The sequence below is a fragment of the Sus scrofa genome, chromosome 6, assembly GCF_054392235.1.
Source record: "Sus scrofa isolate SSC_HxYL_T2T_F1_AM1 chromosome 6, Sscrofa_HxYL_maternal_Yorkshire_Landrace_v2.0, whole genome shotgun sequence".
NCBI classification, from domain to species: Eukaryota; Metazoa; Chordata; class Mammalia; order Artiodactyla; family Suidae; genus Sus; species Sus scrofa.
Genome location: NC_139388.1, coordinates 119,400,302 through 119,462,081, shown reverse-complemented (window position 1 = coordinate 119,462,081; position 61,780 = coordinate 119,400,302). Strand labels below are relative to the sequence as shown.

General features: G+C 39.5%; 1 protein-coding gene across 2 annotated transcripts; it reads left to right on the top strand.

The window, feature by feature from the left end:
- The first annotated feature begins 2,861 nt into the window (after positions 1-2,861).
- On the top strand, positions 2,862-49,568 carry DSC3 (desmocollin 3). 2 transcript variants are annotated; one of them, XM_021096207.2, is made up of 17 exons: positions 2,862-3,031; positions 9,233-9,317; positions 11,414-11,613; positions 13,468-13,587; positions 17,482-17,637; positions 19,330-19,474; positions 22,593-22,759; positions 25,692-25,826; positions 26,493-26,678; positions 30,738-30,997; positions 31,111-31,253; positions 33,181-33,405; positions 36,276-36,494; positions 37,335-37,456; positions 43,171-43,428; positions 45,252-45,294; positions 45,371-49,568. In XM_021096207.2, exons 1-16 carry the CDS (start codon positions 2,966-2,968, stop codon positions 45,276-45,278), a joined length of 2,514 nt encoding a protein of 837 aa, XP_020951866.1. In that variant the 5' UTR covers positions 2,862-2,965; the 3' UTR covers positions 45,279-45,294; positions 45,371-49,568. The 2 variants fall into 2 exon arrangements, with proteins under 2 accessions (XP_020951866.1, XP_020951865.1); XM_021096206.2 differs by lacking the exon at positions 45,252-45,294.
- Positions 49,569-61,780: the final 12,212 nt, after the last annotated feature.

Genomic DNA, 61,780 nt, shown 5'->3' with positions numbered 1-61,780 from the left:
ATAGGGTATTAAAGAAACTTCAGAATAACTAACTCTGTGCTTTTATGATGCCTCATGATTTAAAATTAATTTATTATATGTCTCCCAGTTCTAACCATATTCAAACTAAAGCCCATATTTTAAATAAAGTTTCAATAATTTCATTTAAACTTATAACTTACACAGGAAATATAAAATTTAATTTTTCTTTAAGTCAAGTTTATGTTATAATTATGAAGATTCTTTTCTAAATTATAAAAATGCATTTCTTTTTATTAGGACTTAGCTGATATACTCATGATGGACAATTATATGCCTTAGCAAAACAGGAAATTCCAAGACGGTTACTAATACTCCATGTAGTTACTATCCAGTATTCACACTGCACCTAGAATGTTACAATACAGGTAGAAAATATTACCAATATGCTTTCTCACAGTGTTTTTGGAATGGAGTCCTATAACTTTTTATTTTGTAGAAGCTAAACATGGAAGCTCAAGAGTAACTGTCAATGTACTGAGTAAGTTTAACAATCTCCTTAATTACACAGCATAGCTGGACCAACCAGATGATAGTTAGCTTATGGTTTTAGTTTCTTGGAAGACAGTGTAATCGGGTCAGTTTCCAGTACACAAAATTGAAATCACTGAAAAGTAGGGCTACTTAGCATAACATTTCAAGTCTTTTATTTCCTAAATATTAAGGAAAAGCTATGTTGTGGCATAAACAGACTCATGAATGAAGTTAATGAGTTGATTAACTCACCAAAAGTGATCATTTAACAGATTGAGTGGATGGTTCTCCATTTTTTCCAGGATGAAATTCAACTTCTCAGCCTGGTTTGTTATGAGACTATCTTTCTAACCTAATTATCAGCCATGGTTCTTTAGTTCTTTTTTTGTTTGATTGGTTGGTTGGTTTTTGGCTGCTGCACACAGCAGCTTGATGTGGGATCTCAGTTTCCAGACTGGGGACCGAGCCCCAGGCAGGAGCAGTGAAAGTGCTGAATCCTAACCACTAGACCACCAGGGAACTCCCTCCACAGGAGGTCTTCCATTACTAGTTTTGGGGAAACTCCTTTCTGTTTCCTTGATATGGGAAGCCCTCACAAGATTCTTCGGAGTGCTATTGCTGTTGCCTTTGCCTCAAACATGCTCCTACCCTTCCTTTTTCTCTGTTGGGTCTTATCTAAAACATTTATTTATTTCTTGAGGCTGAGGGTCCAAAATCAAGGTGCTAGCTGATTTGCTTTCTTTTTTTTTTTTTTTTTGTCTTTTTGCTATTTCTTGGGCCACTCCTGCGGCATGTGGAGGTTCCCAGGCTAGGGGTCAAATCGGAGCCGTAGCCACTGGCCTACGCCAGAGGCACAGCAACGCAGGATCCGAGCCGCGTCTGCAACCTACACCACAGCTCACGGCAACACCGGATCGTTAACCCACTGAGCAAGGGCAGGGATCGAACCCACAACCTCCTGGTTCCTAGTCGGATTCGCTAACCACTGCGCCACGACGGGAACTCCTGATTTGCTTTCTGATGATCAGTGTCTTCCTGGCTTGTTTCTGAAGATTGCCTGGAGCCAGAGGACACTTTGAAAGACTCTCTCTATGGTCATGGGTCAAGGTTAAGGTCTAGAGGATGGGAGGTGAAAATAATTGGAGTAAAGTATGCTGAGCTCTCTCTGAGACTGGAAGAGCTCTTCCATACACAGGCCTCCTGAGGTTAGACAGGATCTCTGATGGGTGCATGGGAGCCTTGGATGCTCAGAGATGGGACTGATCTTGAACTTATGCATGGATTTTGAGGAATAGAAGCAAATATCTGAGAGGGAATTGTCCTGAATCCAGTACTTGGCACTTTGAGGACACATAACTCAGTCTCCAGAGAAATAAAGGAATGGGGCCTAGTGGCATAAACTACCTCCTTAGTAAAAAGTTTAGCATACTGGCTAAACTTTTGGGAGTTCTCATTGTGGCACTGACTTTGAATTGCTTTGGGCAGGAACTGGGTTTTGTTCATTTCCTCTCCTTCAGACCCAGTGCCTGTGCAGCTCTGGGCCCTGATTAGCATTTGTTGATTTTGAGTCTAGAAGTTTCATTTTCGGGTAGAAGTTTTTGTGTGGTGGATTTTTCTTCTCCCACCAACTGAAAAACTGCATCTTAGTTCAATTACCAGGTAACTACTCAAATCAATAATTTACATATAAGAAGAACAAATTCTTTCTTAGAAGGTTCAAATAAGGACACAAAACTGGCAGAAAAAAGAAAACTGTCATCCCTCATATATTGGGTGCGTGAAAATGGTGAGCTATCAGAATTTCCCTTATTCGCTTTTGATTTCTGGTATAGCCAATGTCAGCTTATTCATGCCACTTAGTCTAATTCCCCCCTCTGTCCTTTATTTTATCGTGTGATCAAATTTGGAAAGAAAAAATACATTTGCATCAGCCAGGAGACTTTGCCCAGCATTTGATCAGGAGTTGAAGGGAGGATCCGTTGGTCCAATGACAAGGGTGTTCCTGGCACCCAGGAGCGCCCGTGTTGGGGCAGGGATCCCCGCAGGCGGTTTTGGGCTCTGCTGTGGGAATGCGCCAAGCAGCTTCAGCAAGGAGGATGCCCCAGGACGAGGGGCGGAAGGCGGGGCAGCCAGGGGGCGTGGGAGAGCCGGCGGAGAAGAGGCTGGCCGGGACCGCTTTCCCGAGAACGAGCACCCGCTGAGGCTGCTGAGAAGCCAAGGGGCAGGCTCGGGCAGCTCCCCAGCGGCTCCCGCAGTGATACAACTTGAGAAATAACAAGGAGGGGCGGCTCAGCGTCTCTGAGTCCAATCCTGTCTCGGGAGTGAACACGCTCCCGGGCAAGTAAGCCTGAAAGAGGCCCTGACGACTTAAAGATTATCAGCCAAGAGAAGCGCACCTCCGGCGCCGCTGCATCACTGCGAGTTCTGGCCTCTCGCATCCAGCCAGGCGTCCTCCTCCCGGCCCCGCGCCCCGATGGCAGCCGCCGGGTCCCGGAGCTCCCTGCGCGGAGCCAGAGGTCAGCTGCTGCTGACCCTCTTGGTAAGTGGAGCAGGGGCGGGTGGGGCGCAGCCTCCCACCAGGAGCCCGGATAGGGAAGCGGGTGGATCGCTTTGGTCCTGCGAGGGAAGCGGTAGGGGCAAAGTGTACCGAAAGGTGACATCTGCAGCTTAACTCAAACTTGCAGAGCACAGACGAGCCAAATTCGGGCCCAGTGACATGAGGATTGGAAGTTGGTTTTGGCGGGAGCGCTTCGGAGTGAGGTTTTTGTTTGGAACTTGTTTGAATTACGGGTCTCACTCCTGCTTCAGTGCGCTCAACTGTGCGCGGTCGCGAGTGGGCCGAGGTTGGGGTTCGCGCTCCTTTCCAGCTCCCGGGGCTGGTGATATTGGTTGGGATGGGTTGGGGTGGAGAAGGAGGAAGAGTATTTAGTTAGGTATTTGAGGATCCCTGAGTGAGCAAAATTCAGACGTGATATGTTCTAGGAGCTGCCCCTTACCCCCAAGGTCACCAGGGAAGGCGACGTTGGTGACTGGGGGGATTGGAGTGGCGCCGCTGAGCCCTGGCGTGGAGTTATCTCTGAAAAACCGCTTCCAAGTTTTGCCTCGGCCAAAGGCTATTCAGCAGGTCATCCGAGCGGTCCACCTCCCCGAGCCACCCGGCCGGGGGCGGAGTGTGCCTGGGGCTCGAGAGGGTGGACGACGGATTAGGGATGGGAGTTGGAGGTCGGTGTTGTGATGTGGAAGTAGGGTGGGCAAAGGGGATGGAGTCTGGCTGGGAGGAGGTTGGGGTAGGCGTGGGGTGGGTCTTATTTTGTCCGGCTTGGGGAAGGACTGAGCAAGCCCAGAGCCCAGCCTGCCCATCTTTTGTGTTTGGGAAACCTCCAATCCACCCGGAAAGGAAGTTAGGGACAATTCTTGGAGAACTTGGGAGACATAAAGCAAAAAATCAGGAACTCTGACGGTGTGATTATGAGCAGAACTTCAGGCGAGCCCAAGGCTGCACTCAAGAGGTTCTGTGGAAAAAAGCCGCGGACCCGCGACTTACTGGTCTCCAAGAATGAGCATAGGGTCCTGTGGCAAGAAAACCAGCCGGGCTCGTGAGTAGGTCGATTCTAGCCACATGGATTTTTGCTGTTCCTCCGCTCCCAAGCAGGGCGAGTGGGTGCAAGCTTTGTCCTCTCTTTGAAACAGCAATTTATGAATAATGGATTGGTAGTTATGATCTAAGATGAATTTCTGGACAAGGAATTGTACAAATGAGCGCGTCGACCTGTCAGGCAGCTGTTCCAACAAAATGCCAGAGCTGACAAATGGCTTTACAATTGGGAACTGCTCTCAAAATGTGCTCTTTTGTGATCTATTTGAAAGCGTCTCCAGCTAATATGTTTAAAAGCGTGATTTTTAGAGTTTCGTGTTTTCCCTGCGAAAGGAATTCAGGAAGAAGAAGAAACAGCGGAGGCGCTGTGTTCCCAAGGTTGCTCGCGTATCCGCTGGAGGGGAGGGCGTGGGACTCGAGGAACTATGGGGATGGCAGGGGGATGGTTCGGGGGTTGAGGTGTGGCAAGGCAAGAACGTGCGTGTATGTCTAAATAGAGCGTCAGCTCTAGTGTATGACTTAACCCGTTTCGGATTATTTAAAAAAAGCATTTCCTAAAATTTAGATTAAATGGTCTGTCTCGTGACTTGAATACTAGAGAGTGTCTGTAGAATAATTTCTTTCATCCGCAATCCCCAGTTTTCAAACACCTTCCATTTCTTTCCAGACAGGTAAATTACGACCTCTGTTAACCATCCTATGTCTGTATTTCCTTTTGACTCCACAGCTCTCCACTTTTCAGTATAATATTAAGGGCATAACATTTAGTGCAGTTTCCAGTTTTCCTTAATGGATCTTTCAAAGACAATTCCTTGTTTGAAGTGAGAGCTTTTCAAAGCAAGTCTTTAACACAAAACTGAGACTTTTAACATGTTAGCTTTCCCACTGAGCCTCCCCATAGGTAGGTTGTGGGATCTTCTCTTTCACACTTTTCTCCTCCCTTTTCCCACCCTTCTATCCTCAGCACACTCTAAACTACTGCAGTTAACTACAATTCCTAATCATCCTCCCACACACATATACAAAGAAAAGGTGGAATAAAACAAAACAAAAAAAAAAACAAACAAAAAACAAAAAAAAAAAGGAGAGGGGAAACTAGAAGAGAAACATATCACATCATCCCATTATTGTTGAAAGCACTGTCACTTAAAATGATTTTCCTCTTAATATAACAAAAATTGTTAGGAATGGTGAAAGCTTATTCGCATTAACTTAGTTGCTCAGATGTCTTCTATCTTGTTACAAATAGTGAGATCCTTTTATGCGTGTTTTTAATATTGTTTGTGATATTGAATCCACTTTGGGAACTATATTGTATTATCTATTATGTATCATAAATGGTAGGTACTTGCACATGGTTAATCTATCATTTTGCTAAAAGGGGCTGTTCAAAAGGAATTTAAATAGCATTTTCCTTTATAATATAACATGCTTTTCCCCTTGGAGTATGTGACATTCTGCCTGCAACCATTGACAAATGCTTCAGATTTTATAGTAATTAAATAATGAGAATAATGTGACTCCTTTTCCAGACTTTTTTTTTTGTTATTGTTCTTGATAACATATATGTTCTTGATAACATTTGGCATATTCACCTTTTTAAAATAAAAGTGAAAAACAATCATTTCTATTATCTTTGGCGTTAGTGGGGGAAAAAAGCTTAGGACAAATAAAGAAAGTAAATGTGAATACGTTTATTTCAAAACCTTAAGGAAGTCAAAGTTGTATATATTTATATCAGCACATTATCAAGACGGTATTAAAAGGAGACTATTTGCGCTCACATTGAGACACAGCTAAATCCTGCAGCACCGTCTGAGTCACTAAATATATGTAAGCCATGCACATTTTTTGATCCTGTGGTAATCTCTGTGGAAGTTGCCATTCCTTTTATGGTATCTCTGGTGACCTGCCACTAATCACACTTTCCATTTAACTAGAATAGCATCTTACAGAGTTTGGTTAGAAAGAAATTTAGTAGAATCATCAAAGTACTGAGAATACAGAAAGGTAAATCTAATAATTCAAAAAGGTAAGAATTTGAAAGATAAGATTTCCATCGTGAAGACTGTAAGTGTCCATAGAAGGAAGTGAACTGAAAATTCTGTAACCATTGATGCTCTGCCAAGAAGATACCCTTTATTTTTCAGATACTTCATAAGTTTCTGTTCTTTGGCTTCTTTTTCCTCTGTTTAAAAGATATTTTAGAAAGCCTACTTTGTGTATTCACTCAAATTGAACAGTAGCAAAAAGTGAAACACTCACGGGTACGCCTTATTTTGACATTAGTTAGATCTATCAGGATTTAATGATTTGTATGATAAGCCTTCAATCATACAATGAATAAAATTTGGAAACACTGTCAAATGAAACAAAGAAATTAATTTTTCCCAGACTATGGTAATATCATTTGTGTTATTTTTTTAAAGCCTAATTTGTTACATTTTAATTTAAAATTACCAGCAGCTCTGGGTTTTATAAATCAGATATTTCAAGTTGTTTTGGAGAGCTCTTCACTGAAAGGGATCCTTTTATAACTCAAATAGACAATCCATAATTCATTAATCTTTAAACAAAATTTTTGTATGTTGTCTTTTTTATTTGGCACTCATTTATACAAAAGTTATTTTAAAAATACTCTTAAAAGTCATGTAGTTCATGATTGCTAATATAATGGTGGCTTTATAATTTTTACTTTTTTTCAGTATATATCTAACCCCATAAACATAGTATCAGATTTCTTTATAATTCAGGAAACATGGCATAACTGAAATCTATATGTGAATATCTTCCCTTCCAACATCCATCCCTTATATTAATGAATTAATGGTCCATTCTTTCCACTGATGACAAAGATGAATGAACTGCTGCTATATATTCTGCATGAATAAATTTCATAAACATAATTTGAGCAAAGAAATAAAGTTGCACACAATTAGCATGACTAAATATATTTAAAGCCCACAATTGGCAAAATTAACCAATCTTCTTTAGGAATACATATACATGATATAAAATTAAGCAGGGAATTCCCATTTTGGCTCGGTAGGTTAAGAACTGACTAGGATCCATGAGGATGCAGGTTCGATCCCTGGTGCTGCTCAGTGGGTTGAGGATCCGGTCCTTCCACGAGCTATGGTGTGGGCTGCAGATGTGGTTCGGATCCCATGTTGCTGTGGATGTGGTGTAGGCTGACAGCTGCAGCTCCAGCTCGACCCCTAGCCTGGGAACTTCTATATGTAGCAGGTGTGGCCCTGAAAAGTAAAAAATAAATAAATTCATAATAAATAAATAAAAGGCAGCAAAACCAATAATGTATTTTTTTAAATGTAGGTGTTCCCTGGTGGCCTAGTAGACAAAGGATCCAGTGTTGTCACTGCTGTGGCTCAGGACACTGCTGTGGCGTGGGTTCTATCCCTGGCCCAGGGACTTCAGCATACTATGGGCATGTGGAAAAAAATATGTAAAGACCTATTTATGGAATTTTAGTTCTGTTATATTCAAGAACTCCAAACATGTTCTCCTTAGTGGAGAAGTCTGATTAGGCATGAAAACGCCTTATTTTCACATGCCTCAACAATCAACCCTTAGCGAGCTAGGGCGATCAGCACAAGAGGACCATCTCAGAAACAGCACAAAACTAGCCTCTGGGAGCTGCGTTCCTGAATGGTAAACTCTATTATGGGAACTTGGAGATTATATATTTATCTCTAAGTCAGTACCACTCTGTCTTGATTATTGTATTTTTGTAGTAAGTTTTGAAATTGGGAAATCTTTCAACTTTGTTCTTTTTCAAGTTTGTTTGGGCTCTTGAGTCCCTTGCATTTCCTTGAGATTGATTTTCAATTTTTGTGAAAAAGCTATTTGAGATTTTGATAGGCAGTGCCTTGAATCTGTTAGACGAATTTGGGGAATACTGCTTTTGATCCATGAAGATGGAATATCCATTATGAATGGAACAGTTTGCTTAATTTTGTTTTCAGATTTTCCATTGCTGGTGTATAGGAATGCAATTGGTTTTTGTACATTGATCTTGTATCCTTCAACCTTGCTGAACTCATTTAATATTTTTTAAGGTTTTTTTTTTTAGTGGATTTCTTAGGATTTACTATGTACAAGATCATACCATTTGCACATAGAGACTATTTTATTTCTTATTTCCCAAACTGAATGCGTTTCATTTTATTGTGTGTGTGTGTGAGAGAGAGAGAGTGATTGCCCTGGCTAGAAACTGCAGTGCAATGTTGAATGGAAGTGGTGAGAGTGGACATGGACAATCATTGGCTTTTTCCTTATGTCGGAGGAAGGCATTCAGTTTTTCTCCATTAAGTATGCTGCCCTTCGTCATGTTGAGCAAGTTCTCTTCTATTCCTAATTTGTTGAAAGTTTTAATTTATTTATTTATTTTAATTAATTAATTTATTTATTGTCTTTTTGTCATTTCTAGGGCTGCTCCTGAGGCACATGGAGGTTCCCAGTCTAGGGGTCGAATCGGATCTATAGGTGCCCGCCTACACCAGAGCCACAGCAGAACGGGATCCGAGCCGAGTCTGCAACCTACACCAAACCTCACAGCAACGCCGGATCCTTAACCCATTGAGTGAGGCCAGGGATCGAACCCGCAACCTCATGGTTCCTGGTCAGATTCGTTAACCACTGAGCCACAACGGGAACTCCTGTTGAAAGTTTTTAATTGTAAATGAGTGTTGGATTTTGTCAGTTGCTTGCATCTATTGAGATGACCTTGTGGCTTTGTTCTTTACCCTTTAAAAAAAAAAAAACAAAAAACACTTTGCTGAGGTAAGGTGGACATACAAAAAGCTGCGAGTATTCAATGTACACCACCTGAGGAGTTTGGAGATAAGGAGATAAATATATACCCATGAGATCATCATCACAATCTATGCTATAAACATATCATCACCTCCAAGTTTCTCTCATCCTCTCTACATGTTATTATTATTTCTTTCGGCAAGAATATTTACCATAAGATTTACCCTCTTAGCAAAAATTTTAAGTATATAATACAGTGTTGCTAACTGTAAGCATTGTGCTATACAGTAGATTTCTAGGGATTATTTATCTTGCATACCTAAAACTCTCTTCATATTCTACACTGTATTCATGTGACCATTTTTTCCCTAGGTCTTCAGTTTTGCTTGTGAAGCCTGCAGAAAGGTGATATTTAATATACCTTCCAAACTAGAGGCAGACAAGTTGGTTGGCAGAGGTGAGAAATTTGGAAACAGTATTTTTAAAAAAGAAATTTAATTCACTTATGCTGGAAGACCATGTTATCCAATCTTTGTCTTTTGGAACTAGCCTGAACCTATCTATAATGAGATACAATTCAAGATAAGTTAAAATCTATATTCTGTTCATTATAACTCTGTAGAATTCTGTCATCAATTCTAATGCAGAAGTTTTAATCCATGCTTTTGTGATCACTTATGTTTTAACAGTAAAAATTATATAAAGAATTACATGTAGAATGTAGCCCTTTCATTACTCCAGGATTCTAGGTCTGAGAGAGATATAGGGAAAGGAGCTGAGAGAATCAGAGCAGAATTTTATCAATGCTGTGGCTGCATTGGGAAATATAACGAGGTGAGCTATTCCACTCAAAACTGAGCTTAATCAGCCCTTTGCACACTGAGAAGCTGGGAACCTCAGATTTTCCCATCAGCTGGGCAGGTGGACTTTCTCTGTGGTCCAAGGATTACTGGAGGAAAGCACTGTGATTTTTTTTTTTTTCCCCAGATATAGTTTGTCCCAGAGATACCAAATTTACTTTTTCAACAGAGTGTCCCATTTCTGGGAAGGCAGGAAGGAAAAAACGTAAAAAGAAGTTGGGGGTGATCGTCTAGGGCAATAAGTCAGAGATTATCACTCTGTGAAGATGGGAGAAATATGTCATTGCTTCTAAAGATGTTCACTTCTTTTTGACTTAATGTTTCGATCTGGGGCAGATTTGGGTTAAAGTGAAAACACTGTTCATGAATAACATATGAGTCCTCTGAGATGTTTTTACTTAAGTGAGTATTAGGTTTTGCTTAAGTGAGTAGTAATGTATCGGCTTGGTTTCTATTAAAATAGATAGTGGAAGAATGGGATGGTCTCGATGCTTTTGAAGTATCAAAACACTTGTATGATACTTATATTTTATTTCTTTTTCCTTGGGAAAATTCCTGTGGCAAGAAAACCCCACATAGTATTTCATTGGGGAGCCTGGGAAGGCGAGGAACAGGAACATAAGGACAACTGTGGGCCCCTGAGGGTTGGGGGGTGGGAGGGGGGAGGATTTAACAGAAAAGTGCCAGTGGGAAAAATTCAAAGATTTTTCTTTTTTCTTTTTTTTTAAATCTTTTTAGGGCCACACTCGCAGCATATGGAGGTTCCCAGGCTAGAGGTCTGATTGGAGCTACAGCTGCCAGCCTACACCACAGCTCACGGCAACGCCAGATCCTTAACCCACTGAGCAAGGCCAGGGATTGAACCTGCAACCTCATGGTTCCTATTCTGATTCGTTTCCACTGTGCCATGACGGGAACTCCTCAAAGATTTTTCTTACTTAACTATTTGCCTGACTCATGCACTCTGTCATTCTTTGAGCTTATATGTTTAACTTCTGGCTGAAGTCAGGTGTATCTTAAAAAATCCAGACTATATTGTTAAGGAAAACCTTTCTGTTTGTTTTTTCAGGTGTGTGGGTCTGTAGCTCATGTTTGTCATAATTGCCACAGGCACACCTCCTTAACAGAAAGATCATTTTCATAAGCCTTTTAGAATTGTAAAAAGGTTTAAGACATCTTATTTAACATAAATATAGAATCAAGAATTATCATTTTTTAAAGAAAAATAATTATCATTAAAAAAATATATACATAGGAGTTACCATTGTGCTCAGTGGTGACAAACTTGACTAGTATCCATGAGGTTCGATCCCTGGTCTTGCTCAGTGGTTTAAGGATCAGGTGTTGTTGCTGTGAGCTGCAGTGTAGGTCAAGGACAAGGCTCAGATCCTGTGTTGCTGTGGCTGTGGTGTAGGCTGGCAGCTCCAGCTCCGATTCGACCCCTAGTCTGGGAACTTCCGTATGCCATGGGTGTCACCCTTAAAAGACCAAAAACAAACAAACAAACAAACAAATAAACCAAAAAAAAAAAAAAAACACGTAAAGAGACTGGTTAAGATATTTGCTAAATGAAAAGTGACTGGTTTATTCCATTCCAGGCTTTTGAAGATGATTGTATAAATTATTCTAACTTTTTTTTTTTTTTTTTTTGGCATGTATCTCTACTTTACAACTTGGAAATTCTTACTTGCAGTTGATTTGAAAGAGTGCCTCAGGTCTGCAGACCTCATCCAGTCCAGTGACCCTGATTTCAGAGTTCTAGAGGATGGGACAGTATACACAGCCCGCACTGTTGTGTTGTCTGATGAGAAAAGATCATTCACTATATGGCTTTCTAACACAAAGGCACAGACGCAGAAAGAGCTTCCGGTGCTCCTGAAACATCAGAAGAAGGTATTCAAAGTCCATTGATATTTTTCAGTGTGTTTTTCTTTTCATTTAAAAACTTTCATGAAAAATTGCAAAAAAAAAAAAGAAAAAGAAAAATTGCAAAGTATCAGCAGAATTTGGCACAACATTGTAAATCCACTATACCTTAATACTTTTTAAAAACTTGCAAAGATAACAAAAGGATAGAGTTTTCCCCTTGTCTTTTCCAGTCCCTTCTGTCTGCTTTCCTTCCTTCCCCCCTCTCCCTGCCCTACTCCTACTTTGTCCACACTGGTTGAACACCGGCTTTGTTGAATCTAAGTGGCATCTCCTCTCTGAAGGCTTCTTCCACCTCCAAAGTCAAATCGCTTTATTGCCAGTGTCATTTTGGTTACCCCTCTGTTGAAGCATTGGGAATTTTTAATTAGGGCAAGCAATTTTCCTGGAGTTGCTTAAGGGCATGAATCCGTCCCTTTTGTGCTTATGGGCTCAGTTATCCTTGATAATAGGCGCATGTTAAATTAATATTAAGTGAAGTAGGAGTTCCTGTAGTGGCTCAGCAGAAATGAATCGGAGTAGTATCCATGAGGATATGGGTTTGATCCCTGGCCTCGATCCCTGGGTTGAGGATCTCGTGTTGCCGAGAGCTGTGGTGTAGGTCCAAGATGGCTCCTATCCCGCTTTGCTGTGGCTGTGGCGTAGGCCAGCAGCTGTAGCTGCAATTCACCCTGTAGCCTGGGAACTTTCATATGCCATGGGTGAGGTCCTAAAAAAAGCAAAAAAAAAAAAAAAAAAAAAAATTTTTAAATGCAGTAGTTCCCAGTGAATAACACATTGATTTCAAGTGCCACCGTGATTCTGATATTAAAACAGGATGTGGTGATAAAAAAGAGCACATTTTTGTTAAGCAATAAAAGGTTTTAGGAGAGTCTTCAAGAAAAACAGAGCAAAACGAAACAAAACAAAAAAACAGGATGGAAATCCTGGAATATGAATGGTATTCCGATCCTGGAACATATGATTGGTCTTAGCCGTTGCTCAGTGATTATTCACTGCAGTTCTAGATTCTGCACCATGAGGAAGGCCGTTATGAGGGTACTTAACTAAAATCATTAAAGGTTTAGATTGGATCAAAACTAACCAATGTGAAGCATATTACTGATAAAGTTAATTTAAATGATTGTTAACACTTTAGTAAATGCATCCTAAAATGTTCTACTTATTAATTCTCAGGAGATACAATGTCTTCCTTGTTACACCATGAAATGATGTAGAAATCACTAAAAACTCCAACAGAACTTTCTGCAGTGATGGAAATATTCTATAATCTGCACTGTGTAATATGGCTGTCCAATATTAATAGCCCTTGGTAGGTGGCTGATGTAACTGAAGGGTGGAATTTATAGTTTGTTTAATTCTAATTAGTCATGTACGGCTTGTGGCTACCATATTGGACCGTGCAGATAGAGTGTTAAAGTAACGAAGAACATGTATTATCCCACCCTGGTCACCTGAGAATAGGTGGTTTTAGCAGAAAGAACAAGAAAGTGCTGTCTATAGATGGTTATAAAGAGGGCATGTTCTCTTTCTCTTCTGGGGGCAGAACAGAAAGAACTAAGAGTACTTTCCTAACCTGAAAGTATGTGTTGGAAAGGTATAGAAAATGAAATTCTTTTGTTCATGAAACCTTTGAAATTTGAACACATTCTTTCTTACCCTTCAAATGCAAAAAAAGACCTTACTATCTGGTTTTTAGGTTCAGCCTGGAAATTCCTGACACTGAGCCTACAGGGAGGTGTTAAGTTTATGGTTTACTATTTTACAGTGAAGTACACTGTGATGCTTTTGTTTATTTTTCATTTTTTTCTTTGAATTCAGGTCCTCAGGAAAAGAAACACCAAAGAAACTATTCTCAGGCGTTCCAAGAGGCGATGGGCCCCTATTCCGTGCTCAATGCAAGAGAATTCCTTAGGCCCTTTCCCGTTGTTGCTCCAACAGGTAGGTTTTTACATTCTTTCTGGTTGGGAGGGCTTTAGTTCCAGGAGTCTGTTTTGCTCAGGTTTAATAACTCTTTAAAAATTTAGAAATAAGCAGATTTGAGTGAAGTTATTCATGACGTGTAGTAAAAGTGGATAAAGTGAGAAAAACGCTAAAAAACTAATAATGAGAAAACCTGGACAATCACTAAAAAAGTAATACTAACATTATGAGAAAGACTCTGGCTATTACGTTATCTCTATCAGCTCATTTCTTTATTTAGCAGTTGGTTATTGAGCACCTACTAGGTCCTGTGGCAAGCACTGCTCGAAGTCCTGAAGCTAGAAATGAATTTAGTGGTGGTCTTTGCACTCATGTAGTTTATTAACCTAATGAGGAAGATAGAAGTAGGCAAATGATTGCAATACTGAGTGATGAATGCTGTGATGGAGATGAGTTGGGGTGATCTGAGATTTCATGGGATAAGCACCACATCCTGAGATGAAATGTGGTTAAAACAAACAAACAAAAAACAGAAAAAAACTTAGAAGGGGAGACATCTGAGCTGAATCCTGAAGGATGAGAGAGTGTTGAGGGGGCAAATCACTGTGGAAGAAGAGAGAGGTGTAGAGGTGAAAACAAGCCTGGCCTTTTAACAGGAACTCAGGTGGCTAACTATTCTTGCTAAATATGATGGAGGTGGATTAGGGGCTTGGTGCAGAAGAGGTAGGGTTAAGCCAGAATGGGACATGTGTGTTCTGCTTGGTAGTTTAACTTTTTCCAAAAAAGTTTTTTTAGCAGGGTCAGGTTTACACTCCATAAAGATCTAAATGGAATATACACAATGAAAAGAACGACGAGGCAGGGCTATGGCATCGCGCTTGCCTTTCCCCCTTAAATTTCTATTACTGTGGTTGATGTTTAATATAAATAGTACCCCCACCCCGTGTCCCACTTGTTTGTGTTTTTAGCTATCCTTCCAGTGTCTTCCGCACTTGTAGGAAATCCTATCCAATGCTGGACCTTTGTTTCTTCATTTAGATTATTGTACTTTAAGAACTGAGGAAGTATATTAAGAAATGCTTTCTGATCACCAGTCATTCAGGTCATAGGTAATTTTGACCTTTGCATCGCTAAGCCAGTCACCGCTGCTCAGTCCTCATTTCCTTGACATTCGTACATTTGACGTAGCTGACCTTGCCCTTCTTCTTGAGGTTATTTCTTCCCATGACTCCTTGGGACAACAGTCACCTAGTCCACTTACCTCACTAGCCACTTCTTCTTAATATGTTTTACTGCTTCTTCCTTATTCCTGTGTCCCCCCAACCCTGACCCCTTAGTCTCTAAACTTTGGAGGGGCTCAGCCCATGAACCTTGTCTCTTGTTTATTTCTATTCACTTTCTCAGTGAGCTCATCCAGCCTCATAGCTTTAAGTACTGTTTATACACTGGAAACTTAAGACTTCATATCTCCAGCCCAAACTGCCTAAATAAATTCTCACTTGAAAGTTCAGTCGACATTTCACACTTAACATATATGAGTTGAATGTTTGGATTTTCTTCTAAAAATATCCTCCCATCTCAGTTAATGGCAGCTCCATCCCTTCAGTTGTTGGGGCAGTAGAGTCTGTTTGGTAAGCTTTTAGTTGTGGACACCTTACTTCTCTTTAAGGGATTATCAGATAGGGATTTGTTACGTGTATTACACAGTTTACGGAATTGTTGAGACTGCTGAAGAAACAAACTTTAGGTTGAATCTTCAGGAATGAATCCCTAGGCTACACCACAGAATCTGCAACCAAGGGACATACTGCTTTTTCCAAGATGCGGAAACCAGTAATTCTAGAGCCAAGGTGCCGCTGCCATGGTCAAGGAGCTGCCACGGGCGTGCAACCACCTCAGGAAGGAAGCTGCTCCTCCAAATGCAGCTCCAAAACAATCTTAACTGCTCCCATCAGTGTCAGCAAAAAGACTGATCCAACCCTATTTCTCCACATCTATAGTTCGAAAAAAAACTGAAAAAAAAAAAAAAAAAAAAAAACACAAAACGTGTTAGTACTTCTGCTGCTGCAGGGAAAAAAGAAAACAAACCTCCAAAATGCATCACATGATGCCAGCAAAAACAGCAAAAGGGGCAAAAATGAGACATCTCCCTCCCTTATGGCTCCGAAATCTCATGCAGACACACTTGATTGTCCATATTTAAATTCAGCCTCTCGTTTCAAGAGACCCTGGAAAAGGAAGAGTTTGGGGTTTGTTGTTATTTGAATCTCTAACATCTGTGTTATGAGAGGGCACAGCAGAAGAGGAAACATGTTAAATCCCATTTTACCATATCTATGCACTCTTTACGGTTAAAATTTTAATTCCTGTGTTATAGTAGGATAAGGGTATAGCTGCGTTTTACCAAGATCTCAAATTATAGTGGCTAAAGCATGACAGAAATTTAGTTCTCACGTCAAAATGTGATCTGGTAAAGAGATTCTCATTTGAGTAATCACTGGGGACCCAGGCTTCTTCTGTTTTAGCTTGGCCATCCTTGCATATTAAGATGGCTCATCATTGTGTCCAAACGAGGCAACACACTCCTTCACCTTTCATAGCACAGTCTATATCCTGCACGTATTATTTTTGCTTACATGCCATTGGCGTGACCTTTTCATGTGGTTATACTTAATTGTAAGGGAGACTGGGAAACGTCTTTCTTCCAGGCAACCTTGTGCTCATCTGTAAGTTCGCATACAAGGAAGATGGGCAGGACAGACGGTAGAGGGTAGTAGCACCCTTTGACATAGTGACTTCTGTCTTCATCCCACACCTCCAGCCCGCTGGCAAATCCTATTGGCTATATCTTCAAATTATGTCCAGAATCTAACCATGGCTGTCTCACCACCCCTACTGCTACCATGCTAGTCTAACCAATTATTATCTCTCCCCTGAATTTCTGTAAATGGTTTTCCTGCTTCTTCTCTTACCTACCCAACCACCCACATCTATGCTTACACCAAGAATTATCCTTTTAAAATATAAATCAGATAATATTACCCTGTTTTAAATTCTCCAATGGTGCCACATCTGACTCCAAGGAAAAGCCAGTATTCTTGGAATCTTTTACCTGATGTGGCCTTATGACTGAATCCTTCCTCATCTTCTGCTTCCTTTCTCCCTAGTTCTTCTGCTCCAAGCACAGTGGCCCCCCTGCTGCTCCTTAAACACTCCAGGCACAACCCTGGTCTGGTCCCTTTGCCCTTCCCTTTTCCTCTGCCAGGAAGAGTCCTCCCTGTTTATTCTCATAGCTCATGTAAAAATTTTTGCCAGTTTCCCTCTCTAAGGAACATTCCAGTTGGTATTCATTTCACTGGTGTATCAGTCTCTGTTTGCCTTGCCCCTGCCAACAATGGGTATTATTCTTCTTTCCCATCTTCGCCAAATCACTAGATGGGAAATTACATCTTACTGTCTTTTTTTTTTTTTTTAATTTTAACCAAGGAAATTTAATGTAAAGAACTTCTAAGTTACTGAAGAACTGAAAAAACAAAAGAGCCTTAAGGTATCATGGAGGTAGCAACAGCAGTATATCTTACTGTTTTTAATTAAGGTTTCTTTGGTCACAATTTGTGTTGAACATTGTTTTTCATTAAATTTCAGAGGTTTTAAAAAATCTTTTGCCAGATATTCGCTACTGCTTTGGGTGTTGATCAAGTGACAAGGCTGATTTTTATATTGTTAAAGTCATTTCTTAAAAAATATAAACACATAGGAGTTCCTGTCGTGGCGCAGTGGTTAACGAATCCGACCAGGAACCATGAGGTTGTGTATATATACACACGCACATAAATATAAACACACAAACTGAATTTTAGAAGACAGTCCTTTAATGAACATTTTACATTTACATATGCTTTTTCCTTTTAGGTTCAATCTGATGCGGCACAGAACTATACTATCTTCTACTCAATAAGTGGACGTGGAGTTGACCAAGAACCTTTAAATTTGTTTTTCATAGAAAGAGACACTGGAAATCTGTACTGTACCCAGCCAGTGGATCGTGAAGAATATGATGTTTTTGATGTAGGAGTTTTATTGATACACATGACTATAAATGATTAAACTATGCCTATCCTGATACTCCATCTGTCTTTCCTGTCTTCTGGATTCTCTTTTTAGAGGGCTTCTTAAAGTGGAAAGAGATAGATTTTGCAATATTTTGGAATACTTGATCTGCTCTTTAGCTCAACCTCTGTTAGGTAAGCCTGAAATAAAGCAAAGAAGTTCAGTTGTATTCAGCTATACATTCCAGCAAATGTCCAGGAGTTGGCTTTGCTTAGGAGATTTTTTTTCTCTCTCTGGTGCTTCCTCTTCTCTCCAGGGCGTGGGCACTGTTGATTGGAAGAGTCCTCTTCCAATGTTCCTCTTTTGCTCTGTGCCTTTTGTTTTACGTTTTTGGTTTTCTTTCCACACGGATAATTATCTGATGATGTCTGAAAACTCGTAAGGAAGCAGAAGTGGGAGACCAGGCATAATAAGCCAGCATTCTGATACGGATGAGTTTACATCAATGGGGAATAATTCAGGGAGTTCCAGTAGTGGCACAGTGGAAACAAATCTGACTAGAATCCATGAGGATGTGGGTTTGATCCCTGGCCTCACTCGGTAGGTTGGAGATCCAGCAGTGCTGTGGTGTAGGTTGCAGACAGCTGTAGCTCTGATTGGACCCCTAGCCCGGGAACTTTCATATACCGCAAGTGTGGCCCTTAAACAAAGAAACAAAACACAATGGGGAGTAATTCAAATAATTTTCACTATATATAAAATATGGTAAATGCTCTGGAGTCACATGGTTATTACTGTGGTGCAGAGGGACCGATTCCCCATAGAAAAGAGGGATTCTTTTCCTAAAAGAAGAAGGAAAGAGCTGCTGAGTAAATAACATGACAGTGTTGTAATTGCATGCTGAATAGAAATAAAATCTAGGGGAGTTCCCGTCGTGGCGCAGTGGTTAACGAATCCGACCAGGAACCATGAGGTTGCGGGTTCGGTCCCTGCCCTTGCTCAGTGGGTTAAGGATCCGGCGTTGCCGTGAGCTGTGGTGTAGGTTGCAGACGCGGCTCGGATCCCGCATTGCTGTGGCTCTTGTGTAGGCCAGCAGCTACAGCTCCGATTAGACCCCTGGCCTGGGAACCTCCATATGCCGTAGGAGCGGCCCAAGAAATAGCAAAAAAGCGAAAAAAAAAAAGAAATAAAATCTATTTGATAGAACATTGCCTTTGGTTAACTGGCAATGTGGAAATTGTTAAATGTATTACATTAGAAAAACTCTTACAAATATGTGATCTATAAAATAAAATAATAAATAGGTTTGATAAGTGACATCTTATTTACATAATGTGGTAGTGATTTTTTTCCCCCATTGCAATGAGTTTAATGGTTCTTCACAATATAACTCTATGATTATGGGGAAAATAAGGACTATAATCCAAAGTTCTATATTCACATTTAATTCCTTAGTCTAATGGCCTGAGTTGTCCCTGACTTGCTGATCTGGGTTTCATTTGAAGTGTAGCCACTTCTACAAAACACTGGATGCTCTTAACTCTAGTCAAAGGGTTCCTACATTTGATGCTAAAGAAGCATTGGATAGGTATCTTTGAAGCAATTTATTATTGAAAAGATTTGCAGAGAACGTAGTAGATAAAGCATAGCAATCTCTTTTGCTAGAATCTTTTATAATGGGTGTTGAATTTGCTTGTCTCTGTTTCACAGCTGATTGCCTATGCATCAACTGCAGATGGGTATTCAGCAGACCTGCCTCTTCCACTGCCCATCAGAGTGGAGGATGAAAATGACAACTACCCTATTTTCACAGAAGAAGTTTATAATTTTGAAGTTCTAGAAAGCAGTAGACATGGTAAGACAAATTTTAAGAGTAAACTGTGCTGTGTTAAATGTTTATATGCGTTCTTTGAGACATGAGTTTTTATTCTAAGCCAGATCATCCTAAAATAATGGATTAGGATCTACTTGGCAGAATACATTGAATCCCCTCAAATCCATCAAGGTGTAATTTACAAGATATTATAGGCACTTGTGGTGTTGTCAATATGATGCCAATAAATTATAAAGGCAGATAGCAGTTATTCAAGCATTGTACCATATTTGGCTTATATACTTTGTTGGCATTTTATCATTATGTGGGTTTGCCATATTGTCAGCTCCAAGAGAGGACATGCATGGAAGAATGTATGATAAAACTAAGATGAGTGTGGATATTTTCTTTAGGTCTTATTTAGGAAGGGGTGGAATAACATCCACTGAGGAGGCAATTTTTTTTTTTTTTTTTTTTTTTTTTGTCTTTTTGCCTTTTCTAGGGCTACTCCCGCGGCACGTGGAGATTCCCAGGCTAGGGGTCCAGTCGGAGCTGTACCACTGGCCTACGCCAGAGCCACAGCAACGCAGGATCCAAGCCGCGTCTGCAACCTACACCACAGCTCACGGCAATGCCAGATCCTTAACCCACTGAGCAAGGCCAGGGATCGAACCCGTAACCTCATGGTTCCTAGTCAGATTCAGATTCTTTAACCGGTGCGCCACGACAGTAACTCCGAGGAGGGCAATTTTTTAAAAGCTCTTAGCTATATTGTCTCTTCTCTTTAAACTACTACTTTTCTACTTCCAGTTTAGAATGAATACTGGAATAACTTTAAAGAAACTTGCATCACCTTGCTGTCACAGGTGGAAGACCAAAGTGCTTGAGCTTAGTTGGCCCTTCAGTGTGGCATTTCATGATGTCTTCTTAAACTTGCAGTATGGAGAATAACCACTCAGAATAAAGTTGAAAGAAGGAGTGCCCATTGTGGCCAGCGGAAAATAATCCGACTAGTATCCGTGAGGATGCAGGTTCAATCTCTGGCCTCGCTCAGTGGGTTAAGGATCTGGCGTTGCTTGGAGCTGTGGTGTAAGCCTGCAGCTATACCTTCCATTCAACCCCTTGCCTGGGAACTTGCATATGCTGTGGGTGTAGCCCTAGAAAGCAAAAAAAAAAAAAAAGTTGAAAGGAAGTGAACTCAATCATAAAGGATGACTTTGCTAACCTACTTGTTAAAGTTTCTAGCAGTTACTTAGATCTTCACTGGATTATTATAGCTACTCTTTCGTTTTATATTTTACTTTGATAATTTGATGCCATAGATGTTAAAATTTTTATAACTCACATGGTTCAATTAAAAAAATAGTTGGTTTGGAGTTTAGGAAACCTGGTTTTTGATTCAAGGTCTGTTATTATTCCACTGTGGGAACTCATGGAAGTTCCTTTGAGTTCTCTGACCTGTAAAATGAATTTTAATTACAATAGATGACTTGTAATTTTTTTGTTTTTGTTTTTTGTTTGTTTGCTTGCTTGTTTTGTTTGTCTGCACTTGCGGCATATGGAAGTTCCAGGCTAAGGGTCAAATCCGAACTGCAGCTGCCAGCTTATGCATTGCCAGATCTGAGCTGCATCTTCGGCCTGCACCACAGCTCATGGCAATGCCAGATCCTTAACCTGCTGAGCAAGGCCAGGGATCAAACCAACATCCTCATGGATACTAGTCAGGTTCACCATAGGAACTCCTGTCTCTACTGTCTCCTAATGTTTTTAACCTCAGGAGTATAAGACTGTGTTAAATTTTTCTATTTTCAAAGAGGGATGATTGGTTTTAGACTCTTACTTGAGGATTCTATTCCATTTGGTAGGAACAGAGAAGAATCAAGGACAAACAATTTGATGCTCAGATTAACCAGGATACTTTAAGCATTTCATACCCACAGGTTCAGACCAATTAAGACTATGATACTCTGAACTAATGGGTGTTCCTTGAGTTTTCCTTAACTCACAGACAGGTTTTCGGCAAAGAGTCCTCAACTAATACTGAAATATAGCACTCATGGAAGAGAATTTTCAAATCAAGATTTCAGGAAGATTCTGGGTGATAAGTAAAGGTATTCTGTATCTGGAGAACCAAAAAAAAAAAAAAAAAAAAAAAAGTATTTATGTCTTCCTGACTGCCAATAAAAAGAGGAAGAAAACATAATGCCTTACAACAATTATAAACATTTTTCTATGAAAAGATATCTACTTTCTTATAATAATATTATTATTTCACATCCCCATATTCATCCACTGCAGACATATTGTCATTAGCTATAAACATATATTTGGACATTCTCTCTTTGTAAACACATACATATGTAAAGTTTAAGGATGTATTATATTATGACAAAATTATTATTTAAAACTAATATTTCCTTGCATTAATAGTTTTTTGGAGGAGTTCTCCTTGTAGCTCAGTAGGTTAAAGACCTTATATTTTCTCTGTGAGGATGCAGGATCAATCCTTGGCCTTGCTCAGTGGGTTAAGGATCCGGCATTGCTGTGGCTGCAGTGTAGCCTGCAGGTACAGCTCTAATTCGACCCCTAGCCTGGGAACCTCCGTCTGCCATGGGTGTGGCCCTAAAAAGATTATAAAAAAACCCTCCTCCCAAATATCATAGAAAGGAGAGACTGAGATTTGAAAGGTCAGCTTGATCATCTATCCAATTATACCCCACAACAGCCTTGATTTAGCTATTGAGCAAAAGTTTAAAAAATATGATTTTCTTAGCAGACATGGTTTATCTCTCCAGCTAGGTTAGTTATTGAAATATGTACAAATATGTGTTGAAATTATTCTTGGATGCTATTTAGATAAGTTTTTAGTAAATTTACTATCACATATTTAAGGCTGTGAGGAGTTCCCACTGTGGCTCAGTGGGTTAAGGATCCTGCATTGCTGCAGCTGTGGTATAGGTTGCAACTGTGGCCTGGATTTGATCCCTGGCCCAGGAACTTCCATATCCCCTGGGTATGGAAAAAAAAAAAAGAAAGAAAGAAAAAAGAAATACATCTTAAATGAGGTTTTCAGCATCATTGTTAAAATTTGAAAGGTGTAGATACACTTAAACACATTTTCCAATTCTGGAAATTAAACACTGTTTTTTTAAACATGTAGGTACTACAGTGGGAGTTGTTTGTGCCACGGACAAAGATGAACCAGACACGATGCATACACGCCTGAAGTATAGCATTTTGAATCAGACACCAAGATCACCTGGGCTCTTTTCTGTGCATCCCAGCACAGGTGTAATCACCACAGTCTCTCAGAATTTGGACAGAGAGGTAACTTTCACAGTTTATAGCATATCATTTTACTGGGGATTGAACTCACCACCGCTAGCTTACTATTATTTGTTCTCTGTAGAGTAGGAGTTTCTTATTTCATTTTATTTTGGCATAAAACAGTAAGAACTCCTGGCTTTGTTACCTGTTTTTATATTATTTCTACTTCCTTATGTAAGAGACACTGTGAGGAATAGAAATACAGATCAATTCGTATTCAGAAGCAGTGGGAATAAAAGATATTGCTTATGAAAGTTGATATCATTGAGTTTTATTTTATTTTTTGGGTATGGCTAGTTGGTTCCAGGACAGTATTCCAGCTCAATTCTCCTGTGGGACAATTAGTTTTACTTGTTCCATGAGTGTAGTTTATGCCCTGATCCCTCTGCAGTCATTTTAGATATGTACTTTTAATCAAGAAAGAATTAGTTGAGGTAAAGTTGATGGATTCTTAAAAATCTATAACACTGTTTGGATGATAGTATACTGTCATGTAAATTGCATTTGGTGTTCAAATTCTTTTTGCATAATTTTAGTTCATCTTTCTTTTTTTTGTTGTTGTATTAGATAAGTGTTATACCCAATCTGTAGAGGAGAAATGTGACAGTCAGAAGGATTGATTGACTTACCCGGGTCAAATTACTACACTGAATCTTCTGATCTTTTGTTGTTGCTCTTGTATATTTTGTCGGCCCATATTTAACTCAGAGTCTTGCATTGTTGACTGAGGCAGATCAATTTCATATGTACCAACTAGCTTTACTGGAATACTTCAGTGGTTCCCGCTAAAACTAGAATAACATAAATGGAAGGATCAATATGACTGGGAGAGAGATTACAAAGAATAAATCCATGGGCTTTGAAACCAGAGCAAAAGGAAGGAATAGAGAGAGCCCATAATAAAGATAAAAAATAGTACAAAGGTTTTATTTGTCATTATTTTTATTTTTGTGGGGTCAGGACATTCTATGTGATAGAACACACAATGGTAATAATAAATGGGAAGATGGAAGGGAACAATATCAATGTGTTTTTGTCTCAGTGGAATATGTAGAGATGATGTGGCAATCAAGTGAAAACAAGGATTTTTTCCTACATTTTAAATATTGACAAATGGGGCTTAGAGAAATTTGAAAAAATTAAGGTGACACAACCTGTAAGATATAGATTCGGTGTCAAACCCAAGTCTGTTTGCTCAATCAAAAACATCTAACAGGATTTTGTGGGGAACAACCATAAAATGTGTTGTAGGGAAAGGAAGTAAAGAAATGAACAAGGGAGCTAGAGAAACTGCATTTAAAAGAAGAAAGAGCAGGGTTTCTGGGAATTCTCAAGCCTGCAGGAGGAGCATTTCAGGGTAGGAATGCTGGTTTTCAATGTGAAAGAAAGATTAACTAAAATAACCAAGGAAGCGATAGATGGAAATAGAAAATGCAGAAGAGTAAAAGAATGAAAGGCGTGGCTAAAGAAAAATGAGATAGGAGCTCCCTGATGACCCACCAGGTTAAGGCTCTGGTGTGGTCCCTGCTATGGTGGGAGTTCGATCCCTGGCCCAGGAACTTCTTCTGCATGCTGCAGGTGCAGCCAAATAATAATAGTAATAATACTAACACAGAAGAGAAAAGCAGCAGAGGTGATTGTGCCACAAACCCCTGACTCCATTTCATCATCAACATACCATCTGCAAACTCCGTTTGCATAAGTCAGCAGTGACCTAATTGCCTAATCCAGCATTTACTCTATTTATCAAAACTCTCTTCATTGTTGGCATTTATTAAAAGTCTCTCTTCTCTTGGATTTCTGGCTCTCCCCTGGCCTCTCTGATCCTTTGAGTGTCTGTCCTTTGATAGTATTTCTCTGCCCATATTTGAAATGCTGTTGTTCTTTATGTCCTCAGCTCTTCTCATCCTTGAACCTCTCCCAGAAAATCTAATTCTTATCATAAATTCAACCACCATCTACACACTGATGACTACCAGATTGGTATTCCTGGCTTTGATCTTCCCTTAATTATAGGACCATCTATTTAGCTGCCTTCAGGACCTTTCTCTTTAAAGTTCCCATAAAATTTAATGTACGCCAGACAAAACTCATTTTTTGTCCCCTCCTGGCTGACCTTGCTAGTGTTCACTTCCTCAGAGAATTACTCTCTTCTTGTGTTGGTTGGTTATACCTCTGTCTGCCTGTTTATCCAAGGAGGACACCTGAGCAGCATTCTCAACCCCCACTTTCTCTCTTAGCTTTGCATACAGTTGGTTCTCAAGTCCGATTCCATTCTGACTTAGGATAACTTTCCCATCACCCTTTCTTTTTGCCCTCATTGCTAATGCCTCAGCTTTGTACTATTTCAGGAGTCTTTAACTGGTTTCTTTGAATCCTAGCTCAGCTCACTCCAAGTTATGCTCAACTTTCTTTAAAAATATTCTTTCTAAAACTCAAATGTGGAATTCTCAACATGGGGCAATGGCATCAGCGGCAGCTCTTCAGCACCAGGAGGCAGGTTCAATCACCTGCTCTGCACAGTGGGTTAAAGGATCTGTGGTTGCTGCTGCAGAAGCGTAGGTTGCAAATGTGGCTCAGATCTGATCCAAAAACTCCATATGCCACGTGGCGGCCAAAAACAAAACAAAACAAATAAACACCAACAAACTCAAGGGTTCCTATTTTGTGCTCCCCATGTGACTCCCACAAAACCTTTCCCTGTTACCTGCAACTTAACTCATAAGTCCACATTCTTACTATGGATCTTTGTAATTTAACCTCCACCTACCTTTTCAGCTTTATCTTTATCTACCAAATTCTTTGGGTATATACAAATAGGGAATAAAATAAAAGCATGGATACGTACAAATAGAAGTGTGTGCAATTGAGGTTTCCTTTACAAATCTAAACAAAGGTTTTCAAACCTAATTAAATATTTGCTTTGTTTCAGGTTGTAGACAAGTACTCATTGATAATGAAAGTCCAAGACATGGATGGTCAGTTTTTTGGGTTGACGACTACAGCAACTTGCATCATAACAGTGAAAGATTCAAATGACAATTTACCCACTTTCAGACAAAATGCTGTAAGTAGATAATATCAAAATTGATCTCTATTTTCCTTTTTAATTTAATCTATCTAATAAAATACACTTTGAAGGACATATGCATATTTTATCAATAAAATGAAACACCAGACATATAGATATCTTTTATTTACTCATAGGAGTATTTATATTATCTCCCTTTTGTTCAAGGCCATAGCACTAGTCTTCATTTGTAACAAAGTTCTTCATTCATTTAAAAAGGAACCCTCAGGGAGTCCTCATTGTGGCTCAGCAGGAATGAACCTGATTAGTATCGTGAGGATGCAGGTGCGATCCCTGGCCTCACTCAGTGGGTTAAGGATCTGGCATTGCCATGAGCTGTGGTGTAGGTCACAGGCACGGCTCAGATCCTGCATTGCTGTGGCTGTGGTGTAGGCCAGCAGCTGTAGCTCTGATTCGACTCCTAGCCTGGGAACCTCCACATGCCGTGGGTGCAGCCCTAAAAAGTAAAAAGAAAAAATAAAAATAAAAATAAAAAGGAACCCTTAATAAAACAATGTTTTGTGATTTATCTTTTAAAATAATTAGGCAAAAACTGTAAGAGCACGACTTTTGGAATGGAAGAAGCCTTTTTTTTTTTTTTTTTTTTTTTTTGTAAAAATTTTCTTTATAAGGTAAGATTTTAATGAGTTCTCTCTGTTTCAGTATGAAGTATCCGTAGAGGAAAACACAGTCAATAAGGAAATCTTGCGAATACCTGTAGAAGATAAGGATTTAATTAACACTGCCAATTGGAGAGCCAATTTTACTATCTTAAAGGGCAATGAAAATGGACATTTCAAAATCACTACAGACAAAGAAACTAATGAAGGTGTTCTCTGTGTTGTAAAGGTACAGTAATAATGAGAATTGGCAATTTGGCAAGTTAAGTGTTCGTCAACTAATGGTTTCATCAACTAAATAGTTTCGGATCTTAGACTTGATGAGTTGGAAGAGAACTTAATTAATCCAACTATTCTGCTTTAATACTGCCTTTCTTCTGTAATTTTGTTACCAGTTATTAGACATCAGCTTGTGCTTTACCATTGTCGATTGCATGGCTCTTCCTATCTCCACTGGCAGCTTGTTCCATCTCTGGAAATCTCTGATCCTCAAAAGCCTTTACGTCTATCGTTCCTACATTATTTTCCTCGTAACCCATGTCTTTGGCCAGGTTTTATCTCTAAAGCTATACAGAACAGGTATAATCCTTTGAAAAGGGTGTTATGCCCATTTGAGATTTTCCTTCTCTGGGATAAATATCCTACTCCCTTTAACTATTTCTTACATGAAATAATTTAGAGACTCATACTCTCCCCCCTCCCCGACTACATGCCTGGTTGTATTTGATCTTTTTAAAAAGATGATATTTTGTGAGCCACACGGGAAGTCCTTTTTTTTTTCCTATGTCTTGGGCCGCTCCTTTTTTTTTTTTTTTTTTTGTCTTTTTTTTTTTTTTTGCTATTTCTTGAAAATAGCAAAAAAAATAAATAAATAAAAGATGATATTGAGGATGAAATACAATATTACATCAAATAGCACTCAACGAACATATTCTTTGTTCTATATATTATATTTTTGAATGCACTGTTACCTTCTAGGATACAGCTGTGAGGGCAGAAAAGCATCCTTGATTTGATATTCCTGACCCAAAAACAAGAAAGAAAATTGTCCTGTAGGGTAAAGCACTTACTACGTGAGCTAATGTTAAACGTCATTCTTATAATTGTGCTGAAGGGAAAATTTAGTCTTAGTGCCATTAAGAAACCTAACCAAAGTGACACAGCTTGGATGTAGTAGACACAGGATTTGAGTCTATGTTTCTTTGATTCCAAGTATCTGCTCTTAAGCACTCTGTTGAATTGATTTGCCTGGCTGTGTGATACTGGAAAATACAGCTGAGTTATCGGTAAAGCATAAATAACATTTCTCTCTGCCTCCCTAGTAGCTATGCAAATGTGATAATGAAAAAGAAAGCACTTGGTAAATTATAAAATATCAGTATTTTTAGAAGTCATACCACATTCTTGGGTGTTATAATTTTCCATGATAGATAACATTTTTGAAATGGTAGAGTATGAACTGATCCAGTTTTTAGCTGAGTCCTGAGGAATCTTTCCATCTCGATATTTTTTTTCCATTTCAGCCACAGCAGTAGTGCATCTCAGCTTGAATGATGAAGATGCAGTTCTTGGTCATTGTCAACATAGAGGGTTTTCTCAGTTCCATCTGCACAACAATAGACTTTTTAGGGAGTTGATAGCATCTTAGTGCAGATATGGGTGTATATATATATATAATATATATATATTTAATATATATAATATATATATATTTTGGCGGGGGGGTTGCTGTGTCCCGGGCCAGGGATTGAAGATGCTGCCAAAGCTGTGACCCAAGCCACTGCAGTGACAACGCTGGATCCCTAACATTTTTTTTTTTTTTTTGAGATATGGGAAATTTTTGAACACATGAACACTTTGAACATTAGAATGATAATTTTTCAATTGATGAAACCAGAAGGTATCCTCTGGTTGAGGAGAATTCATATTGTTTCATTAATCACTGATTTCATCCCACTAGATTTCTGATCTTGCAGAGTTTTAAGCCACTAAGGCAATATCCAGTTTGAGCCTTAAAAAAATGACATAAAGAAATCGAAGGCTTTTAGCAAGTGACTTTAGGTGGAATAACTGCACCTCCTGCAGGGTAGCAGCTGTCTCCTAATTTCCGTCCATTTCTCATTGCCAGCTGATGCTCTGACTCTCAGCATGACAGTAGCAATGCATGCAATTTGCGGGATAGAGTTCATTAAGCAGCAAATAAATAGACACTAATCCTTTTTCTCTTTTGACGTCGCAGTTTCTAGGATATTAATAAAAGAATCAAAAGGAGTTTCACATACATTTTGTAGATTCTAAGACTCAGAAATAACTTGACTTCTTATTGGACTTGAGATTTAGTATCTCAGTTTGGTAATACCTAGATGTGGAGTTGTGGAGAAAGTTTTAAACCAAAACTTTTACTCATCAGTTTTGATCTTGTTCAATGTTCAGCTAAGGATTATTGTGATAAGCAGAAAGAGAATCCAAGAAAAAAAAAATGCTTTAGCTTTGTGGTACCATATAAAATCGTGTTTTAGGGGTTTGAATTGATTTGCTGTATAAAAGTCAATTGTAATCACAGGATGGACTTAAAAGATTTAGAGGAGTTCCCCCTGTGGCCCAGTGGGATAAGAACTCTACTTCAGTGGCTGGGGTTGCAGCTGCAACTCGGATTCAGTCCCTGGCCCGGACTTCCATATGCCATGGGTGTGGCCAAAAAATAAGAAAAAAACAGAGATTTTAGAGGCTGGTGAATCAAATAAGTAGAAAGATTGAAGTGTGGTGGTTAGGAAAATGGACTTAAACCAGACAACCTGGCTTCAGACTCGAGTTCAAATGAATATCCTTTGGCCTTGGATAAATTCATCTCCTTGCTGTCATTTCTCTGCTCTGTAAAATGGGGGTGATGATAACAGGACCATTAAGCACATCATATTTTTCTTAGCCCTCTACATTTTCACTGTGTGAGTTTCATTGGATTAACTGCAGACAGTGCCAAAGTATAATTCTCAAATTGTCAAAAACAAAATTTTTATTAAAATAGTGATCACGGGTAAAAGTTTTACTTAACTGATAAGTGAGGGAATCAGCCAGCAAACAAACAAACAAACACACAGCAAAAATAAAGCAGATTCCTAAGAAGAAATGAGAACCTGTATGGATTTTGAGAAAAGGAAAAGCTGCAATAAAGACTGCTCCCTTATACGCCTTACAGCACAATTGAAACGTACACTTGGGGAGTTCCTGTTGTGGCTCAGCAGTTGACGAACCCGACTAGCATCCATGAGGACGGGGGTTTGATCCCTGTCCTTGTTCAGTGGGTTAAGGATCCCGTGTTGTCGTGAGCTGTGGTGTAGGTCGCAGATGTGGCTCAGATCCTGAGTTGCTGTGGCTGTAGCCTAGGCCAGTGGCTACAGCTCTGATTGGACCCCTAGCCTGGGAACTTCCATATGCCGTGGGTGAGGCCCTAAAAAGACAAAAAGAAAAAAAAAACAAAACCATACACTTGGAATATCATTTCCTTTAGACAGAAAATTAAAAAAAAAAAAAAAAAACCCTCACTGCACTCACTGCATCATTTCAGTTTAAACATCTAATTTTCTAAGAGCTGTGAAATGTCTGGGTTCTCGTCAGTGATAAATAGTAAGTGGAATAAAGCTGTGTCCTCTCAAAGTCAGATGACTTTCAGGTTGGCCTGTTGGTGCTCTAAGCAAGACCACAAGAACACTGTCATGTTTCTGAGTTATCTTCAGCTTCAGAACCAAAATTTTTCCTTAGTAAGAATGCACTATAAAAATATTTCAGGAATTACATTTCCACAACTCCACAAAACCACCTGCAGAAACTTTCAGACTTGTCTTGTTAAAGGCCTAGTGAAGAATTACCTCTTTCTCTTTTTTTTCAAACTTTTTTTGTCTTTTTAGGGCTGCACCCGCAGAATAGGGAAGTTCCCAGGCTAGGGGTCCAATCGGAGCTGTAGCCACCTGCCTACACCACAGCCACAGCAACGTGGGATCTGAGCCGCCTCTGCGACCTACACCACAGCTCATGGCAGTGCCAGATCCTTAACCCACTGATGGAGGCCAGGGATTGAACCAGCATCCTCATGGATCCTGGTCGGGTTCATTACTGCTTAGCCCCAAGGGGAACTCCTCACCTCTCTTTAGCAAAGGATGAAAGTCAATATTGGCTAAATGGGAGCAGAGAACTTAGGCAACACCGTTCATATTGACGAAAGTTCACTTGCTCTTTGAAATGCTGAATGTATTTTACCCTGCTGTTAATATACTTGTCCTTTTTTAAAAAGCCACTGAATTATGAAGAAAACCACCAAGTGGTCTTGGAAATCGGCCTAAGTAATGAAGCTCCATTTTCTAGAGATGCCGCCCTCAGGATGACAACCATGAACAGAGCCTTGGTCACGGTTCACGTGAAGGATCAGGATGAAGGGCCCGACTGCAGCCCTGCAGTCCAATATGTACGGATTAAAGAAAACTTGGCTGTGGGCTCAAAGATCAATGGCTATAAGGCATATGACCCTGAAACTGGAAGGAGCAGTGGTTTAAGGTAAAAAGAAATCTATAACCACATACTAAAAAATGCATTTGTAATAATTAAGACAGTAATTTATTTTGATGCATTTTCTAGTGCTGAAAACTATTTTTATTTTTTACTAACAGGTACAAAAAATTGAATGATCCCAAAGGATGGATCACCATTAACGAAATTTCGGGGTTGATTGAAACTTCCAAAACATTGGACAGAGAGGCCGCAGGTCCCAGAAAAGATTTGTATAATATTACAGTCATGGCAATAGATCAAGGTAAAACACAAATTTTCATCTGGTATGTTATAAAGAATTAGAGAATAGGAGTTCCCTTCAAGGCTTAGCGGTTAATGAACCTGACTAGGATCCATGAGGTTGAGGGTTCAATCCTTGGCCTTGCTCAGTGGGTTAAGGATCCGTACGTAATTGCTGTGAGCTGCGGTGTAGGTCATAGATGCGGCTCGGATCTGGCATTGCTGTGGCTGTGGCGTAGGCTGGCAGCTGTAGCTCCAAGTCGACCCCTGTCCTGGGAGCCTCCATATGCTGCGGATGTGGCCCTAAAAACCAAAAAAAAAAAAAAAAAAGAAAGAAAGAATTAGAGAATAAACTGCAGTTGTCCTTGTGCAAAATTATTCTTGTGATAAGTATATAGAATTCTTAGAAATTTCTTTAAAGATTTTTTTCTACATAGAGAACAGATTTTGGTTGCCAAGGGGGAAGGGAGAGGGAGTGGGATGGACTGGGAGTTTGGGGTTAGTAGAGGCAAACTGTTATATTTAGAATGGATAAGCAATGAGGTCCTACAGGACAGCACGGGGAACTATATACAATCTCTTGGGATAGACCATGATGGAAGATAATATAAGAAGGGGAATGTATATATATGTATGACTGGGTCACTTTGCTGGACAGCAGAAATTGGCACAACATTGTAAATCAACTCTACTTTAATTAAAAATTTAGAAAAAGATTGTTTCTATTTATCTTAATCATCAAACAAGGTTTTATCTTAAACATCAAACAAGAAACTATGCCTTATTTAGCTTTATATCCTTAGCATGGCAGGATCTTAAATGCTTATAGATCTCTATGTCAGAGGACAGAGATGAAACTCAAGTCTAGGATTAAATGAAATGGTCTCACCAAGCTTTTCAAGATCTCTTTACGTTATTTCAAACTGAACCCTTAAAGACCTCAACTGACTATTGAGTCAAAATGATCCCTTCCTTGAAGTATGTTCCTTCAAGTAGCCCAGAGTTTCACAACCCTGGCTGCATATTAAAATAATTTGGGTCATTTAAAAAAATATATCAAGGTGTAGACACTACTTTAGGCCAAATAAGTCAGAATCCCTGGTTGAGGATCCTGGGCATCATGTGTTTCAAAAATCTCCATGGGTGATTTAAATGTGTACTAGGAATAGAATAACTTTTCTGTAGTTGCTTTACTGATTCCTTAACATCTGCATCAAAAGGATCTTAGGTGGAGTTTCCTGGTGGCTCAGTGGGTTAAGTGAGTTAAGGAGCCAGGGTTGTTACTGCTGTGGCTCAGGTTTGATCCCTGGCCTGGGAACTTATGCATGCTGCGGGTGCAGCAAAAATAACCAACGAAATAAATAAATAAATAAAAAGAGGAACCAAAGGAAATAGAGAGTTTGGGATTCAGACATTTATTTTTACTTTTTGGCAATAATTCTGGTAAAATGTATGGGCAGTTGTATCCCATACTATCAATAGCAGTACTCATTTTAGGGAGTTTCTGTCGTGGCACAGTGGTTAACAAATCCAACTAGGAACCATGAGGTTTCGGGTTCGATCCCTGGCCTTGCTCAGTGGGTTAAGGATCCAGCATTCCTGTGAGCTGTGGTGTAGGTCACAGAAGCGGCTCGGATCCTGCGTTGCTGTGGCTCTGGCGTAGGCTGGCGGCTACAGCTCCGATTCGACCCCTAGCCTGGGAACCTCCATATGCCACACAAGCAGCCCAAGAAATGGCAAAAAGACAAAAAAAAAAAAAAAAGTAGTACTCATTTTTGATGATTTATAGGTTTCATTTATCCATCTATGTTCTGATTTACTGTTTCCTCTAATCATTAGAGTTTTTTCCTTTTTTTTTTTTTAAACCCCATACTTTATATCTAGTTGATATTTTTTCTTAGGAAAGTAGAAAAGACTGAATGACACCAAACTTTTTCCTTTCTTCCTAGACGGTAGATCATGCACTGGAACCCTTGCAGTTGACATTGAAGATGTGAATGATAACCCACCAGAAATCCTGCAACATTATCTAGTAATTTGTAAACCAAAGATGGCGTATACTGACATTTCAGCCACTGATCCTGACGAGTCCATCAATGGCGCTCCGTTTTATTTCAGCTTGGCAAACGCTTCTCCAGAAATCAACAGGCTGTGGACCCTCACCAGAGTAAATGGTATTTAATCCAAAATAATGATGTATATGTTTTGAAATAAATAAGAATGGATTTACTGCTTTAGGTACATGAAGCATAATGTAAAATGGATTCTCATGAACATATTTTTATTTTTTCATCTTTTTAGGGCTGCACCCATGGCACATGGAAGTTCCCAGTCTAGGGGTGAATCAGAGCTGTAGCTGTCAGCCTACATTACAGCCACGGCAACACAGGATCCGAGCTGCATCGTGACCTACACCACAGCTCACAACAACGCCAGATCCTTAACCCACTGATTGAGGCCAGGGATTGAACCCGCGACCTCATGGGTCCTAGTCAGATTTGTTTCTGCTGGGCCACGACAAGAACTCCCTCATGAATAATCATAGAAAGCTAACTTTAACTTTTTCAAATGTTGTATGGATCCTGTGTTGTATATTGTACATAAGATGAAAAACATAATTTGTATGAAGGCAAAGTTTACATTTACCACAAAGACCAAAAAAAGAAACCTTGTTAAAACATTGGGCAGCTTATCATTAAACCAAATTGTTTTTGCTGTGTTTTTGAACTAATAACAGGAAAGTGAGGAGAGAACAGAAGATGGGCAGCTTAAATTTTAGTGTGAGCAAACTCTGGAAATAAGCAATCTGGGTGCATGCGATAAGCATTTTATAATATTCTGGAAGGAAGCATCTTGGGATATGGCCTGAAGCCTAGCCTTGAAGAAGCTTTCAGTGCAACTCCCCTCAGTAGTGGTTTCTGGGCAGGTGTAGTTTACTATGTTATAGCCACAGATAATTGCTGTTTTGTTATTATGTCTTGCTCGTTCATATAATTGGACTTTTGCATATGCTCTTCCTTCTGTCTAGAATAACTCCCTTCCCATTTCTTAGCTTGATATTAATTCATAATGTTGAATCTACATGTGATCTGTTGTATCTACATGTGATCTACATGTTGTGTTATTATGTGTTTACCTGTCTCCTCTAATATATGATTTCTCAGGGCATTCATAATCCATCTGTGTATTTCCAGCACCCTGCCCAGTGCTTAGCGGATACTAACTGCTTAATAAATGTATGTTTAATCAATTGATTAACAAATATGCAAATATGAATATGAACAAATATGAAAGAAGGAAAATACCAGAGCGATAAGCAAATCAGTGTTGTTAGTTTAGAAGGTTTTAGAGGAATGCCAAGAAATTTGTGGGAGGGAGGGTAGAATCTGGTGGCTGAAGAGCCTCACGTACCGGCCTAGGAGATAGACAGCAGTAAGTGACAGCAGGTACATGGAGAGTGGGCAAGTAAGGCAATGCAGATTTATGAAGATTTATGCAGATTTGCATCTTTTAAAAAGTGACACTGGTGGAGTTCCCGTTGTGGCACAGCATAAACGAATCTGGCTAGTATCCTTGAAGATGCGGGTTCAATCCCTGGCCTCGCTCAGTGGGATCCAGCGTTGCCATGAGCTGTGGTGTAGGTCGCAGAAGTGACTTGGATCCCGAGTTGCTGTGGCTGTGGTGTAAGCCAGCAGCTGTAGCTCTGATTCCACCCCTAGCCTGAGAACCTCCCCATGCTGTGGGTGCGGCCATAAAAAAAGCAAAAAAAAAAAAAAAAAAAAAAAAAAAAAAGTGACATGGGTAACAATTAGGAGGACAATTTGAAGAGGGCAGCTTTGAGTGGCAAGGCAAATCAGAGGCTGGGACACTAGTACAAATGAATGAGACATGAATATGGCTCAGCTTGTGGTCTTGAGGGAGGAGAGGTTTGAAGGATTTACTTTAGACACAGTATGATCCTTAAAGCTTCCAATTAAACCCTAGCAGTAATTCACATTCCTCTAGGGAGCTTTGGGTATGAGGTACAGTCAAATATCTCTGAAGTTCTATACAGCTCTAATGGTGCACTTAAGAAAGGCTTAGATAAAATAGATAAACAACAAATTCTCACTGTAAAGCATAGCGAACTATATTCAATATCTTGTAATAACTTATAATGGAAAAGAATCTGAAAAAGAATACATATATTATGTGTACCTGAATTACTTTGCTGTACACCAAAAGCTAACACAACATTGTAAATCAACTATACTTCAATAACTTTTTTTTAAAAAGGAAAGACTTAGAAATTACAGATGACTTCCAGGAGATGCATTATGCTACTTTGTCATTTCACTTCCTGCAAAACTTAAAAGTTTTGTAATTGTCACTGGAAGTGTGTGGAGCTTTTGGTCAGTTGATAATAAAATTGAAATTAGGTAACAAGACCATTGGGGAAATATCACAGTTAATAAAAACATGTATCGTTCCTATATAGGTATATCTATGTTTATGTATGCCTTATACCTAGCATGGGTGACATTAAGTAGCTTTCTAGTATTAAGATTGCCTCCAGAGGGAAGGCATTAATAACCACAGGTCTGTTGTGCTTTGAAAAATTACCTCATACATAAAGATGATGTCCAGGTACCAGAAAGTCAATAGATAAGAGAATATGTGAGTTAAGACATCTTTTGTGTTAACAACTGGTACATAAACTAGCACTTTAGAGAAGTGCTTGGAGTGTTCGTCAAGAGCCAATTTAGCGTCATCAACTTTTAGATAAGGGAAGAGATAAGGGAATATTAAATATTGCTGAAATGCTACTGGGTCACTCCAATGCCAGATGATTTCATTAAGCCTCTCTTCTAAAAAGTTACAGTGGGCAACACGTACGTGATAATATTAGTGCTTGAAAAGGTTGAAGATGGTTTTCCCTTTCTATCCATTTTCATATGGCAAGTGGTTCCTTGAGAACAATATCTTGAAAAACAAGTGTGGTAGAACAGATGTTAAGGGAGAAATCAATGTTCATTAAAAATAAAATTCTTTTGTTTCCTTTTAGATACAGCTGCCCGTCTCTCATATCGGAAAAATGCCGAATTTCAAGAATATTATATTCCTGTGACTGTAAAAGACAGAGCAGGTCAATCTGCAAGGAAAACCTTGAGAGTAAATCTCTGCGACTGCACACATCCGAGTCAGTGTTACGCACGGAGTGCCAGAGTGGTCCTTGGCAAATGGGCGATCCTTGCAATACTTCTGGGTATAGCACTGCTTTTCTGTAAGTTCTTTTACTTACTTGAAGTTAAAATGTAAAATAAATTACTTTTTTGTTTGTTTTTTTAGGGTGGCACTCTTGGCATATGGAAGTTTCCAGGCTAGGGGTCTAATTGGAGCTGTAGTCTCCGCCCTATGCCAGAGCCACAGCAACGCCAGAACTGAGCCACGTCTGCGACCTACACCACAGCTTATGGCAACACCGGATCCTTAACCCACTGAGCGAGGCCAGGGATTGAACCCACCACTTCATGGTTCCTAGTCGGATTCATTTCTGCTGCGCCACAATGGAACTCCTAAAGTCTGTGTCTTAAATGTCACTGATTTTCTTTTCTTTTCTTTTTTAAATCACACTCGTGGCATATGGAAGTTCCTGGGCAGGATCAAATCCATGTAGCAGCTGCAGCCTATGCCATAGCTGCAGCAATACCAAATCCTCAACCCACTGTGTTGGGCTGGGGATCAAACCCAAGCCTCTGTAGTCAGATGAACCACTTCAGAGACAAAGCCTGGATCCTTAACCTACTGTGCCACAGCTGGAACTCTGATGTCACTATTTTTTTTTTAATTTACTATTTACTATTTAACTCATGATTTGAGATAGTTAAATGATGGGTGGAATTCAGACTCTTAAAGAGGACTATAATCGAAATATACATATAATCTCTTCAAATTTAAAAATATGAGCTAAGTCATGGCCTGTTAATTTAGAAAGGCTAAGGAACACCATGCTTAGTGGCTTTATTTTCCTCTTGTGCACTTTTGGTAATAAGAAATAAAAGATGGTAATTTTATATGTTAAACTTTTTTTTTTGTTTTTTTCTTGTTTGTTTTTTAACTTCAGCTATATTGGCAACTTTAGTATGTGGACTTGTTAATGCTGGAAAAAGAAAAAGTTTTCCTGAAGATCTGACACAGCAAAACTTAATTATATCAAACACAGAAGCACCTGGAGATGATAAAGTGGTAAGTGATTTTTAAAAATAAATATTTATATATGAGCATCTCCCATAATTTCTTTAACTCATTCTTATGAAGGTATTTTGAAATTTAGGAGTTAATTTATATTGGTTAGACTTTATGGGCATAAATATTTTATCCTGTCGATACTCAAATATATATTATATAAACTTTTAAACCAAATGTGTTGTTTTAGTTCTTTTTTCCATTCTCTAGTGTTATGACTTAACACTTGGTCCTTGATGCTGTGAACTTATTATAAGAATAGTCTTTTGGCTGCTAGCTACAATGTATATGTTTAGGTATTATTTGTTTAACTCTTTGATCATTTATAACAGGAAAGTTTGCTTAAAGTTCTTAAAGATAGGAGTCCCTTGTGGCACAGTGGGTTAAGGATTTGGCATTGTCACTGCAGTAGCCCCAGTTGCTGCCACAGTGCAGGTTTGATCCCTGACCTAGGAACTTCCACATGCCGAAAGAGTGGCCAAAAAAATAATTCTCAAGATAAACTAAGAAAGTATCAAAAAGACATATTTTAAAAAAATGTGTGTAAAGGAGTTCCCATCGTGGCTCAGTGGTTAACGAATCCAACTAGGAACCATGAGGTTGCGGGTTCGATCCCTGCCCTTGCTCAGTGGGTTAACAATCCGGCATTGCCGTGAGCTATGGTATAGGTTGCAGACATGGCTCGGATCCCACGTTGCTGTGGCTCTGGCATAGGCCGGTAGCTATGGCTCCGATTCGACCCCTAGCTTGGGAATCTCCATATGCCATGGGTGCGGCCTAAGAAATGGCAAAAAGACAAAAAAAAAAAAAAAAAAAAAGTCTGCCACTCTATTTTCTTACTTATTTCTCAGGACCTCTGTGCTTGGCCCCATTTAGGGGAAAGATATAAAAAATTCTCACAGGGGATGTTGTTCCTTCAAAAAGATTTCAATTTATTTATGAGAAATCAAATCTACTTTTATGGGAAAAATAAATAGGAAAATGACCGTAAACCATTAGCACCAATATGATAGGGCAGTGGTAGAGTTCAAAGATATTGATGGTACCTAAGCATAGCCAGGTTGTGTGTGTGGATCAACCAGAAAGACCTGGGGGAAGAGGTCCTGATCACCCTGTAACTTAAAGACTATGAAGGGTTTGAAAATGAAGAGATAAACAGCCTAATGAATAAAAATGGAGATGACAAACCTTAAGATTATTCAACAAATAGTGAATAAATTGATTTGAAATGGAAGAAAGGATGTTTTGGACTAAAGCCTTGACGCTGAAGTTGGCTTTGGAGGAGAGGGTATAAGTGAGGAATGGGAGATGAGACCTTCTTATGCTGCAATGAGGATTTTGGATTTATCCTTTTGGTGAGGCAGAGCCAGTCAAGGCTTTTCTGCACAAAAGGGGCATAATGTGAGCTGCGTGATGCTGAATTGGTAGAGTGACCAAGCAGAATAGGAAGACATTAGGAATGGGGAGGATAAAGGATCTCTCTCTCTCTTTTTTTGTATTTTATTTTATTTTATTTATTTACTTTTTGGGGCTGTACCCACAGCATATGGAGGTTCCCAGGCTAGAGGTCAAATTGGAGCTATAGCTGCTGGCCTATACCGCAGCCACAGTAATACAGGATCCAAGCCACATCTGCGTCCTACACCACAGCTCCCAGCAATGTTAGATCCTTAACCCCCTGAGCAGGGCTGGGGACTGAACGTGTGTCCTCATGGATCCTAGTCAGATTCATTAACCATTGAGCCATGACGGGGGCTCCAGGATCTCTTGGTAGTTTAAGCACGAGATAACCCTACCAGGGATGATCGTTATTGGAAAATTACAACAGGGATGTAAGAGACATATTTTAAATGTGTCAATGATAAAATAAGATTTTTTTTTTTTTTTTTTTTTTTTTGACCACACCGATGGCATATGGAAGTTCTCTGGGCCAGGGATCGATTCCAAGCTGCAGCTGTGACCTACATCATGGCTATGGCAATGCCAGATCCTTAACCCACTGCACCAGGTTGGGATTGATCTTGTGCTGCAGAGGAGATAGCACTGGATCCTTCACCCAGCTGTGCTTCAGTGGGATTGTTTACTTTTAGGTAACAAAATAAAAAGTGGAGTCAGTGTGACAAAAGCTATAGCCAGACACAATGTCTTTACATCAGGCCTGTTCTATAACTCAGGGTGAAGATGCCTTTCTTAGTGACTATTCTCTTCCACTTCCTTTCTACCATCAGGCAAAATCATAACCCATCTGTGCTTGAAATGCACGTGGAACCCTATAACTAGCTCTCCATTCAGAAAAGGGATTTAGTCCCTTGATAGCCCTTGACTCATAGTGAATTCTTATTTTATATCTGCGAATGGAATGATAGAGCTGTATTTATTCTTCACCATTTGATGCTGGAGCTGGTGGCATTGGTTGGTCACTTCACCATATCATACCCACACATATTTACCTATTCTCTATTAGGAACAAACAGGACCTGAAATGATTAATTTATACCAGAATCTAATTTTAGGTGTATTTTTACATAATGCAGCAAAACCTCACGGTGAACGTGGTAAAAGCATTTGAATACACTGAGTAAAGATGTTAACTTTAGTTCTGGATCTGAGTTTAAGTCAAAGCTGTTCAGATGGGGTTAGGGTCAGGGACTGGGAAAGTAAATCTGAAGGCATTGGCACAGAGAAGGAGTTGTCCATGCCTGTGAAACAAAACTTAGGGCAAGGCCCTTGGAGGTGGGCAGGAAGGAACAGAGACTAGAGAGAATATGAAAGAGTCTTGATTTTAGTTTATTTTCAGTGCTCCTTTCATTATCTTAGAAATATGACCTCTGAAAATGTATTTATAGTGACAAAATTATACCATCGAGACGATTTGATTATTAGGATATTTTTTCCCTTTGGTAACAGAATTTTACAGTAGCAGCATCACTTAGATGTGGAATCTAAAAAAGGATACAACAAACTTCTTTGCAGAACAGATACTGACTCACAGACTTTTATGGTTTCCAAATGAGACAGGTTGCAGGGGTGGGGGGATCGGCTGGGGGGTTGGGACGGAAATGCTATAAAATTGGGTTGTGATGATCGTTGTAAAACTATAAATGTAATAAAATTTATGGAGTAATTATTTTTAAAAAAAAATTTCATGGTAGCAGCAACATAAGCAAAAAACACAGGGTAGCAGTGCCACCAAATGGCTACTTTTCAGTTCTCTTTTCCGGTATTTTTTTCTACAGCAGTGAGATGATAAGTATGACTTTTATAGATTTATCAGATTCAGCAAATCATCAGAACTTGAAAATTCTTTGTTTCGATAGAGACCTTTGTATTAAATATAAAAATATAAATTGGTAAGAAGATGGACCAATGGCACCCTCATATAGTGGGGAGTCTTGTCATGAAAGTGATGGTTTATAATTCAAACCGACAGGCTGTGGTGATGCTGTAACTAAACTTCTCACCTATGGCCTGGAAGTTGGTGTGAAGTTGCAGCACTAAGTTAATGTGTAATCAAGTCTTTTCCATTTTAAAAGATTCACTTGACTCTTTGTCCTCCTTTAGTTCCCTTAATATCTCTTTTTTCTTTGAAAAAACTTTTTTGAGAAAGATTTCTATTCAATTTCTCTGACATTATTTCCTCTTCATTCAGCACTCTGTGGGAATTTTTAAAAATTTTTTAATTATAATTGATTTACAATGTTCTGTCAATTTCTGCTGTATAGCAAAGTGACCCGGTTATACATATATACACATTCTTTTTTTCATATTATCCTCCATCATGTTCCATCACAAGTGATTAGATAGAGTTCTCTGTCCTAGGATCCCAGCAGGATCTCATTGCTTATCCACTCCCAATGCAACAGTTTGCATCTGCTAACCCCAGGCCCCCAGTCCATCCTACTCCCTCCCCCTACCTGTGGGAATTCTTTTGAGTCAGATCTATCACTGGCCACTTTTTTAATTGGCTCTCATAGGTACTTCCTTTATATGAACCAGTTCTTACCCTACTTTGATATTTTTCTACACCATTGACTCTTTTTCTTTATGGCCACACCCATGGCATATGGAAGTTTTGGGGCCAGGCATTCAATCTGAGCCATTGCTGTGACCTGTGCTGCAGCTGTAGCAATGCCAGATCCTTTAACCCACTTCACCCAGCCTGGGATCAAACTGGCACCTCCACAGCAACCTAAGCCTCTGTGCCACAGCAGGAACTTCCACCATGGATCTTCTTAATGTAATCTTCTCTTGGCTTCAGAGTCATGTTTCTTGGGTTCCTTATTGTATCAGCGGTTATTCCAGATCAATTCTGTCACAGCTCTAATCCCTTTATCTACCCTTTCAAAAGTTATTTTTCTTGTTGTTCTATTCTTAGCATTCCTTTCTTTTGGTCTACAATTTTGTCTGGCTGATATCATTTATTCCCAGGGCTTCAACTCCCCATTTCCTGAAAGTGACTCCCAGAATCCTAGCTCCAGCTCAGATCTCTCACCTGAGCACATATTCTTACACTCATTTTGGGTATCCACAGGTTTCTCAAGCTTACCCTATCCAAAATTGAATTGCTCACCCCTCACCCATGAGCATGTCCTTCCGCCCCTTTTCAGTGAATTATGTCATCTATCTAGTTGTACAAGCAGAACACATGGGAATAGTTCCTAACTCTTCCCTTTGCTGCCTCATCCCTCTGACCACCAGTTCTCTATGGAGTCCATCCTCTTCTTTTAAGCATCACTGCTTCAACTTGGGCTTGGATTCTTTTTGGTTTTGACCTAGAATAATTCAGGGATCTCTCTGATATTCGCGACACTAAACTTGTCTGCTTCTTATTTGTCTTCCACATTATTGCCTAAAATGATTTTTAAAAATACGTCCCTTCTTAAAAAATATAAACCCTTCTTTGAGGAGTTCCCATTGTGACTCAGCAGGTTAAGAACCCAACTATTATCCATAATGATTCCGGTTTGATCCCTGGCCTTAGTCAGTGGGTTCAGGATCTGGTATTGCCATGAGCTGTGGTGGAGGCTGGCAGCTGCAGCTCCAGTTCGACCCCTAGCCTGGAAACTTCCATAAGCCACAGCTGGGGCCCTAAAAATAAAACAAAAACAAATACAAAATCCTTCTTTGAGACTCCATAATCTTCAAAGTAGTCTAAAAATTTAAGCATGGCATATAGCTCTTTATGTCCTCTGGCCTTTTATAACCTCCCCAGCTTTATGCCCGCTCTCTGAACACTCTATGCTAGCCATTCTCAACAGGGTGAAGTTGGGAACCCCCAAGCACCCCATCTTCCTTTGCCTCTAGACCCTCCTACAGGTGATTTGTTCTTCCCCCCATTTCTCAGTACGAGTCCTTCAGCCTGGCATTTTCCCACTCTGCTCACTTTCTCTGAATGTGAATTTTCCTGCTCTTTGTCATTCTTTGTTCACCTATATATCAGAGTAACCACATTCTTAAAGTAATTGTCTGTTTTTCCATTTCATGGGAATAAGAGCTTCTTGGAGCCACTGAGGGACCATGTCTCTATCTTTGCATCCCTAGTCTGGGCACATAACTGGAAAATGAGAAATGTCTGTTGAATGAATAAATGAATGAATGAATCAAAAGTAAAGGAGCTCTCTCCTTTGCCTTCTTGTGACTTGGAATCCTTTTCCTCCCTGTATGAATAGCTTTATTTTCTTTTTAATTTAATTACTTTATTTTCATTATTTCAGTGTTCTGCCAATGGGTTTACGACCCAGACAGTCAACAGCTCCAGCCAAGGCTTCTGTGGTACTCTGGGATCGGCAGTTAAAAACGGAGGGCAGGAAACCATTGAAATGGTGAAAGGAGGACACCAGACCTTGGAATCGTGCCGGGGGATGGGGCATCATCACACACTGGATTCCTGCAGAGGGGGGGCCGTGGAGATGGACAACACCAGATACAGTTACTCAGAGTGGCACAGTTTCACGCAACCTCGTCTTGGTGAAGTGAGTTTCCCTAAATGTTTCGACTCCACAATTTAAATGTCCAAGTGGCAGACAATAGGCAATTGAGATTAACACAGATGTTCAGAAACTCATTTTCCCTATTCTTCAATGCATCCTTCCTTTCTCACTCTCTGGTTATTTTTGACTGCTCTTTGATTTTGCTACATTATTTAATATAAAATATCTTACTTCATGTCATATTTTCTTAATTTATAAAAATCTCATGAAAATTGGAGGAGTCTGCTATCCCTCACTAAAGGCACATTTCATTTTTTAGGTGTATGTTTCTCTCATGAACTCTTTAAATATAGAAGACTATGAAAAGAAACTCATTCTTCACAATCACAAAACTCTCCCAATCAAACAAATCTCCATCTCTCTGTGAAAACAAAGCATCTGCACAGAATTCTAGGATAATTAAATAATATGATCCATAGGCACTCTTTTTCATGGAAAAAGCACCATGCAAATACGTAATGTTTTCTAAATCATAGGAAGGCAAGGTTGTGAAAGATAGGAAAGATTCCATAAGGGGTTTTCAGTCCTAGCAGTACATCAAAATTCCCTGGGGTGGGGGTGGGGCTTTTAAAAAATATTGATGCCTGTGCTTCACTTGGAAAGATTCTGATTTAATGGGCCTGACTTCTTCTTCTTCTTCCTTCTTCTTTTTTTTTTTTTTTAAGCTTCTTAGGTGACTCAGATGTGCAGCCTGACTAGAGAGCCACTGGGTTAAATATTCTTTCTGGTACTAAGTTGAAATTTCTTTATCGGAGAATACCAGTGCCATTGTAACACAAACACTGGGCCAGAAGCCCTAAAGTCTTTGACAGCGTGCAGATGGGCAACATTCTGTTACACGGCAATAGGCTATCATAGGTCCACGGCATATTTTTTTTTTTTTCATCAAATTGAAGTGTTAATCCTTTTTCTGTTTCTAGACAGTCAGTATTCATATAAGATCAGGTTGAGAAGGAATGAAGCTTAAGACACACTCTTAGGCGTGTTCTTCAATATGCACATCAGGTAATCAGATGTGAGGCTAAATGGTCAAGAAGAAAGGCATTTGCTAATGTAATCCAAGGAGTTAAGTGCTGGGGGTGAGATGGGTTGGGTACACAGGTGAGAAAGGGAGGAACCGCAGGTGTTTGACAAGTTAGCAGAACAAGCCAGTGACAAAGAGTGAGGGCAGGTGTGGCTGAAAGCTTGGCTTCTATTCTGGCCAGATTTTTGCGATGTGTGTTGTCTTGATTATTTTAAATTTCACTGAAAACTTTTTGTGCATCTTTGTATTTTGCCATGTTGGACTCTCTTGGAAACTTGATTCTGAAGACAATGCAGTAATCCTTACCTACTTTATATTTGCATATAATAGCGATTGTAGTTGACATTTTTTGAACATCTACTATGTGCTAGATGTAATAAGGATTTTTTCATGCATTAGTATTTGTCTTCTAATAATGGTCCTATGATATAGTCATTGTCTGTATTCCTGTCTTAGAAACTGAGACTTAAAAATGTTTAATAACTTACTCAAAGTCAGGTAGCTAGTTTGTAAAGCCAAACTATGACTCAAAATCAGGACTCTTTGACCATTCAAGCTCAAATTCCTAACTGCTATGCATATTGTCACCATTTTGTGGACTAGCCTGCCCTCTAGATATAAAATTTAGAGATAAGAATTTAATAACAATTTAAATGTACTTAAATATAATATGTGTGTACACAATTTTTTTTTATTTACATGGATTACTAGAAATGTAAAATATACTGACTTTGTGGTATGGCTGTGATATAGACCAACCATGTGTGTTTTTTGTATGTAGGAATCCATTAGAGGACACACTGGTTAAAAATTAAGCATAAAAGGTAAATAAAAATAACTTTTATGTTCATCTGTTTGTGTGTTTAAAACAATAATACAACCCCTTTTTCTATTTTACAGAAATTGCATCTGTGTAATCAGAATGAAGACCACATACCGTCTCAAGATTATGTTCTTACGTATAACTATGAAGGAAGAGGGTCTCCAGCGGGTTCTGTAGGGTGCTGCAGTGAAAAACAGGAAGAAGATGGCCTTGACTTTTTAAATAATTTGGAAGCTAAATTTACTGCATTAGCAGAAACATGTGCAAAGAGATAATGTTACAGTGCTACAATTAGACACGTCTTGGTTAGACATTCTGGAACTTCCCAAAAGGGATATTGTAAAATTCAGTTTATATCTATCTATCTAGATAGATAGATATGTATGAATATGTATGAAATTTTCTAAAATTTTTGAATTTCACTATGCACTAATTTGTAGTTCTAAAGCAACTTGTTACATATCTTTTCAAGAAGTCAAAAATGTTAAAGCAGATATTGCCTCTTTTACTGCTGAGAAAATAGACAACCAGAAGATCTCATGCTATAGCACTGGAATTGGGTCTATAAAGGTCTACATTACAAACATCTTCCCAATGACTACATTGGGCAAATATAGTCCAATAATAAGAAGCCATAGTTGATTGGATATGGTAGAACAGCTCCGTGGGCTAGAAATTCCATCCTTCATCCAGATTTAGATAAAAGTGGAATATTAAGTATTACAGTAAATTATGTTGGATTTTTTAGCTCTAAAAAAAATCAGAGCACCTAGTCATTTGCTCTGAAAGCTACTAGAATTTTGTTTTCCTTCTAGGTAGCAATTAGAGCAGTTCTGTCTACTCAATCTCATAATAAGGTCTCAAAAACGCATAACCACAAAATTAAAAACTACACCAAGAAAATGTAGGCCAAAACACTTTGTGTTTTTATGCTTTTGAAAGTGTGTCTTGGAATTCCCATCTTGGCTCAGCGGTTAATGAATCTGACTAGCATCCATGAAGACACAGTTTCGCCCCCTAGCCTTGCTCAGTGGGTTAAGGATCTGGCATTGCTGTGAGCTGTGGTGTAGGTCACAGACGCTGCTGCTCTGTTCTTGCATTGCTGTGGCTGTGGCATAGGCCAGCAGCTACAGCTCCAATTCGACCCCTAGCCTGGGAAACTCCATATGCCGAAAATGTGGCCCTAAAAAGCAAGAAAAAAATAAAAGGGTGTGTCTTATGGTTTACAAAAGGATTGTTATGAGGAATGTGTCCAGGTTTCCTTAATATTAAGAAACAAAACCATATTCACCATGCAAAGAGTTGTTGCCAGTATTGGAATGAAAGAAACTAAATATCTATTGAAATTGTAATCACAGGTCTTTTTCCTAAAATTCAGGACTGCTATTCATAACTTGCTGGTAATGAAAATTATGCCAAGAAAATGTTGCTTTTCTTCTCTTGAGAATTGTACTTTCATATTTTCATTTGCAAGTTTAGCATATGTGGCTCTTTATTTTCTCTCAGCAGTAGTCATTTACAATTAGAATATCTTATTCTAGATGGACTGTGGTTATTCTAGATGGACTGTGGTTATGCCATACAGTTAGCCTACAGAAATGGACTCCTGTTATAGTTACAAGCAGCAGCGAGTCTTAAACATGCATTTTTATTCACAATCATTTTCAAATAAAATACATTATTCCTTACTAGAGCAGATAAATATTACAAAATGCTAGAAAGAATCAAAGGATATAGGGAAATTTAAATCTCGGGTGCAACTTAATATCACCCAAGATGTTGCTTAAATTTAATGCTTCTCAAATGTGTTCATGTGCAAGCACCTCCAGAAAGTCTGGCAAAATTCCCCGAAGCCATAGTGTTTAAATTTAAAATAATTAATATCTAAACTTATGATAAACCTAACATATTATTGTACATTTACTTCAAATGATCATTCTAGAAATAGAAATAATAGGCATCACTAGCTAAAGAAGATTTTGAAAGAAAAAAAATTAAGACTAAATTAATTTTAAAACTTTCACCTATGAGGGATTGGAACCTAGGCCTCCATTCCCTACCCCTGCCAAAAAATTCTTTATTTAACTTTGGAGGCAGAATTTGTTGAGTTAGTTCATGAAGTGGCAGTGTTCTGTTAGGAGTACAGTCTGAACTGAATATATATATGTAGATAGGTATAGATTAATGGTGTATTGATTAACCAATGCAACATTTAAAACAAAATGAAAAAAAAGAAGATATTAATGTAAAATGAGGCTGGGATGTGATGTGTCTTATGATAAGAATCAGGGGTTTAAAAGCAAGAACTTAGAGTTCCCTGGTAGCTCAGTAGGTGAAGCATCCAGCGTTGTCACTGCTCTGTCTCTGGTTACTGCTATGGCCACAAGTTCTATTTCCAGCCTGGGAATTTCTGCATGCCATAGGCATGGCCAAAAAAAGGAGAACTTATGTTTGATTCTTAGGTGTTGCATGATAACTAAGCATATCAGAAAATAGTTCATGTACATTTAATTAATCTGTTTAAAATTGTATAGAGCTAACCAAACTTTTCTGGTTCGGTGGAAAGGAAAGAGGGAACCAGTGGAAGAGTAGCTTTGCTTTGCTGTCTCTTTCTGCATCTACGCATGGGGAGCAAACTGGTGACTGGCTAGCACAGCTAGGGCGCTCTGACTTCCGCAGCCAAGTTCCCAGAGATGAAATGTTTTTCCTGGATTTAATACTAAAAACTTCTTTTAACCTAATTCTGGTAAAAATAAATTCGCCATCATCATTTTCTTTCTCTCGCCTACCAATTGGCACTTAAAACAATTTAGAGCCATGAGGCTGGGCTCTCTCGGTTAGATTTTAAAGGATAAAGGGAGCTGAGGCGGGAGGATGAATCTTGCAGAAAGGATTGAGTGGGCCATGACCCCAAATCCGTCACCTTGCCTCTGTGTTCTTTTTTTTTCATTTTTTTTTTTGGCCGCCCCATGGCATATGGAGGTCCTTGGCCAGGGATCAGATCCAAGCCGCCGTTGCAACCTACACCACAGCTGCAGTAAATGCTGGATCCTACTGTGCCGTGCCAGGGATCGAACCTATGTCCCAGTGCTCCAGAGATGCCGCTGACCCCGTTGTGCTACAGCAAGAACTCCTGCATGTGTTCTAATTAGACCCTGGAGACTATAGGCTACTCTCTGCCCTGTTTTAAAGAGGCCATAGGTGTGACTCAAGGAAATCCACTCTCCTATCAGGCCCCCTTCTTTAATCTCTCTCCCAACTTTATCAATAACACTTAGCTGGCAGATACTTCAGGTTGTCAGTCACCCTTCTGTATGAATGATTTTTTTATGAGTTTGCTTTCTTTCAAGGATTTTTAAAATAAGGGAAGAACGAAGAATTTTGAATTCATGAAAGAGAAAGATTGTGCGGTCACTTGGGGACACAGGGAATTTGGGGAGAGGGCCAGCCCAAGAGAGGTATTTGCACAGTCAGAGAGTAACAGGAAAACCAAGGCCTTCGAGGGCCAAGAGAGAGGCCACCAAGGGGACCTGAGTGGTAACAAAAACAACATTGCTTCTTAATTTGCCCCAGGCCAGGCCCTTCCTTTTCCTTCTTTTCTCAAGCCGGTGGCAGCTGCCTTTTGATTTTGATGAAATTGTCACCAGCCCTTTCTCTGTGCCTCGCCTTATTTGGGGTGTGGAGTCAAGAAAAGAGCTGGGTATATGCTGATCTGGGGGCTTTGTCAGGATGGGCCTGAACTAGTTGTGGGGACAAGCATGGCATGTGTGAGCAGTGCTGGATTCCTTCAAGCCCTCTGGACTCACCAATTGAGTGCCTGTCTAAAATTGTCTATTTCGTGCTCTGCTTTCTGTTTTCTAATTTGTGCCTGAAATCTAGATTTTTAGATTTAGACATTTTAAAGAGTAATCTTTCTTTTAAAGTCTTCTTATTTTTAATGTCTAGCAGTCTTTCTGTATATGTGTAAGGTGAAAGTTATGCTGTTTTAGCGAGAAAGAAAATATCTTTTGGAAGCTTTCATTTTTTTTCCCCCCAGTGAATGTTCCTTAATTTTCATGTACAGGTTATTTTTTCCTATTTTTGTAAGGAAGCAGCTGGCTCTCCGTCTAAAATGCAGTGAGGTTTGTTTTGCCATGTTTTTAGCAGAGCTTTAATTTTGCTATTGCAGAAGTTACTTTGCTTTTAGAGAAACATGGCAGGGTAAAAGAAGCAAAAAAATCAATGCATAAAGCAATATTTACAGGTACAGGATGGAATAAAACAATATTAACTTGATTTCTTGTCTTTGATATTTTTAGAGATTAATTTATTCCAAGGTGATCAATGTTGCAAAATTTTGCTTAAGACTGGCTTGGAAACAGATCCTCAGTAATATCTTTGTTGTGCTTACAGGGGAATACTTTAGAGCAGGGGTCATTACCAGACTTTCAACATCATTATTCTATTTGGGAGGAGGTCATTCCTTGGGATACAGCTTTACAAATATCTAGCTGTCTACTAACTACCTGTCTATGTATCGATCTACATATCACCTGATTTTGACTGGGTAAAAAAGTATTGGAAGGTTGTAATTGCAGCACGTACCAGAATTAATACAGTGCTACAGGATGCTTACTCGGAGGAACAGTGTAGTCAAGGGGAGACATTATGAGTTTAAAAAAAAAAAATGATATTCCATTCTTAATTCTTGCACTTACAGGATGTATATATCCCTCTAAGTTTTAACCACACTGGATAATGGTGCTGTCCGTTTCACAGCAAATCTTTCCCTGCTCCCTGGGTGTGTGTGTGTCTGTGTGTCTGTGGGTGTGTCTACGTGTCTGTGCTCATGTGTACATGCTTCCCCACAAATGTATGACAGACCTTTTAAAAAATGTATGAGTTGGAGTTTCCACTGTGACATAGTGGGCTAAGAATCTGGCTGCAGCAGCTCTGTCACAGCTGCTCAGAGTCAATCCCTGGCCAGGAGCTTCCATATGCTGGTGGTGTGGCCATAAAAATTTATACATATATGTGTGTTCACTGGTGGTCTAGTGATTATGACTCGGCACTTTCACTGCTGCAGCCCAGGGTTTAATCCCTAGTCTGGGACCTGAGACCCCACATCAAGTTGCTGCAGGCTAAGGCCAAAAAAAGAAAAAAAATGTATCAAAATCTTTAAATTGTTAAATAATGTGAGCCACAGTTGCAATTTCAGGAATTTCTTATTGTGGTCATTATTTCTATGTGTAAATATTTGACTTTAAGTAGGTTCCTTGAAGTTTTGTTTGTGATAGCAAAACCTTGGATGCATTCCAAGTGTCCAGCAGAATTGGTTTGGTTAGATATTGGGTCATAGTGGCTGAGAAGCATGGAATCTAGAGTCAGATTGTTTGAATTCTGGCTCTGCCACTTACCAGCTATGTGACTTTAGAAAGGCTACTTATTCTTGTCCTCAGTTTTACTTTTCTTTTTTTTTTTTTTTTTTTTTTTTTTTTTGCCATTTCTAGGGCTGCTCCTGTGGCATATGGAGGTTCCCAGGCGAGGGGTCAAATCGGAGTTACAGTCGCCAGCCTGCGCCACAGCCACAGCAACACCAGATCGAGCCACGGCTGCAACCTACACCACAGCTCAACGAAACACCAGATCCTTAACCCACTGAGCAAGGCCAGGGATTGAACCCACAACCTCATGGTTCCTAGTCGGATTTGTTAACCACTGAGCCACGACGGGAACTGCAGTTTTACTTTTCTTATCTCTAAAATCAGAATAACACCGCCAATTTTATGGGATGGTGGAGATGATTAAACTGAGTTAATATATCTGAAGCATGTAGAACATTGCCTGAACATAGTAAAAACATAAGTGTTAGGTATATAGGCAGTAAAATATGTAGTTGAATATAATACACAAACAGTATCTAATCTCCTTTTAGGGAAAAGTTTAGGCTTATATAGGGAAAAAAAAGGAAAAAATGTGTAAAAGACGCTATATACTGCCCCCTGTTGCTCATAATACATAAACACATAAAAAACCAATGACATGTTTTTCCTTCAGATAATTTGTTTACATTTCCTGGCCACCATCCCACTTAAGTCCTTCTGTGTTTATTAGATGCTCTGTAAGTGTGCTATAGAATTAACGCTCAGGGGCTCCAGGTCTAAAGCCCCTGGGATCAGGGTAGGAGCTGTGACCACCTGCGTGAGTTGCTGGCAACCACCACATGCTCTTCCTACTCAGTTTCCCTTGGCACTAATAGGAGTGAGTGAGACTTGCACTCAATCCTAGAAAAGGGAGGTGAAGATAAAGTCCCAAATGACCAAGATTATTTTCTACCACCTTGACTCCATAATGACTTGAAAAAGAAATTGAGTAATAGAAAAATAAGAGGAGCTGGAACTTCTGGAACTTTCTGGAATGTTTGGAGAGGTGAACTGAGATGCTTACCCACTGTTCAAATAAACAGGCAATTAAAAGACAGGTGAGATACCCACTTCCCTTGTAAGTCTCCACCACATTTTCTTTATCCATTCATCCATCATGGGCATTTAGGTGTTTCCACCTCTTGGCTATTTGTGAATTTTGCTGCGATGATCCTGAGAGTTTAGGTGTCTCCTCAGGATCACAGTTTTGACTCTTTTGGCTGATATAGTAGTTCTGCTTTAAAATTTTGAGGAACCTCCATACTATTTTTTCATAGCCGCTACACCAATCAGCCATAAAAAGAAAGGAAACCATGCCATGTGCTACAACATGGGTGGACCTGGAGAACATTATATGAAATAAGCCGCAGGACAAATCCTGCACGATTATACTTACATAAGGTATGGAAAATAACCAGAATTGTGGAAACAGAAAGCAGAATGGTGGTAGCCAAGGGCTGGGGGCAGAGGGGCTTTGGGCAGTTGCTGGTCAGTGGATACAGAGTTTTAGGCATGCAAGATGAGAGTTCTGGGGATCTGCTGTACAATACTCAACACCGTGCTTACAGTTAACCCTACTGTCCTGTGCACCTAAACATCTGTTCAGGGTGCATCTCCAGTCATGTGCTTTTCACCACCTTAGGAAAAAACTCAACATGCTTCCCTTCAAGAAAAACTGGTTTCGGTGTTCTTGGGCGAGGTGATTTCTGTCAGTCCTCGAGGTGGGAGAGGCTCCGTGTTCTGCCTTTGCCTCTGGCTCCCAGTGTCCGTGGCTCCTTTTCAAGTATCTACAAGGGAGGAGACACACCCTGCCATCACTCAGATCTCTCCTGCATTTGACATAACTGGGATACACCTGGGCCTGCACAGACACGTGGGCAGTGCCGGAGAAGCACTGAAACTTCACGTGAAACTTCAAAACAGAAGGGTCTTCAGTGGCCACCTTGAAACCAGCCAAACACTGGCTGAAAAACCTGTAACCTTTGTCTTCCATAATCGTTCTGTCTCCTACTCACAATTCAACCACGTTGGGGGAAAATATACACTTGGGATATTATATGCTAGAATTTTACTTAGGGGCAAGCCAATAGGTGGAATATTCTAGAAGAAACCAGAATATTTGCTGCTTATTTCTAATATATTTTTCGAATTGATTTTACTGTTTTCTTTTCAAAATACGTAAGGTAAATACAAGCCGTGTGATATAGGTGATTATACAGGTTAAAAAATAGATTCCCATGTCACCCATACTAGATGCACTTGCTATATAAAGACAAGTTGTGAAGTTGCAGTGCCTTCCTGGCTACAGCATCGTGCTAAGACATTGTCATTCTATCTCATAGACTACACAGGTTGCTCTGACATGATGTGACAGGTTCCAGGCTAAAGTGTAATTTCACAGAGTTTCCCGATGCATTGAAAATTTTTTTTTTTTCCTAGTATGAATCATCATAGACCAGCTAAAGCAGATACAGAATAATGGAAGATTCTTTGGGGAAAAGCAAAAAATGGCTTAAGTATATTAGGCATTGCAGGAGGAAAAAAACAAGTAGAGAGGAAAAAAATGATGTGTATTTTACTAGAATCATTGGTCAGGTCACATTTCTGTTCTGTGATTCTAACCTGATGATGCTGAATGTTATCTGATGCATGCACTTCGGGAATGGTTCTCAGAGTTAACTATGAATACTTTCCTCAGTCCAACTCCCCAAACATTGGATTCTTCAGAAAAAAGCCTTATTCACTCACCCTCTTGATTCAGAAAGATCGAGTCTCCTTTAAAAGGAATTCTGTGTTATATCTGTGTCAACCCAGGACACAAATAATATCCATGATCACAAAAAAAAATGCTAATAATTTTTCATAACTTAATGTCTTTGTCTTAACACTTACACCCTATGTAGCTGGTTGGCCAATAAAATAAAAGTGTACATTTTATCAGACTAAAATTAGGGTTCTCTTTCGCCTATCTATTTGTGGATTGTGTCAGAGTTTCAGAGTTTATATCACTTAACGCAATTGGGGATGAGAGATGGGTTTCTCTCCCTGAGAACTTCAGTTGCAGGAATCTCTCTCATTTTTTGGAAACTATTTTGCTAATCCTTGAAAAAGTTGTATGCTCCTTTTAGCTTATTCTCTGACCAGACTTGTCAGAAAAATTAGGTAAATTATCATCTCAGGCAGCCAATTAAACTAATTTCCTAACTCCAATATGCAAACCAACACTTATACCAAATGGATAACCATAGAAGAAGGTTATGATCATGACAGGCGAGGGTAAGACAAGGTGGAACAATGATCCAAAGAGAAAAACAAGAACATAAAAAAGAACCCACCCATGTATACACAAAGAAAATATCAGCTTTGAATTTGAATGCAATTTATGTTCAAAATATCTACAAAGATTATTTGGTCCATTATGGAAAAAGTGTTTAACTTGCTAATCACGTTGGTCAGGTCACATTTCTATTCTGTGATTAACATGGATTAACTATTTAATTTCACTGTGCTTCAGTTTGTTTCTAAGGCAAGACCCTTCCCTCCATCCCTTCCTCCCTCCTTCCGTCCTTCTTTCCTTACTTGTCAGTCAGGTCATTGACAATTTGGCAATCATTTCTTGGTGAACTGCCACATGCCAACACAGTTCTAGATGCTAAAGATACAGCAGTGACTGAAAAAGCCAAAGTCCATGTTCTCATGACAATTAAATCCCAAGAAGGGAGGGGAAGCAGGTAATAAATGAGTGTACAAATACATCTATAATATGTCATGCAGCAATAAATGAAGTAAAGGGAAAAAAAAAGCAGAATAAGGGCACAGAGAAACATGGGAGAATTTTATTTTATTAATACTGGTTCCAGATGGTCTTTATTCTTAGGTGATGTTTGAGCAGAAACCTGAAGGAAGTTAGGAAGCTGTGTGGATATGGGGGCAGGGGAAGGCAGAGGACATCCTGGGGAAAGGAGACCACTAACACAAGTGTTCTGAGGTAGGATTCTGCTTGGTGTGTTCCGTGAAGCTAGTGCCCCTGAGCCCATTGGTGGGGTTTTGAGCAGAGGAAAGACATGAACTATAACAACAGTTCCCACTCCCCAAGGGAGATGAGTTAGTATAGAAAGGGTTTTCTTGGAGTTCCTCTCATGGCTCAGTGATAACAAACCTGACTAGTATCCATGAGGACTTGGGTTCAATCCCTGGCCTTGATCAGTGGCTTAAGGATCCTATATTGCCGTGAGCTGTGGTGTAAGTTGCAGACTCGGCCTGCATCTGGCATTGCTGTGGCTGTGTCATAGGCTGGCAGCTGTAGCTCTGATTCAACCCCTAGCCTGGGAGCTTCCATACGCTGCAGGTGTGGGCCCTAAAAAGAAAAAAAAAAAGAAGGGTTTTCTTTTTTTTCTTTCTCACTCCTTGTTCACCTGTCTCTCTCTTTTTTTGCTTCTTAGGGCCACTCCCATGGCAGATGGAGGTTCCCAGGCTAGGGGTCCACTTGGAGCTACAGCTGTGGGCCTATGCCACAGCCACAGCATCGCCACATCCAAGCGGAATCTGTGACCTACATCACCCCTCACCGCAACGCAGGATCCTTAACCCTCTGAGCAAGGCCAGGGATTGAACCCATAATCTCATGGTTCCTAGTTGGATTTGCTTCCACTTTGCCACAAGGGGAACTCCTTCATCTCTCTTTTAACATATTTGTTTCTTCACAGCTTCTTCCTCGTCCTCATTTCTTCTTCTCCTTCCTGTCTCCCTCCTCCTCTATCTGCCTTTTCTTCTTTTTGTCTTATATTTACAGCCTCCGCGAGTTAGAATTGATTTGCCTTCTAGCTTTACCACATACCTGAGCCCCTCATTTGCTGGTCACAATTTGGAGGTGCCCACATAAGTGAGTTTGGAATATCCAGAGAATGTATAAAAAGGCATGAACCACCTTTAAGGTACCAAAACTGCTAATATCAGCATTTGGCATCTTGTTCTTCTTCTAACAATGGAAATCTAACTTGTCTTCTAACATGTCTTTGCAGCCATGAGCCTGTTCTGGTTTCAGATTTGATATTTGCCCTCCAGCCAGATTACATCAGCTTTGAATGCTTTGTCTCCACCCCAAGTCAATCCATTTTTGCTACAATACTTGACAAACATCCCTCCTGAACAGAGCCTCTGTGTCCTTAATACTCTTAAAACACGTTTTAGGGTCTATGTATTCCACAGTTTAGGTTTTCTCTTTATCTCTGCACCAACAGTCCCATAATTTTTCATCCTGATAAGAAAGGTAAAGGAGGAGTTCCTGTTGTGGCTCAGTGGAAACCAGTCGGACTAGTATCCATGAGGATTCAGGTTCGATCCCTGGCCCCGCACAGTGGGTCAGGGATCCCGTGTTGCCATAAGCTGTGGTGTAGGTCGCAGAGTTGGCTTGGATCCTGTGTTGCTGTGGCTGTGGCAGAGGCTGGTGGGCTCCGAGTCAATCCTTAGCCTGGGAACGTCCATATCCCATGGATATGGTCCTAAAAAAAAAAAAAAAAAAAAAAAGGTAAAGGACATAGATATTTGTGTTCCAAGGAGCCTGTTAATAAACATACAAAATTATCTTCTTGATGATTAGGCAGATTAAAGCAAAATCTCAGGAAGATTAAATTTGGCAACTCATCTAACTTTTATTATAAACTAAAAATTGCCTTAATTGTGTTTTCTGATTCACTATAAAAAGAGATGAGGGCACTAGGCAAGTTGTTTTACTAGAGCTAATTTTATCTTTGGCTTTATTATATGTGCCCAAATAACATTTAGATAAATTTAGGAAGGCATCACACATGACTAGTGCATGATACAGTGATTATTAATCCATTTTATCTGTTTTTAATTATGTCAGCTCTACCTGAATTCACAGTTCACTGTGAATTTTGCTTTTTTCCCCTTTCCCCTTCTCTTTTGAAAACCAAATGCTTCATTTCACACACCATAAAAGCTCAGTGCAATTCATGTGCAGTGGATAGCTCTTTTTAAGTGCTTTCTTCCTGCTGCTGCCACTGCTTATACCAAACATGAATAAAATAAATGTATTGGAGATGGTTTCTATGAGGAAGTGAATTTATTTTTCATACTTTGCCAACATTAGGCAAAAATCTCAGTTTGGGGTTATGGTCTGTTTTTCTAAAATTCTATTTTAAAATTGAAGATTTCAAGATAGAGACCAATCTAAGTGCTTTATCCTTGCTCCTTTATTTTGTACCTAAAGTAATATTAGCTAAAAATGTAGATATTGATCACATTCATTTTATATCTCTGTTCACGAGATGACTTTTTTTCTTCTCCCCCAAATCTAGGCAGTTCCACAATACCATGCCTTTTGGATGGTCAATGGGGATTTTTTCCAAGCCGAGTTTTGTATCTTACTAATTTTACTATGATATTTGAAGCAGAAATAATGGGCAGTTATTAGTGATACCAAATGTATCACTTTATTTGAAGCAGTTTTAAATTAAATTTTCTTTGTTTGTTTGTTTTTTGTCTTTTAGGGCCACAACCGTGACCTATGGATGTTCCTAGGCTAGGGGTCGAATTGAAGCTACAGCTGCTGGCCTATGGCACAGCAACAGCAACCCTGGATCCAAGGCACCTCTGCAGTCTACACCATAGCTCACAGCATCGCCGGGTCCTTAACCCACTGAGCGAGGCCAGGGATCGAACCTGCATCCTCATGCGTACTGGTCAAGTTCGTTACTACTAAGCCACGACAGGAACTGCCAGATTTCTTTTATTAGCCTAAAATATCCCTGATTCTTTCTATGCAATTCGTGGTATTTTTGTTCTCTGAGAAGAGTAAATGCATTACCATTAAATAAAAGGCTATTTACTAAGCCAGCTAGTTGAGGAGATACCTGAGGATGGGAGGGAAGTCAAGGTTACCTTCCCAACTGAAGATGCTCTCCATCTCTTCAGCTTCTTACAGTTATGGTGCATTCATGCTATACTTTCTACAATCCTGCCTTCCTTGCATCTGCAAACTAACCTGGGTCTTTGAATGTAACTGCAAATCCCACAGGCCATACAGTTTTGAAAACAAGTTCCAAAGCTTTTGTACTTTAGGATGAACTCTCAAAGAATGTGTCTTTATTGGCATTTTTCTTAGACTTCTCCCCACCTAGCACTTTCAATTCATGGCTTGTTTCTTCCTTGGAAATTTTCTGCTTGGTTTCAGCTGCCTTTAGTAACCCTGGCATATATTTTGTTGTCTGAGAATTTTATCTGCATATTCACTTTCTATTGTTGTGTAACAAGTTACCACAAACTCAGTGGCTTAAAACAGCCCACAACTCTTACTTAATTCCATGGGGCAAGAGAGTAAGCACAGCTTAGCTAGGTCATCTGCTTGGGATCTTACAAGGTTGCAATCAAGATATTAGCTGGGCTGCGTTCTCATCTGAAGGCTTGATTGGAAAGAAGCTCTTTTTTGTATTGGTGGAGTTCATTCTCTCATAGCTGTAGAGATGAAGGTCCCTTTTGTCTTTATAGATTTCCCTCAAGTCTTTCAAGCTTAGCAAGTTCCCAGAAATCACTTTATTTTCTTTCCATGTGGCTTCTTCAACTCAACTGCTTACTTGTCTCTGCCTTCAGTCTGCTAAGCTGGAGTCTCATAATGTAACCTAATCATGGGAGTGACATCCTATCATCTTTGCCATATTCTGTTGGTTAGAAGCAAATCACTAGTCCAACCTGCATTCTGAGGGAGGATGACACAAAGATGGGGACTCTGCAAGTGGGAGATCATTGGGGGTCATCTTTGGGTCTGTCACCACAAGCTGTCTCCTGGTTTCACTGAAAATGGAGCTTCAGGGGTTCATGTTTGTTTTGCTTTGTTTTGTTTGCTTGTTTGTCTTGATCTTTTTTGTTTTGTTTTTGCTTTTAGGGCCACACCTGCAGCATATGGAAGTTCCCAAGCTAGGGGTAGAATCGGAGCTACAGCTGCCAGCCTATGCCAGAGAGATAGCAACAGGGAATCCTAGCTGTGTCTGTGATCTACACCACAGCTCACGGCAATGCTGGATCCTTAACCCACTGAGTGCGGCCACGGAATGAACCCACATCCTCATCAATACCAATCAGGCTTGTAACCCACTGAGTCAGAATGGGAATTCCCTATTTTGCTTTGTTTTTAATGCTTCTTATTATGAATTTCAGGAGGAAGGGTAGAAAACCGCTAACTTAGACCTCTGTGTTCATACTGAAAGTCCAGTGATTGATAGAAGTTATAATGATCTATTAAGGGGTATGTGTCTTTCATCTATCTTACACTTTTTGATATGTAACATCTTACATCTGTATAGTAAATACCTTACATTTCCTGCTGTAGCTACTCTATTGAGATGCAGTTTTAAATGATATTTGAGTCTGTAATATTTAGGGTGATTGGAAAGAGGTAGGAAGAAAGAAAATCAACATTATTGAGTGCATGTTGGATGGTTTCAAATTTTGTTCTATGTTATTACATTTATTTTATAGCTGAAGTAACCCAAGGTCAGAGATTCAGGAGTTGGCAAAGAGCCATAGAGATAGTTGTGAAGGAGCATGGGACTGGAGGAGCTTAAATTCATAATTTGATTTCTTTCCCTTAGAACGTTTATTCAATTTCCACTATAATGTTGTCTGTTCGTAAGTGGTTACAATGTTGAAAATCATGTAGAAAACTTCTCAAATCAGTGCAGTAAACCTTTCATTATTTGAATTTGTCTAAAAAAATGAGATATTCTACTTCACTGCTTTTCAAAATTGAAAAGAATATGCTTTCGAAGTTGCTGCATATATTTCATAGATGACATTTAGGTCACTTTGGCTCATCAGGTTGTTCAAATATTGCATTTTTTACCACATATGTGGGCTGCTCATTGATGTGTGTTAAAACCTCCTACTATGATTTTGGCTTTGCCTGTCTTAAAATTTTTGACAATTTTATACAAATTTGGAATTTTCATATCTTTCTGTTTAATTGATAGATCTGTCAGTGTGAAATGTTTCCTTTTATAACATAATATTTTTAGCCTTAATTTCTAATTTGTTTAATAGTGATATAGCTGTACTAGCTTTCTTTTGGTAAATATTTTGCCAAGGGTATATTGTTTTTCTTCTTTCCTTTATTTTTATCACATATGTGTCTTTATTTAAAGTGTGTTTCTTTTTTTTTTTTGTCCTTTTTGTCTTTTTAGGGCCGCATCCATGGCATATGGAAGTTCGCCGGACTGCACCTCAGCCACAGCAATGGAGCAATGGATCTGAGCGGTCCGTGTCTGTGACCTACACCACAGCTCACTGCAGTGCCGGATCCTGAACTCACTGAGCGAGGCCAAGAATCAATCCTCATGGATGCTAGTTGGGTTCGCTAGCCGCTGAGCCATGACGGGAACTCCTAAAGTGTGTTCCTTATATGCAGCATGTAGTTGGATCTTGTCTTATAATAAAGAAAAAGTCTTTCAACTGGAGTTTTAAATTTATTTATTAAATATTGATATAGTTGGATTTCAGTCTGCCATCTTACTATTAGTTTTCATTTGGTACCATCTGTTCTTTTCTTTTTTTTTTTTTTGTCTTTTTGTCTTTTTGCCTTTTCTAGGGCCGCTCCCATGGCATATGGAAGTTCCCAGGCTAGGGGTCGAATTGGAGCTTTTGCTGCCGGCCTACGCCAGAGCCACAGCAACTCGGGATCAGAGCCTCTTCTGCGACCTACACCACAGCTCATAGCAACACCAGATCCTTAACCCACTGAGCAAGGCCAGGGATCAAACCTGCAACCTCATGGTTCCTAGTCAGATTTGTTAACCACTGAGCCACGACGGGAACTCCCCATCTGTTCTTATCTTTTTCTTCTTTCCTTGCTACATTTACATGAACCCAGTTTTTAAAAAAGATTTCATTATATCTCTACTACCAGAGTTTTCTGTATTTACTTATTTACTTATTGATCTGCAAATTGATCAATGCATTTATTTATTTCAGCAGCTTTGTTGAGATTAACATACTATACAATTCACATCTTTGTAATGTGTAATTAAATTGAATGGCTTTCATTATAGTCAATCTTGTGCAATCACTATAATCAATTTAAAGGCCTTTTCATCACCCCCAAAAGAAATCCTTATTAGCTATGATCCCGTTGTACCTCTAGCCCTATGCTACCACTGGTTTACTTTACATTTATACAGATTTGTCTGTTCTGGACATTCTATCTCAACAGAACCATATAACATGTGGTCTTTTGTGGCTGGCTTTATTCACTTAGCATAATATTTTCAAGATTATCAGATCATAACTTGTATCCTTCATTCATTCATTTTAATGGTTGACATGTATTTCTTTTTATGGACATATACATTTGATTATTTAGCCATCATTAATGGAATTTTGGTTGTTTTTACCTTTTAGCTATCATGAATAATGTCACTATGAACATTCGTGTACACAGATTTACATGGATGTATGTTTTTCTCTTGGGTATGTAGCTAAGAGTGAAACTGCTGTATCACATGCTGATTGTTTATTTAAATTTTTGAGGGATGGTTAAAATGTTTTCCAAAGCAGGTGTACCATTTTATATTACCACAAACGGTGTATGAAGGTTCTGGTTATACTGCATTTTTGCCAGTGCTTATCATCTGCTTTTTTTTTTTTTTAAGCCCACACTTGTGTCATATGGAAGTTCTTGGGCTGGGGGTCAGATCACAGCTACCGTTGCCAGCCTACACCGCAGCCACAGAAAACGCCAGATCTGAGCCGTGTCTGCGACCTACACCACAGCTCACAGCAACACCAGATCCTTAACCCACTGAGCAAGGCCAGGGATCAAACCCATGTCCTCATGGATACTAGTCAGGTTCCTTACAACTGAGCCACAATGGGAACTTTCTCATCTGCCTTTTTGCTGGTAGCTGTTTTAGCAGATGTAGAGTCGTATCTCAATGACAAAGAAAAATACATGGAAAAAAAAAAGTGAAAAGAAAGAACAATTATCTCTCCCACTCTTTGCAGACTAGCTTTTGTTAATACAGTCCTTCATGGATTAGCCCAAAGTGAAAGCTACAGATATTCTTATGACTCTCC

Excerpts from the sequence above, each read along its gene's own strand:
- DSC3 (XM_021096206.2), top strand. The coding sequence starts at position 2,966 with ATGGCAGCCGCCGGGTCCCGGAGCTCCCTGCGCGGAGCCAGAGGTCAG. Across the intron at positions 33,406-36,275 it reads GACCCTCACCAGAGTAAATG|ATACAGCTGCCCGTCTCTCA; the intron begins GTATTTAATCCA and ends GTTTCCTTTTAG. Across the intron at positions 37,457-43,170 it reads CACCTGGAGATGATAAAGTG|TGTTCTGCCAATGGGTTTAC; the intron begins GTAAGTGATTTT and ends TCATTATTTCAG.